The sequence below is a fragment of the Harmonia axyridis genome, chromosome 3 (genome assembly GCF_914767665.1).
Source record: "Harmonia axyridis chromosome 3, icHarAxyr1.1, whole genome shotgun sequence".
Classification (NCBI taxonomy): Eukaryota; Metazoa; Arthropoda; class Insecta; order Coleoptera; family Coccinellidae; genus Harmonia; species Harmonia axyridis.
In genome coordinates this window covers 21,610,671-21,682,759 of record NC_059503.1, presented here as the reverse complement: position 1 = coordinate 21,682,759, position 72,089 = coordinate 21,610,671, and the positions used below count along the sequence as shown (strand labels likewise).

At 35.3% G+C, this 72,089-nt stretch overlaps 2 protein-coding genes across 5 annotated transcripts; both read left to right on the top strand.

Moving 5' to 3' along the window:
- Window positions 1–32,073: 32,073 nt before the first annotated feature.
- Window positions 32,074–45,693, top strand: LOC123676290 (THAP domain-containing protein 3-like). Of its 4 annotated transcripts, none has more exons than XM_045612102.1 (3): window positions 35,009–35,433; window positions 35,522–35,759; window positions 45,194–45,693. In XM_045612102.1, exons 1-3 carry the CDS (start codon window positions 35,366–35,368, stop codon window positions 45,584–45,586), a joined length of 699 nt encoding a protein of 232 aa, XP_045468058.1. In that variant the 5' UTR covers window positions 35,009–35,365; the 3' UTR covers window positions 45,587–45,693. The 4 variants fall into 4 exon arrangements, with proteins under 4 accessions (XP_045468057.1, XP_045468058.1, XP_045468059.1 ...); XM_045612103.1 differs by lacking the exons at window positions 35,009–35,433; window positions 35,522–35,759 and adding exons at window positions 41,192–41,546; window positions 41,608–41,894; XM_045612101.1 differs by lacking the exons at window positions 35,009–35,433; window positions 35,522–35,759 and adding an exon at window positions 32,074–32,519.
- Window positions 45,694–48,714: 3,021 nt separating this feature from the next.
- Window positions 48,715–52,806, top strand: LOC123676427. Its single transcript, XM_045612305.1, has 3 exons — window positions 48,715–48,966; window positions 51,736–52,319; window positions 52,552–52,806. The coding sequence occupies exons 1-3, from the start codon at window positions 48,816–48,818 to the stop codon at window positions 52,615–52,617; spliced, it is 801 nt and encodes a 266-aa protein (XP_045468261.1). The 5' UTR covers window positions 48,715–48,815; the 3' UTR covers window positions 52,618–52,806.
- The last annotated feature ends 19,283 nt before the right edge of the window (window positions 52,807–72,089 follow it).

Genomic DNA, 72,089 nt, shown 5'->3' with positions numbered 1-72,089 from the left:
ATATTCGCGCTATGTGTAATGCAATTGTTCGAGGTGATTTGTTAATTTATGTTTGATATCTAGGTCAATGTCGATCGTAATGAAATAAAAATGGGAACAGCGTCTAATACATAGATATCGATTCGTTTCACTTACGTTTTACTACGAATTCTACGATGAAGATTTGGGATATTAGTTTTTAGGTCATCACATAAAATATGGGTGACTTCGGTTGTTTTCGTGTGTAGGGCGAACGGAGGAAGTTCATAAAATTTTTATAGGGGGAGCAGTTCAATAAACAAAATTAGTGAGGTTAGGCGCGAATTTTGAATAAGAATATAGCCCTGGATCAAAAAATCATGCGAGTTTCCCACAGCATAGGTATTGCGTTGTGAGTGTAGCTACTTTTATTATTTGAACAAAGATGAAAAAAAAATTTCATGTGCTGATTAAATATTGCTTTTTGAAGGGAAAAATACCGTTGAAGCAAAATCTTAGCTTGATGAAGAGTTTCCGGGGTCTGTACCAGGAAAATCAACCATCATGTAAGCTAAGTTTAAACGTGGTATAATGAGCACCGAAGACGGCGAACGCTTTGGGCGTCCACTGCGTTCGCCGTCTGTTTGAAAAAACATAACTTTGGGTCATAGCTTCGTAATTAAAAACCCTTTTGAAAATGCGAGCACACCACTGGATTCTACGTAAAAAAGTGCCTGTATAATGTTTTAATTTCAGAGCTCTATCATCAGTTTTAGCGGAGATATAAATGTTTTTCGATATCGCCATTTTTACAATTTTCGCTTATAACTCGAAAACAAAAGAAGGTGGCCAAAAATGAACTACCCTTGTTAGTTTCTCCGAAAAAGAGATCGAGAAGTAGGTATCAGATTTTGTCTATCTCCTCTGGTTCGAAAGTTGTAGTGCTAAAACATCGAAATTTGCCCACCCTGTACAGATATTTACACATGAGAAAGCTTTGTGCAAAATGGTTGCCCGCGAGCTCACAATCGATCAAAAGCAACAACGTGTTAATGATACTGAGCAATGTTTGAAGCTGTTTAAGTGCAAAAAACCTGAATTTTTGCGTCGATATGTGACAATAGATGAAACATGGCTCCATCATTTCACTCCGGAGTCCAAAAGACAGCCAGCTGTGTGGACTGCACACGATGAACCGAATCCAAAGCGAGTTACAACACACAAAAGTCAGCTGACAAGGTTATGGCATCAGTATTCTGGGATGCGCATGGTCAATCAATCAACAGCGATTATTATATAGCGTTATTGGATCGGTTGAAAGATGAAATAGTTAAAAAACGGCCCCATTTGAAGAAAAAAAGGTGCTGTTTCACCAAGAAAATGCGACGTGTCACTAATCAACGAAAACAATGGCAAAATTGTTCGAATTGCTTCTGCATTCACCGTATTCGCCAGATCTGGCTCCTGTTCTCAGACCTCAAAAGAATGTTCCCTGGAAAGAATTTTAGCGCCAATGAAGAAGTAAACGCCGAGAATGAGGTCTATTTTGAAGCGAGAGACAAATCGTACTACAAAAATGGTATCGAAAAGCTGAAAGATCGCTATAATCCCTTTATCGCCCTCGAAGGCAACTAGGTATGTTGAATAATAAAAACGAAATTTGCCAAAAAAAAATGTGTTTTACTATGGTAGACCTGGGACTTTTCAAATGGCCTGTTATATTTGGCAAAAAATACATAATTTCATTTTTGTTTATTGTTCTCAATTATTAAAGAATCTTTAGAAAAGATGTTTTTTATTCTATGAAACTTGTATGAATCATTCTGATATTATTTAAAAACCTGTTAATAAGGTTCTAGCTCAATTAGATTTGGATTTATTATCTTCTAACGTTACCCTTCAAAATTTGTGCTTATATCAACTTCATTCTAAATATTCCTGTCTTATACGGGTTACGCTCCATGTCATAACCTTGCTGATACAGTTTCGATTCTGAAGAGGTTGAATATTTCTTTCTCATTTCATAATTCTTATTGAAGAATCTCTGGAATTTAGAATTCCAGTAAGAAGGAAATAATTAACCATTGGGTAACATTCTCATTTTTTTTCTAAGTTTCAAGTTTACTCTTGAATCATAAATCCTACAACTTGTTGAAACAGCATGGCCCCTAGGCTGCAGTAATTTTATATGGAGTGCAAATAAGCGTTAGACCGATCGTTACCCGGTTGCCACGATAAATTATCCCTGTCATAATAAAATTAACTTAATATGGATCAACTTTTATAATCAGATAGTTACGATTCATAAAAGTCTCAACTTTATTAACATTCATTCAATGGAGGTGTAACGATGATCTTAATCAATTCCAAAATGCTGATGACTGACCACTCGTCGAGTACTAAATATGCTCTTGGCGTGTTTTATAGTTTTGGGCATGCTTTATACTTTTCGTTCGGGTGATGTAACTTTCCGATTAGGGATCATAAAGATAACATTGACGGTATTGCGCGAACAATACATTTTTTTAGAAATAAATTTGGATTGATAGTGGGTTATGAGATGTGTTCAACAGGTCTAGAGAATGTTACTTGATGTTAGAGAAAACTATTTTTGTGGCATTATTGATATCCGAATAGGGTATTCATTGTCGAATTATGCAAAAATATTCTAGGAAAATTTTATTGCTTGTATGTTAGTCATAAAACATTACTTATGAAATACGTAGATAAGTCAATGGTCAATGGTATAAGTTACGGAAAATTTAGAAGGGATTACCTTAACCTTGGACTCTAAAGTGAATCATATGAAATTTTTCCAGCTAATTTATATTGTTTCCTAGTCTATTGAAGGATCACTTTCAATATGAAAAAAATGTTTGGTCTCCGATTTCAACATTTCTTTCAGGACATTTTGAACAACTTCGGTTTCGTGGCTGTCTGTCGATCTGTGTGTACACAAACCCTTGTAACCGCCTTAACCTCTTCAATTCTCATCCGAATTCAATGGAATTTGGCAGGAGTACCCTGTTTATGCTATAGAGTAGGTCTCATACAAGTTTCAGCTTCTCCCGGTACTTTCAAATATTACTTTCTGCTTTTTCGATTTTGATGATTTAATAAAATTTCAAGGTTTTTTGGGAAGAGATATATGCTGAGCATGCGCAAATGTGAAATCTTTCAAAATTCATATAACGCGTTTGCTCGTTCGAGTTTGATGCAAATTATCTTGTATGTATACATTATGCACTCGTTAATGGGAAATTCCCAGGATTTCAATATTTCGCGTTTTACTAATTCAATTTCAATGAAATTCAGTATGGCTATTTGGGCTTGGACATAGTTAGAATGAAATTTCAGAGCAACAATATATGGTGCGCGTTGAGCATGCGAAAATTAGTACTTTTAGGCAGATAAAAGTTTTACTAAACCGAAAATAACGTACTGTAAAGGGCTGATATTAAAAGCGAATTTTTTTCAGCATTGTCAACAGAGGAAAGGAAACAAGAAGCTACACAATTGGCATGGCATGGCATGGAAGTTTTTCGTTCAAACTACTAATAATTGATTCAAAAATTTAAGAATTGCATACTCTATTTTCTCCATGTCCATAAATATATACAATTTACTTTAGCATCTTTCATTTCCATACATACATTATATTTGAATGAGAAACCTGATACATTGGATACAAACAATTAAGGTTACAGAGGATAATACCTCCTTTCTACAAAAATAATTTTTAACACTGAATCTTTCCACTCAATATATTAAAAAAAAAGAGCTGCAATTCTCTCCATTTTTTCGAAATGAAAAATCCTCATCAAACCAAGTTCATTTTATTCTTAATTAGTTTGCAGTTCGATATGAGATAGGCCCCCTCAGACCCAATATCAGAATTTTATACACTGAGATAGTGTATTATTTCCTGCAGATAATTATTGAATCTTATCCCAAGTTCGACCCTGATTTGGCACCTGAAGTATTGATTATATAAATGAATGTCGGTTTACATAAAGATTTATGAATTTCATCAATGATTTTTAACAATTGTTTCGTCAATGACATCATCGACTTTTTTTTCTCAAATTCACCTAACAAATCATTTTTTTATGCAAATATTTTTGAGCAATATAAATATCAGATGGACAAATTTGGGAATTCGGGATTATACTAATTATCCAGGTACAGGTCAAGAGGTCTATATAAGACAAATGCGAATGTCCGAATAAAAAATTTCTCAAAATGGGTTTATTTAGAAGTTTTTCATAAAATCACAAAAATATTCGGCGAATATGAGTGCAACAAAACTTCGAATAACCGAAACACCAATAGCATTAGCTAGTCGAATACTTACACGATAATAATTATTGAAAAAATAATAATTACCCAAAAAGTTGTTCTTTAATTGGCAAAAATGAGAGATTTCTTGTATAATCTTGAGAAAGTCCCATGAATATTGTCTCTCGAATGCTTTGTTTTCAAGATATAGTGTTTTTGTAGTCCAACTTCTTTTGTGAAGATTATAAGAGTTTATCGAATCTTTATGAATAATTGTCACAGACCGAAAAAAAAAGAATCGAAACTAATAATTATTTCATCGCAGCTTGCTGAGTGGATTTTTATGATAATTCGGATTTTCTTGAGAATTTCGAGAGAATTGTTTGAAGGTTTTTTTCTTGACATCGGTATCTGTCACAAAAAAACCACAGAAGGCCAGAATGTTTATTACTAGATCAAAGTTTTTTCTACAATTATTTTTTGGAATACCAATGATCCACCAAAAAAAGTCCTGCAGGAAAAAACTGACACTATTTAAAAAATATAACACACTGTAGATTTGCAATCGAATATGGCATATCTCGTGATGTGAACACTATTGGAATACTAAATCCAAGTTGAATATCTTGTGAAGTGCGAATACCAAAAAATAAATAAATCAAACTGTAACATCCTGATCTCAAAAACAGAGGGTTTACAGATTGATGTTTTCAAAAAATTTTTTTGTGAAATTATTAGAGGAATTTCTCATTTTCGTTTGTACCCCCAATTCAGGGACACTCTGTATATATAAAGTGAAGTGAAAACGGGCATATGAAGTTTTTGACCTCAAATCAAGATTTGATGAATGTCCTTGAATAGTGACATTCAACTAAAGAACACCCAATATACCACCAATATAATATTCTGATTGATTTTCAAAACTTTAGGATCGACGAATAGAGGTTCTTCCATGTTCTAGGCGACTAAAGAGATCCGAACAAAGAAAATATACAGCCGTTTCTTCACTACTAGCCCACGCTGTACAACAATTACCGAAATGAAATGTGTACCGTAACTCTTACCTAATTTATGATTCACCGTGAATCGATAAAACAATAAGTCTAGAGCCGAAGTACGTTGGGAGTTGCATAATTTCACAAGGAGGTGAGCTCTTCCGCCTTTCGCGATAGATTTTTTCAATTGTCCGAACAAACTGTATTATAATTTCTTTATATTTGTGTCGTTGCACACTAAAGATTTCATTCTCTCCCGTATCCATTACATAAACATTATATACTTTCATTTCAATATGCTGATAATCCACTTGAGTATGGAGCGTCTGATCTCATTTCAAACGAATAGAGAAGAATGATCTGCAAGAGTCGTTGAACAAGCGTCTCGAGGAAATAGATGTGATGGTTTGCAATGCGGAAAAAATGGACTATTTCGTCAGAAAGTTCACGATTATAATGAGATAATACCAGAATTGGTTTTTATAGCGACTGCTTTCTATTGAGAAGGAAATATTCTTGAATATAGTGATAGATAGTGAAAGGGGATCCTAGAATAAACAATTCTTTTCCTTAGCAGAATATGTATTGTTGAAAATTCATCAAGTTTTCAATGGGCAGTAACCACAGACTTTTCACAAGTAGTAACTATTTTCTCTTCTGAATACGTAAACGTTGTTGTCGAAACGTTCGTTAAAGGCTTGTAAAAGTTATGTGAATTTATTATGTGCTTTTCACTACGTCGAACTGAAGGCATTTTCTATTATTTTAGTTAAAATACCAGAGGTTCTTTAAGAATCATTCTCCCATTTATTCAGTATCTCATTTCAATAAATGCATAAAATAGTATATTGTGCAACAAGTGGGGAAAGTCCAACTTTTCTCGCGAGTGTGGAAGTTTGTGGCACGAGCCTGAAAAGCGAGTGCCGCAAACACACGAGCGAGAAAAGGACTTTCTCCACATGTTGCACACTATACTTTTCCTACAACTGCACAAATTTCAATAATTCAAGTAATGGACTTGATTCAAATCAAAATGACCTTCGTTGACAGTATGTGCTAATTTATTGCGTTTCCATAGAAACGACTCAAATACCCAATTTCATTGGTCTACCAAGGAAGGTGTGGGCAAAGTGCCGTGGGGAATAATATTTCCCACAGTATGTGCCATACATAGTTTTGCAATTGAGTAAACTATGCAGAATACGCTACTTTTCATAGCAGTTGTAGAAAAAATAAGTTACATAGTTTCAGGAGAAGAAATCCACAAATTCGTCGAGTTCATCATGTAGGCATTGAACGATTCAAAAGGGGTGACTTTGACCAGCCTGGACATTTATTGTGTTGTGTTGATCATGAAAAGCTCTTGTACAGGAGTATAATGGGCAATGGCATAAGAGGACCAGCGCTTAACCTGTTCTGGTTTACCTACAAGATCGTTACCAAGTTGTAGATCTCGAAAGAAGACGATCAGCAAAAATAAAAACCAATTTAGGCGTTCCTCATGGATCTGTATTGAGACCTATTTTATTTTCAATTAATTTTGCAGGCGTGATGTATAACTTCGTTGGGGATGATCAAATCTTATTTGACGTAGATAAAACATTTTTGAACAAGGCTTCCACTAATATTGTACTCGAAGAGAAATCAGCAGGAACAAGTTATGTAGTTATCACCACGAAACGTCGAAGTACCGATAGTATTTCCTTACTTAAGTTCTAATTCAACCTGGGAACATCAATCACGATAGGATTAGATATAAGAAGACAAATAAAAACACACTTACCGAAAACGAAGCACTGCTAGCATATCATTCTCATTTTCATGGAAGGATGATCTAGAATTCTTTGTGGTGTAGGATCACAAGTCGGCAGCATATTCGTAAACTAAAGCAAAAAATGCTGTTCGATTGATCATATCATAAGTTGTCGTTCACTGATCAGAAAATATAGTCTACTGCTCCATCATGTTACATACTTGAGGGTCTTCTGAAAAACAATGACAAAAAATTCACGACCACTAAACCATAACAAACAGAGCGTTCAAAATGCTCGGGTTCGTGAAAAGAACAATGAAACATTTCAAAAATTTAAATGTTTTGAAAACAGTTTACTGTAACAATGTCAGGAGTGTTCTAGAATATTCCACAATCGTTTGGTCACCGGCTTATGCTGTACACAGACAAAGTATCGAACGTGTTCAAAGAAAATTTTTAAAATGGATAGCCTTCAAATTAGATCTTCCCCTATCAACGGAGAGTTACGAAATTGTCCAAATCGAACTGAACTTAAGAACACTAGAAATGAGGCGAAAAAACTTCGACATAATGTTTGTATACAAAATGCTGAACAATTTTCTCGAAAGTAAATTCCTATTGAATCAAATAGGACTAAACTGTAAGCCAACATCTTTGAGATCCAGAGAAACGTTTCACGTGAGGTTCAACCCAACCAACTACACGATGAATCGATAGAGCACTTCGTTCAGCGAATGGTTGTGACATGGATCTATTCTCTACAACAATTTTTTCACTAAAACGATACTTCGAGTCCCAAGACTTGATCGGTAGATGAAAATTCGAAGCTTGTGAAAAGTCATGTTTATTTTTGATATTATATTTTGAACACTGTTTCTTTTTATTGGTTTTTTTTTATTGGTTTTTTAATATTATGTAAAATGGCTTGTCCGTATAAATAAATAAATAACAAAGATCAAGTATTTGTCATCTCATCCTCTGAAGAAAAACCAGAACATGCTCAAATTCAACGGATTGAAAATGTTACCCGAGCATTTGAAAATACTAACCAATGGGAGCTTAATAATAAGTTGAAAACAAATCCGGTAGAAGGTGTATTCGACTCAGTGGAAGTTCAAGTCAAGTGGTGGTTTTTCAATGTCAAGTCAAGTATTTATTTATTAAGTACTTGAAAAACTACTACTCCACGCCACTTCGAACACAACTTCAGAAAAATATCAAGTATGCTATATTTTAGGAATGGAAATTTTCAGCCCAATCGGAATATGTAGAAATATAGGGGTGAAATTTGAAAAAAAAATTCATAGCGATATCTCATGAAATAACAGTTTGCAGGCAATTGAATTAACGTCATTGAATTCTTCGTAAAAGGTTGATATGAGACGGTTTTATAGAATTGAAAAATTTTTAAGACAAAAGAAAATTTCGGAAATGAACTTTTTTGAGAAACACCCTGTAACAACTCATGTAACGGTGATAGCTATGGAGTAGCAGTTTTCGCAAATGAGTTTCGCATGAAAATTGGCCTTCAGAATCCGGCATCAGTTTCCGTCTATATAGGTAGTATAGAAATAGGTCTTCCCATTCAAAAGTGTCCAATTTGGCCCAGCCTGTACATATTTAATAAAAACCCGTCATTGTTCAGGAATGCACGGATTTCAGGTTTGGCTCCAGAATTCTCCATTAAACGTCAACTACTTCATTGCAATTCCCCGAAATTGCAGGGGGGGAAATATTCGACTTTGGTACCGAAGAAATACCATTAAAATGGTCGAAATTAGTCTGGCCGATCAATCCTGACTAATTGGTTCAACATATTCAATTTTGCGCGAACTCTTGCGGAGAAAGAACGAAGCGATGAGTTGTGCGTTTTGTTTTGCTTGGCCTCTGGCCGGCAAGTCAGCGACCTCTGTGAGAACGCGACTCATACCACGGGGAACAGTCAGATACCTCACGAGAGTTGGACGGCATGCAGCAACGAGCTATTGCATGGATAAAAATTCAACCTTCAGAATGTCACGGTTGCGGTAGACTAATAGATTCAGAGCTGGTGAACGATTTGTTCCAAGTGATTTATATTTAAAAGGATTTTTCATATATTGGGTAAACAAAGGAGCTGGCGTCAGTTTATTACACAGATTGCTATCGATATTTTTGCACGCTTGTTTCAGGGGAACAGCGGACTATCATTCTGTCCAAATGTCTTCAATTTCCAAAATCTTTTCAATGGTTTCGGAGTTTTACACACAGTTGAAAACTAGTGACATGAATATTATCGATAAATTTCTTTAGAATCGTGTAACAAGTAGATTGAAAAAAATTTAATCCCGATATGTCAGACTCCACTCGAGTTTTGTGTTTACAGGGTGATCCAAATAAACTTAACTCCTCGTTTTTCTGACTTTGAAATAAAAATGAGGAAAATGGCTCAATTTCTGATTCGAGGGGGAACTTCAACCCCCTAACAGGGGTGAGAACAACCTCTTGATTTTGCATAGGGATGAGGGATGTTGCGATTACTGATTTTGAAGATCGGATTGAGTACTATCCGAGACAATTATATCGAGAATATTATTCGTATCCGACATATTTCAAAGATAGATACTTATACTAACTGACAAACAAACTGAAACACCCAGAAGGAACTGTTTGAATTTGAATTTTTTTTGGTAAAATATAGATAGTATAGCAAGGAGTAAATGATTGAATTTGAAGAAAAAAATTTAGTTCCTTTAAATTTTACAACAAACCAGTTCAGCTATTCGAGGGGTTCCAAAGTCGATGTATAGTGGTTGTTAAAATCCCTAGAGCACGTGTACGCGAAATTTATCGCCAGCTAAATGAATTTGAAAGAGGTCGAATTATTGGTCTACGGGAGGCGGGGTTGTCATTTCGAGAAATGAGAACCATACAAACATAATTCCAAAAACTTTTATGAGATGTTGTCAAGCGTGGTTTGATTTGCGACAACTTGATCTTTGACTGATTAGTGGTTAGGAGAATAAGGCCATCCTGTAACTGTCCGAATGGTTTACCGCCGGAGCAGCATTATCGACCCCATCGTGTGTTACTTCTGACGGTTGAGCATCGCCGGCAACGATAACAGTGGTCCAGAGAACACCAAGATTGGAATGTGGAATGGCACCAGGTCGTCTTTTCTGATGAATATTGATTCTCCTTGGGTGCACATGATAGCCGAAGGAGGGTTAGACGACGTCTGGGAGAAAGACGTGAACCTCAGTTTGATGTACAGCGTCATGTACACTGGACAGTAGGCGTTATGGTATGCGCTATTGCACATGCAAGTAGGTCTCTATTCTTCTTCTGAGACTTTATTCGAGGTAACATGACAGTGCTGCGTCACCTTCAAGAAACAGTCGAGCCATATGTTCTCCCTTACCTCAACCGGCTCGAGAATCCAATATTTCAGCAAGATAATGGCGGCTCTGAGTCATGAAATATAGGTAGCTTGGGGGAAGACGTGCTAGGGAGTGTATAGATAATCGCAATGGACAAACAAATTATTAACAAATTCATTAAAAAAATTGTAAACCCTTCGTTTTTTTCTCCAAATTTCAATCATTTACTCCTTGCTATAATATCTATTTTCTACGAAAAAAAAAAAATTAATTTAAACAGCTTCTTTTTGGTGTTGCAGTTTATTTATCAGTTAGTACCTATATTTTCGGAAAGAGCAGATATCTTGATTACAGGATAAAGCGATGTGTTCGCGCAAAGAACCCTCAATAATGAGAAGGGACAATGCTTTTGATTTTTTCAAAATTCTGTTTTCAAATAATAATACTTAAATAAGTATCTTGCCTTTTCAGTTCAATGAATGACACATCGCTTTGACGTGTATTAGTTATATTGGTAAACTTTATAGATATTCATAGAAACATACTTAAACCAGATGTCAAGTTGACATCTAACACATGGTTTGTTTTAACATCACATGAAGTAAGCACGTTGTCTAGAAACCTTGTAACCTCAGAAGAATATCGTATTTACTTAACTGAATGAGCGTGCAAAGCATCTGATCTGGGGTTAGTGGTCGCCTAAAATTTTCAAACCATAGATTTACATATGACAAAAGGCTAGAAATTAATAAAATTATTGAAGAACGCTTCAATATAAGGACTGAATTCACCAACATCATGTTTCTGCCTAGAGTAGTGAATTTTTCCATATCTCGTTCAGAATGATTTTATCCTTTATGCTTCATTTCATTGATGCCGCGCCTCTATACTCCGAGCATAGAGCGAGAGGCGGGAAGATGACCGCGATACGTGCCCATTAAAGGTGTTAAAACGCTGTGCTTCTGTTTTCCACTCCTTTGATGGTGATTAAACATGAAAACTATTAATTTCCTCACGCGTGTTGAAAGAAGACAATGAAAATCTTTCTCATCAAATAAAAATCATGAAAATAAGAATTTGAATTATGTGCTTGATGTTTCTAAAATTGGTAAACTTGGTAATTATAAGCGATATTCTTCATTTTGATATCTTGTTGAAACATCATAATTTTGATTTTCGGTAATATATCGTTTCTCATTCAAACATCCCGCTCTATTGCTCTATTCGAATTCGATTTTTTTTTCTTTATCCAAGTATTCAATTCAAGCCAACATCAATAGAGAACAACGAAATTATACAAGTATTTGGTGCTTTTCTGCACTCCATAAAATATTTCATGTCATATGGAATTTCCTCTGCAAATGGGCGTGGCACACTTCTTCCTCATCCTTCGCTCTTGAAATAAACCATTAGTTATTAAATGAGTTATTTTCGTACTTGTAACACTGTTATCTGCCGAAAATTTCTGATTTACGCATAAGCAACGAACACCATGTATTAAAAAGATCTGAAATTTCTATAGAGTCATTTATGTCCCAACTCGAATACCGTACCAAATTTATCGTATCGGACTAGTGAAAACGAAAGTAAAAAAGAAGAATTTTCTATGGAAATAATCATCACTCATACTGAAATAACCTACCATTAATATTATTGGAGGCATTACTTGACCAAGTCTCGTGTCAAACGCAACAATAATTGGTAGGATCATTGCAGAGACGCAACAAACCATTTTCAAACGCTTGAAAGTCATGGAAATGATTCAGAAACAAAGAAATTGGGTGCCGTTCGAGTTGAAGCCGAGACATGTTGAACGGCGTTTGCTTGCTTGTTAACAGCTACTTACAAGGCAAAGACGCAAAAGATTTCTGCATCGCATTGCGACTGGAGACGAAAAATAGCTCAATTACGATAATCCGAAGCGCATAAAATCATAGGGATATGCCGGCCATGCTTCCACGTCGACGGCCAAAACGAATATTCACGGTTCCGAAGGTCATGCTCAGTGTTTGGTGGAACCAGCTCGGCATAGTGTATTATGAGTGATTAAAACCGACTGAAACAATCACAGCCAACGTTATCGAACTCAATTAATGCGTTTGAGCCGAGCATTGAAAGACAAACGGCCGCAATATAACGGGAGACATGTTGCGAAAGTAGTTAAAACATACTTGGAAACGTTGAATTGGGAAGTCATAACCCATCCGACGTATTCTCCAGGAGGTGCTTCCTCGGACTATCACTTGTTTCGATCAATGACACACGGCCAGGCTAACCAGCACTTCCGGTCTTATGAAGGAGTAAAAAATTGAATCGATTCGTGGATAACTTCAAAATATGACCAGTTTTTTCAACGAGGGATTCGTACGCTGCCCGAAAGATGGGAGAAAGTAACCAGCGGTGGACACCCTTTATTTCTAATGGTTTTCGATAACCCTGTAGTGTCCTTTTAAATAGTTCTAACCCTGTATATTAGTGTTTAGTTCATTTATTCATGAATAGAAATAATTTTGTAGATTGGTCAAATACGAGAAAAATCAAACATATGCCGCAATAAAATTTTTCAACCAACTACCAGATAATATAAAAAATCATCATTATTAGTTCAAGAATTATGTTAGAATTATAATCATTAACATGGAAACTTACTCCATTGATGAATACATCAATATAATCTTCAAAGAAGTGAGGATTTAACAATTCTGTTCGTTGACACTATTCCATCTAATGTACTGTATTGTATATAATGTATTATATTGAGTATTCTTCAGGAATCAAGATCATTATTATTATCATAAAAGACAGTCAGAAACAGCCATTTTCGAGACCGCTGAAAACTGAATTCCACAACATCCAGAATACGTTCTACGAGATCTCTGGTTGCCGCAAGCTGGGCAATTTTCAGATGGCACCAGTTTCAGAAAACGATCGACTGCGAGCATGCAGCTCTTTCAGGCGGTGGGACAAGGAAGTAAGAACAAAAGCAGATACGAACTCCGCAAAGCTTAGCACACCGATCGAATACAAGAGTGAGAAAAGAATGGGAGAATGTTCCGCTGGATATTCAGTTGACAGGACTGGATTAGATAATTACTTTCGGCGTAGATTTTCGATCTTGGTTGGCAGGTAATAGAACAATTTTATTTCTCAGGGAAGAAGGGTTTCCAAACATTTGATTGAATCTGTGGGAAAGAAGGTATATCGTGCCATCTGTTTAATTGGCTTGACAAAGGCAGAAGAACATTTCCCTTACTTATAAAGAAGTGATTGTTAAAAACCGCTCCTGAAAAATCAGCCCTCCAGAGTATACACTTCATTTTCGACTGTGTAATTTGTGATACATCATCAGTATACAATATATTTGAAATAGATTAAATTCTTATTGATCGATTTGTGTTTCAAAACGAATATACCACTACATATTACTTATAATAAATTTCATCTAAATCGAACACGAAATATTGAGGTCTTAGGAATATCACGTTGGCGAATGTGCAATAAGCACTATATATCCGGATATATTGAAATTTAAGTCAGCACGGGAGGCTCTACCCGCTGCTCAACCCAAAAAGTAAACTTTCTTAAGAAAACAAGACCAAGATTATGAATACAGTGCTATTACCAAGCATTACGTATGCAGGAGTAACCTGATATAATAATAAAGATAATGAAAAAGTATCCAGTAGAAAATTGGAGAAATTATAGTAGAGGCGTTCCAGACCTTATATACAAAAAAAAGACCATTGTACAATCGATCAAAAAGCTTACAATACACAAAATATATTCAAATTCTTTGTATCGCCTCCAAGATCTCTTTACAAGATAGTACCGTGAAGATAGTATACTCATACCAGCAAATAATTCAATACATTTTGTGAACGCATTTTTTGTTTCTATAAACTTTCATTGTTTTAAAGAATATTATTCAAACACAAGACTAAAACAATGATATTCACAAGCAGATGTAGCTGTGTAAATCATTCCAATGCTTGTTGTTATATTTTGAAGCGAATTTATTTGGAAGGAAACAGAATAGTTATTTATAATACAAGTGTAGAAGGCATTGATATTCTTCCACGAGTTCAAAATTCAAAAACGAGCCACGAAGTGGCGAGTTTTGGAATGAACGAGTGGTAGAATGAGCCTTCTGTACGAGTATTATACATTATTTTCTCTAATTCATTGCATTTTCATTGAAATTAATGAAATATTTCCATAAATATAATTTAGTGATTATTGCATTGAAAAATGTTGGTTGGCAGAACTGATTTCTTCAAGGCAATTTGATGAATTGACAGATGAAGCCGTAGCGGAAAGTTCGGAGTGCCAACATAGAATAATAAAATATAACCATGAAAACTGTGCGTTTCTGATTTATTCTCGCACGATTTTGTTCTACAAGATGTGGAAGAATTAACGGAATAACCACAGAATTAGAGAAAAACTATTTCTGACTCTGTTGCCTACTTTGGCATATATTTGGGAGATCAGGATAAGCCTTGGGCTCCATATTTAGAGAGACTTAGCAGTCTTCTTGAACTCCTGGAAGATGATACCGAAACATCTGTCTACTGTCTGCTGTGATCCAGATTGAAAGAAAAGGACCTTGTCATTTCATCATCGAAGAAGTTTCTCCTGCATTTTATCGCTGAGAAAATAACCTGTATGTGGAGGTAATATGTAATACCCTTAACAAAAATAGGTTTGATGGAATAACATCCAGAAATAGACGCTTTTTATTGACAGTTCAAAACGTAGTTTAAAATGCGTCCTTCATAACGGTGAAAAATATGGTTTAATTACTATTGGTTATTCTACCATCATAAAGAAGGAATAAGAAATGATTGTACTAGTTTTGAAAAAATCAAATTCATACGAAGAACATCAATGTAAGATTTGAAAATGCTTCCTTCTTGGATGCATAAATTGGCCTTCAAGAGATGTCATGATTCAAAGAAAACAAAACATAATCAGAGAAGTTTTGGTTACGAGAGAAAAATATTACATCAGCCTTTGCATATTAAATTGGGGCCTTATAAAGCAGTTTTGTGAGAAAATCGAGATGAAATTGATTTGGGTAATTTCAGGTGAATTTTCTGGGATAAGCCCAGAAAAACTAAAAACTGGTATATTTAATAGTGCTCATCATATGAGGCAACTTGTTAAAGATCTACTTTTCACCACATCAATTATTCTAGTTCTTGGTGTTAATTTGTTCAAAACTTGTCCGATATTAGTGAAATAAAGGGTGATAGATTCCCTAAAGGCAAAAAAGCTGAATAATATCGATATCAACATGATAGGTATCCACATGATGGCTGAATAGTGATGAAGCCTACAACGAAACTACCCTACTAAAAACTCCATGCTAGAAGGTCATATAAAGGAAAAATTTCAAGTGAGAAATGACTAATGTATTTGAATGCTATAATAGTTATTTATAATACAAGTGCAGAAGGCATTGATATTCTTCCACGAGTTCAAAATTCAAAAACGAGCCACGAAGTGGCGAGTTTTGGAATGAACGAGTGGTAGAATGAGCCTACTGTACGAGTATTATACATTATTTTCTCTAATTCATTGCATTTTCATTGAAATTAATGAAATATTTCCATGAATATAATTTAGTGATTTTTGCATTGAAAAATGTTGGTTGGCAGAACTAATTTCTTTAAGGCAATTTGATGAATTGACAGATAAAGCCGTAGCGGAAAGTTCGGAGTGCCAACATAGAATAATAAAATATAACCATGAAAACTGTGCGTTTCTGATATATTCTCGCACGATTTTGTTCTACAAGATGTGGAAGAATGAACGGAATAACCACAGAATTAGAGAAAAGATATTTAAATCTATGTGTCTCAAATTCTTGTGTTCTGTTTTGAACTGACAACAACAATACAGTTAAAACGTTATAAGTATAAAAAAAATTCTAAACATACACCTGATGGACAAAATCTGAGGGCTATTTCAGATTATGCACTCAAAAATTAATCGAGAACAGTTTAAAATCGCGGCCACCGAAATATCAGTTGGCTTATGTAATAGAAGAAAAGCAAGACAACTTAACACTCTAGAATTCCTCACCCTATTCATCACCTCATCATTCACAAGAACATCCCTAATTAGTACGCAAGATGACATTAACAGACAAGAATAACATATAGGTTTCTGCTCAAAGTTACACAAATAGAAATTTATAAACAGTAACTTAGGGGTGTCTCGTCCACGCAGACTCATTCTAAAACGATCACTTCCGTTTCCGCAATCCGCAACGCCATTAAATAACCTCTGGTTTACGGTGCGTAACTTGATTGAGCCATAGGCAAGAGTGCGAGCAGCCTCTTCGGGTGGTGGTACGATGCTTATCTCTACCCTAAGTCATTCGCTATTCATTTTTATCACCAAGCGGCACAATAAGTTGGATGAAGCTATGGTGCTATGCGAGTAGATCGGAAATAATAACCCTGTGAAGTTTATGTATAAATTAATTGCTGAATTCATAAAAGGGGAAGTGTAGCCGATTCTCTGATATTGGGGCGCTTGGAAAATAAGTATTCGTCGTTTAGTTGGTTGCTTAATGTTTTTTTCGGGGCAACCTATCAAATATTTGGTTGTTTAGATTTCAAGTCAGTCGAAAGAATAGATCTAGAGAGTTGTAATACATTGATTTTAATTTCTGAATGTGTCGGTTTAAATTGACAATGTGCCAAATACCTTCAGCGGTTCGAATTCATAGCCATCTGAAATGTTGTTTTCTCAATAACTCCTAATAACATACAAATGAGATCGAATTTGGTCTTAGTACCTACTTTGTTGGTAATATATTGACACAAAGGCTCATGCAAGTAAATACCAATTGCTTTATTTGATAGTGATCGTAAATTGGGTTTCATTAATTTTTGTATCTTAGTTTTTTTTTGATATCCTGCATGAATTTTTTTGTTTATGAACAATCTGTTAACACGAATTCATTTTTAGCAGTTTTATTGTGTTATGTCACATCAATGAAAAAATGATGAAATGAGTAGGAACTTTGCAAAAAACACTTTATTATTATTAACTTATTGAAAAAACTAACCGAAAATATCAACATTTGAAATAGAAACATAAATTAAATCGCTATATAAATAAAAAATAATAAAAAAATAGAGTTTCTTTATATTGAGAAACCTCCAGGCTTTGTTTGATTTCATAATTTTCCATCCAGGATCTATGACACATGAGGTTTCTTATAACGGGTGTTTTTTTTTCGAGGTATATAACTTTAAGTTGGCATTACTGTTCAAGATGGCGACCGATTTAACAGCTGTCGAGTGATTTATTCTCAGTTTGGTTTGGCAATTCATCATGAATAGACTCACGCCTGAATAACGCTTGTAAACAGTGCAATTTTATTTCGAAAATAATGGATCTGTGCGGAATACGTATCGCGCACTACGTCCATTATATTTTGTTTAGCGATGAAGCGCACTTCTGGTTGAATGGCTACGTCAACAAACAAAATTTTTTCATTCCTGAATTGAACAACCATGATGTCCAGGAGCTGTGGTTCCAACAAGACGGCGTAACATATCACACAGCTTGTGCCACAATCGATTGATTGAAAGACACGTTTGGTGACCACCTAATTTCACGTACTGGACCTGTGAATTGGCCTCCAAGATCTTGTGATTTGTGGGGCTATGTAAAGTCATTGGTCTATGCGGATAAGCCACAAACCCTTGACCATTTGGAAGACAACATTCGCCGTGTTATTGCCGATATACGTCCACAAATGTTGGAGAAAGTCATCGAAAATTGGACGTTCAGATCGGACTACATCCGAGCCAGCCGTGGCGGTGATATGCCAGAGATCATATTTAAAATTTAATGCCACAAGATTATCTTGCGGATGAATGAAATTCATGTCAATCGAATAATCCATCGTTGTTTTATTGCAATTTAAAGTTTTATAGCTCTAAAAAAACACCCTTCAAATGGAAAATATAATGAGTCCACGTACGGATCCCTGAGGTACTCCCAGGGTAATTTTCCTTCCAGATCTTTTTTCATCAAGGTACGATTTGGCAAAACAATCATGAGAGTAAGATCTCAGCAGATTCAGGGATGTTCCACGAATCAATCAAGGAGACTCTGTGTATAACTCATTGGATATTATCAGTCAATTAACAACTTCGGTGCAACCCAATGAAAACCTCAGTAACCGCGAAATTATCGCCTTCCAGTTCAAGAATCCGCCCGCATAGACATTTAATTGTCTGAATTAAACATGATCTTAACAAAAGCGCATCGCCTCCCAAGTTCCAGCAGCAGCGTCTTGATTGATTCAATCCACTACGATCAGCCCGATCCCCTTTTCCCATCAGAACAACAGACGAACAGACAGAAAAGACAAAACCGAACCGTTGAACAGTTGAAATCGACCCCGCCGCCTGCGCCTGCGACCGCATTCCAACCAGTGTTGCCAGCAACAAACAGTTTACGCATTCATTTAACAAAAGCAATCAGATCTCCTCCGCCTTCACTCGGCAGTCGGCGATCTCGGAAGAGAGCCAGTTTTGGTTAAACGCCGATGGATTCTATCGGCGGCGTCCGAAACGATGTATTAAGCTCAACACTTTGTTGACCGTTTCCGGAGTTCTTTTACCTCCGTACGGTATGGAGGTATTGATCACGAGATAATCCCAAGCTAATCTTTCAATTCGCGTCTGTATTTCTGAATGGAGTCCGGATTGATTGTCCAATGTGTGGCCGAATCCGGTTACATCAGCCAAATTGATCGAAGATATTTGTTGGCGTTACAAGAAATAGTTTCAATTTCGGCATGGTTTATTATTTTTATACCATTGGAATTTTACTGAAACTCTCAGTTTTGGAATGTATAAAATAAAAAATTCCTGAAACACAAAATTCAAGAAATTAGCTATGCTGGGACAAACTTTAATGCTTTCTTCACCGAAATGACTTTTTTTCATCATTTCGTCACGTTGTCTGTAATTTTCGAATTTGAGACAGAAGTGGTCGCGATGAAGTTCGTCTCACAGAAGACGAATCTCTGGTCAAATTCGATTCTGTTTGGTCCCGAACACGACGATAACATATAGTGGAAAAACTTGAAATATTCAGAGTAGATCAGGTTTCAATCAAGTTGGATTTCCCGATAATTTCCAAACTACAGAGTCCATAAATTTAATTATCTATCATGAATTTTCAAGAAGAAGTATCTTTTGTTTCTCAATTTGTCTGTATGTTGCTGTATGTTATTTGTAATATATTAAAATCAAAATTTCTATTTGCTAATAGTTTGTTGAAGAAAATATTATATATGGTTACTGTAACCTTAGACTGTTATTTAGATTATTACATACTATTAACTCGCTTTCAACGATAGAATTAACCCTCTCAAAGCTCTGATGGAAGGTTCGCTTTCCCAAGAACAATGAGACCCCTGCAGACATAATAGTCTAAATAAAGGTCTGAATGAATACTAGAAATTACAATGTCAATGGCTATGATGGTACTTTGGCGAGTCTTTTTCGAGCCAAGTTACGAGGTGCGCTCTCTCCCTGGGGTTTGGAGTTTTGTTTCGAGATCGCCGATGGACTCATCAGTTAGGATATCCAGTGATCTCTATCCAAGATACATCCTCTCACACCATCGTGGAGAAGCGACTCTGTTGCAACGCGATGACTCCCTATAAATACGCCGGGGCCATATTATGTGTGGCGGGAAAACGCATAACGCCATCTGTGAGCAGATAGTCACTACAGTATTTGCTTCCTCGTCTTTCTCTTTTAGAATATCATCCCTCCACACTATTATCTCTCTCGAAATTATAATTGACGCATGCGCAATATCTAACATCTCTCATAAAACGTATCCCATATCATTGGACTAGTAAGTTTACTAGTATTAATTTTCCGACTATTTATTGATGTGAATGTGCCATCAAATTTTTTCTTGATTCAATTGTAGAAAATTATGGAAATCATACTTCTGTTGACTGAATGTTTTAATCAATATACTAACTAGACGACCTTATTCTACACCTAAATTCCAAACGCCCAGGCTAGCTAATTCGGTTTTTGATATTCACTTCCGGTATTTTGTTTCATTATCCCAGAACTGCGGAAGTGGCACTTCTGCAAAATGGAAGGATCGATTGTTCATTAATCCAGAAAGCTAATACTATTAGTTATCGATAATATTCGAGTCGGTTGGAAATACTGGCCAATCTTGAACTAGCCTATATACACTCTATAGCTGATGAGATCTTATTATCGCACATGGACTCAGAAAAGGTTACAGTGTTGAATTTTGTGAAGTGAATGAATTAGTTTCACAAATATAAAAGTTTTTCGATATTACCGGAATATATAGAAAAATAATGCTATACAAATTGAGAGATTTTTGATCGCTTTTCCACCGAATAGTGCGCTCTATCATTTCTTCTCAATACATATCTGTATTTATCGAATTTTGAGCCCGGAATGATTCAAATATAATACTCTGAATTTTTACTGAAATTAATAAAAATTCCAATAAATAATTCGTTTGTGATTTTTTCATTGAAAAAAGGCAGTACAAATTTATTTATTATAATTTGAAATTTGAAGTAATCATTTATTGATGAGTCATTTTAGAATTGGAATTTTATTCCAAGACAAAAATAAACCAAATATATCATACAGATATATTATTGTAGAGGAATGGACACAAAGTTGTCAATTTTTTGATCTTTTCTGTAACACAAATTTGACAGATAATCGTTAAATCCATGGCAGTAATGTTCCGAGTACCAACAAACATATAATAATAAAAACATAACCATAAAACCTGTACAATTCTGCGATATTCTCGTAAGATTTTGTTCTACAAGATGTGGCAGAATGAATGTATCAGCCACAAAATTAGAAAAAAATATATTCTAGCTACTCCATCAAGTATAGTTTCGTCCCATTTCTCCGCCTTGCCGTAACGATTTTCCTACAATTTTAAGAATCAGTTGAGGAGAACGAGTCAGTCGAACAAGGAAAAACTTTTCAATTTCTCTAGGAAGTCCGTGTTGCAGATTGCGGAAAGACACCAAGGTATTCGTTTGATGCGCCAGGAACAGCCAAGTTTGTCAAGTGAGGGCGATATCTAGTCGGTGGGAGCGAGACAGCGCGGCTTCAATGTTAAACCGCGTATTCTGATAAGGCCAAGTTAATGTTTCAACAACTTCGCTCCTTTTGAAATTACTCTATCGAAACTGATTACTGTTTATACACCTAGAGAATGAACCAACCGGTTTCGTTCCACCGTTGTTGTACTGTTCTCGTCACATACAGCCGATTCGTTGCGATAGCTGGAACAATTATCCTTGATTTCTTCTATAACACTCATGAATTATTATTTCAATATTTGCTCTTGGAATTTAGCCGGCTTTCGTGTTCACCACAGAATTTGTCCTTCTGTACGAATTAGGTACGTCCAACCTACTATGAAATTCCTTAGATGGGTTTTAGGGTATTTTTTATGTAAACGAAATGGAACCAACGCAAGACATGAACGTAATACTTAAAGTTTGTTCCTCTAATGAGTTTGCTAGATAGTAGTATGTAAAGGGTTATTCTCTTCTCTTGGTAACCCAAATTTCTTGAAAACTGCCGAATATTTTTTTAATCTGTAAACGGTGTTTTGTAGGTCAATGTTGACCTCAGATATAGGCTTGAAGTCTCATAAAAAAAAACCTCATGTGTCGCGGCGCAGTCAAAATTTTTTCCCAGGAACATACATTTCTCATAATGCCGTTCGAAAGATTATTTCTTTTTAATTTTTTTCCGAATACAATTTTTTTCAATTTCATACCGTTAAGGATCTGCAGGGTTTCTCTGTTAATTCTATTCCATTTATTTTCTCTGTATCGTGACTGCTTGATTTGAAGATACAAATTTTGTTTCTTAAAATCAAGGAGATTTTATAACAAATTATTTTTCGATTATGATATTGAATGGATTCATTTTTTTATTGCAAATTTTTTTATTGGCATTTATATATATTATTTATCGATTACAATAATAGGGAGATAGTTCGTTAAAAACCTTCCTTGATTGTAAAAACCAAAATTAAAAGCCTCCAATTTGCAGACAATTGTTTTTGACTGCAAGCCTTGATATTATTTTCATATATTAACACACAGACGTTAAAACCATTATTTTGAAAAAATTAAAATTTGAAAAAAAATTTAATCATCTATTAATGGCATGATGAAAAAGTATATTCTTGGGAAAAAAGTTTGACTGCGCCGCCCGACTCGTATATTTTTTTCGCCGACTTTTTTGCCCATCCCAAGTCAGCTTTGTCTCGTTCAAAGTTCAGACTTTCGCAGATTTAAAAAATAATTAACCATATTGGAAAATACAAATAATTGTTGGGAATGACATGTGGTCACTTTTTTTGCGGTTCTCGACGGATTAAAAATTAAGAATCATTTTGCAAATGATAATATAATATCATATAATAATCATAGAACATTTATTCACCATTTGAATTTGAAATACACAATAGATAAACGACAAACAAATAAGTTAACTGAGAAAGTGATGTTACCCTTGACACGCGCGGAGGAAATAGAATCTGTGGGCTGAATTTGCAAATAAAAACAACATGCATATCGAGCGGCAAATGAGAAAATTCTAGAGAGCATGTATTCCTTATGTTTTATGTATTTATCTTACTATTGGCAGAAAATGGTATCACTAAATAAAATTGACAGTAGGTTTTACACATTCGTGATATGCCAAAAACAAGGGAAATTGGATATGAAAGGCAAAAAATTTATATTCAGTTCTATATTGATGACTAAGGATAAATGAACAAAATAACAAAAGCGAACATCACAAAAATTCAATGAAAGAAATGGCTTCTGAAATCAAAGATCCTCAAGAGATCAGTCACCCGCTAGAATCTGAACCTTCGATAAAGGCTGATTTATCACATCTGAGTCACTCAAGTCTTCAAGACTTTATTTTTCCGAGTAATAGAAAAATAAAACATTGAAAATGATGTCTCTAGTATCATCATAATACAACACGATATTTATTTCATAAATTTAAGTTGGAGGTATTAGGAACCAAATCGAATACAAATTTGATGTATTGAAATAGGTACATCCAAAAACTTAAACTGCAATGATTTGAAACTGAAACTACTCATATCACTTCAATAATTAGTCAGCTACATTCACATTCACATATATCGAAAAATTTCGAAACCATTATTCTTCATAACTCAGAAATCGTTATCACCACAAATTCTCATTGGATACCTTGGCTTATTTCCTTCTTCCTCTCTTGTCTAACAAAGTTACAATCTTGATGTTGTTTTAAATCTAGCTGGCTCGGTGCAATAGGCCTTGTTCAGCTCCATATTAGAAGACTACAAAAAGGAGAACACAATGGTTCTTCAGAATGAATGGGTCTTGTTATTTCACTGTTTATCGTTCCCATAGTTGACGGACATGGTTAGGTTCATTTTAGTTCTTCGGTAGCTGAGAATCCACTTATGATTAATCAGAAGCAGTGTTATGTATGTGTGTTATATGAGAGAATAAATTGAGTCTGCAAGGTCACGGTTTCAACATTTTTTGATCATGTAGGTACTTGGGTCACGTTCTATAAACTCTAACAACAAAGTAACAGAACTGAACTCATAATGGGTTTTCAAATATATATAATATATTCTACTGATTTTTTAAACAGGTCGGGAAAGGAAAAGTACAGCATGCATTTTCAACTAGTCACATTCAAGTATTCACTCCTCCCTTCTTATACAGTAGTCAGAATTCCATTGTTTCATTAGACATCCATATGAAGCAGCAAATGAAAAAAAAATCAAGAGAGCCTGTAATGAAAATTTCAACTTTCTCGGCCTAGCTGATACGCAGAGGAGAATTATTGATCTCAATTAGGGATTCATCAAGCCAAGTAGCTTGACATTTCAACCAACTACTTGACTTGAAAATCAAGCTCGTCAAAAACTACATACTTTAGCTTGACTTAACTTGATTTTAGATATTTATTGATTGACTTGATATCAAGCTACTTGATATTACTTGAGCTTGAAATGCACGCGTTGCACGGCATGTATTTCTGCAATCTCGTGCGCTCTTAGATTAAATAAGGGGATTCCTTGAGCACCGAGAGACTGAAGCATTTGCCAGTATGACTTTATTAGTAGTTTTCTCACATTTCTATGAAATCTATTGGTAGATTTTGGTAGTTTCAGAAATATCTTTCCAAACTTGACCAAAATGGCGAAGGATTTTCTATCAAAGCCAGCATAATGATCTAATAAAATAACATAATGATCTGTTAAGAAAATTGAATAGGATGATCTTTGCCTTCAGAGTGGTACACAAATATATAAATGAAAATGTAAAAAAAAATTCATATTATGCTAACTATGAATCTTTATTAAGATATGGTATAATATTTTGGGGTGTGAGTACATCTGTACAATCAGTATTTATAAGTCAGAAAAGAATACTTAGAATATTTTTGGATATGGGGTACCGGGATTCCTGCAGGGGCAAGTTCAGGTCATTGGGGTTACTAACAGTTTATGGTCTATATCTGCATGAGTGCCTTCTCTACCTACACAAAAACAAAGTAGAATTTCTTAGAAATAACACTAATTTCCCATACAATACGAGAACGGCCAATAAAAATTGTCCACAGCATAAGTTATCTCTAACAGAAAAAAATCCATCCTATATGTGCATTAAAATCTTCAACAGTCTGCCAAATGATCTTAAAATAATAGAAAATTACAGACTTTTCAAATCAAAAACCTAGACATTTTTAATAGATCTTGAACCGTATAATTTAGGGGATTATTTCATGTAGTTGTAAATTACTTAATGACACTGTTTCATTTCATGTTTTTCCTAGAGTGAAATTTAATTTGAAATAAAGAATATATCTATCTAGCTATCTATCTATCTATCTATCTTCAGCTCCTGTTGAGAGACAAGCTCTTACAGTTACAAAAACCTGCAATAGGTTAGGCGACAAATCTATTAGATGCCTCATGTGTCTTATGCCTGCCACTCACGAGGCGTTTTCTCGAGGATCTGGAAGCCAGGCACCCAAGAGATTCCAGTCGGGCAGTCAAGTTCATTCTCTGATTTACAGTAGTGTGGCCGTGTCCCGAGCTGGCCGACTGTAAAATGATCCGAACGCACGACCATGGATGCCTCGTGAGTGGTCGCCTTTAGACCCTGGGTGGAAAATTATGAAATCAAACAAAGCCTAGAGGTTTTTCAAAACTCAAACTTCATTTTTTCATTAGTTTTCATTTTGTTATGATTTTTAGTGATTCAATTTAGGTTTCTATTTCAAAAAAAGTTATATTTTCGGTTCTTTTTTAGAATAAGTTTAATAAATGAAAATGTTTTTCGCAAGGTTCCTTTTCATTTGATAATTTTTTATTAATTTGATACTACACGATAAATCTGTTAAATGATTCAAGTACTTGATGAATAAATACTTGACTTGACTTGAGATTGATAAACTACTACTTGATTTGAGCTTAGCTTGAAAACCAAGCCAAGCCTTGAATTCCTAATCTCAATATTTGGTGTTCTACTAGTCCAATTTTGATGAAATTTGGTATAGGTTGGTAGTTGAAACATTTAGGTTCCTAAAAATCTCTAAGCCGTGCGCTGCGCATGCGTAAATAACAACAACTCCTCAATAGCGATTCAACTTAACAAAACCGAATATAACATACTGTGGAGAACTAAGTTCTCAGGAACAAAATACGTGAAAGCAGAGTATCTCATTTATTGGCAGGGTTTTTTCTCGATTCATTGGCGGGACATCTTATATAAATTTTTATGTCTATAAAACGGACAAATGCAAATCATGTCATGTTTGCTAAACTTCGAGTGCAATGCATCGTTACCATTAGAATTGACACTGTTTACGGATGCTACCGTCCAAGATATTCTTGTAGCGTTCAACGTCAGGAAGCGTTCGCCAATTCCTTCCTCTGTATCGTAATTGCCGACCAGAATAATTTCAACGCTGTTCTCGGACATTATGAATTCCATCATGACGATATCAATAAACGGTAGACGCTGCGTGAGTTATCCGAGCCCGTTTAGGTCAATCCACACATCTCGAGTTCACTCCTCTGACAGTTAACGGACACTCAGCTATACTAAGCTCACGAAATCTTCTCTATCTCCATGAGAAATCAGTATTTGCGTTCGCTCTTCATAACAATATTTCGTTTATGGTCATTTTTCCGGATGCTTTCCTTCCATCGTGTTATAATTATGCTAGACTACCATGTTATTCGATGACTGTATGTTTAACAACTGGATGAATTATGTAATTCGCTACTGATAAGATGCTGGAACCTGTCGAACGCCCAAAACGAGATGTCACTCCGTTGAATAAATCACTACTTGATATATTGTTTGTTCGAGTGGTTTCTTCACTATTTAGTTTACGTTTTTTCATGTACCAATAAAAAATAAAAATAATTGGAAAAATAATAATATGCCATGGAACGTATGTATTTCATAAAATGTTTAATTATTATTATTTCGTTTTTTAGGTGAAATATTCAATTTATAGTCTTTTTCGCATTCCACCAAAAATCTTCTTTTTAGTGGTATTACGGTCCTTAGGATGCGAAATTATTTTCTTTAGAACTCGAGGTATCATTACTGACTGAAAGTAACTAAAGGAATAGATTTGATCGCAAAATATTCTTCTTCGGTTTTTTCAACATGTGCTATAGAATTTTGCCAAACGTGATCGTCTAATCATTAAAAACTTCTCTCATTTTCTCGATGACTGTAAAATCCTTAATCGGTGTTTGAATTTTCTTTATCGGCTGTCAATAACTCAATAACAAACCAGTTCTATCGATGAGATGTGGAAGATTTGCCCAACTCCCACCTATAAAACGATCAAATTGACACGCGGAAGCACGTGTGCTATTTCGAGCAATGAAAGTGATCAAATCGATACATTTACTATTTCGATAGACAATCAACTAGCATACTGGTATTTATTCAAAAAAACTGACTCGATAAATTTAGATTTTTTCTAATTTTCATATTTTGTCTCTTCCTGCATACCTGTAGCAAAGAGTAATTGAAAAGTCCCCGGTCTGATGCACAGATGGCGATGCAAGTATTAAATCTATATGATTTTTATTAGTACCAACGTTCAAACGATACGTGTCAAAATTTGACAGCAATCCGATCATTAGTTTGTGAGATATTGCGTTGTGAGTGTAGCTTATTTTGTTATTTCAAGAAAAAAGAAAAAAAAATTGTGTGCTGATGAAATATTGCTTTTTGAAGGTAAAAAATAAAGCACCAGAAAAATCAACCATCATTGATTGGTATGCTAAGTGTAAGCGCGGTGAAATGATCGCCGAAGATGGCGAACGCAGTGAACGCCCAAAAGAGGCTGTCACCGACGAAAAAAATCAAAAAGTTCAAAATAATTTTGAATGAACGTAAGGTGAATTTGATCGAGATAGCAGACATTGTGAAGATATCATCTGAACGTGTACTTTATATCATTCACGAATATTTTTACATGAGAAAGCTATGTGCAAAATATGTGCTGCTCGAGCTCACAATCGATCAAAAGCAACAACTTGTTAATGATTCTGAGAAGTGTTTGAAGCTGTTTGAGTGCAATAAACCTGAATTTTTGCGTCGATATGTGACAATGGATGAAACATGTCTCCATCATTTGACTTCGGAGTCCAATCAACAGTAAGCTGAGTGGCCTGCACACGATGAACCGAATCCAAAGCGAGGAAATACACAACAGTCAGCTAGCAAGGTTATGGCATCAGTATTCTGGGATGCGCAAGATATAACATTCATTGATTAACTCCAAAAGGGCCAGACCATCAATAGCGATTATTAAATAGCGTTATCGGATCGTTTAAAGGATGAAATCGTTAAAAAACGACCCCATTTGAAGAAAAAAAGTTGGTGTTTCATCAAGACAATGCGCCGTGTCACAAATCAATGAAAACAATGGCAAAATTGCATGAATTGGGCTTCGAATTGCTTCTGCATCCACCGTATTCACCTGATTTGGCCCCCAGCGATTTTTTCCTGTTCTCAGACCTCAAAAGAATACTCGCTGGAAAGAAATTTAGCGCCAATGAAGCAGTAATCGGCGAAACTGAGGCCTATTTCGAAACGTAAGAAAAATTGTACTACAAAAATGGTATCGAAAAGTTGGAAGATCGCTATAATCGCTGTATCGCCCTCGAAGGCAACTATATTGAATAATAAAAACGAATTTTGCCAAAAAAATGTGTTTTACTATGGTAGACCAGGGTCTTTTCAATTGGCCTGTTAAAACATCCAAAATCGCGGTGGCATTGCCCATGTGGTTGTCGCCGCTCTCGGCCTGTGCGACGTCGCACCGAGTGCGGCCGATCTTTTTTTTCAGTCGGTCGTTTGGCGGCCGGCATATCGAGACTGATGGCTGATTATAGGCTACCACACATCACCTGCTTCGGACCGCATATTTACATTGATGCTCCTCATCGGGGCTGATTCGTACGGTCCTTTTACTCCTTTTTGATTCCTTTTGTGCATAATGTCCTCGGACGCCGTCTGAAATGACCGCTGCTGCAGTTCAGGTTTTCTTATATCGTCTGAAATGATTTCTTTTCTCGGTATTCCGAACCATCATCGAAAACAATCCCAATCCAGGTCGAAATTAAACAACTCTCGACGGGTTTATAGTGGGCTGGTCTATATCAAATGACGAATTTTATGGTGGAAGAAAAAATTTAGATCTCGTAAAATTGGGACTGAAACGTAAAACAGAAGGAAGAAATTATGGAAATTTCGAGCTTTTGTGCCCTTGTTCGAATTTCATGTGATTCTTTCACGAAATTTTGAGTGTAGATTGAGTCAGTTTTCTGAACAAAAGTGTTTTATGAAGCGCCAAGACAACATGTACAGGTTGGGCAAATTTCGATGTTTCAGCACTACACTCTTTAATCCAGAGGAGATTGGCAAAAACTGATACCCCATTCCCGCTTTTTCTCTGAGAAACTAACAAGGGTAGTACTCATTTTAAGCTATCTATTCTTGTTTCCGAATAATAAGCAACAATTGGAAAAATGGCGATATTAAAAAAAATTATATCTCTGATAATACTGGTGATAGAGGTCTGAAATTAAAACATTATACAGGCACTTTTTTACATGGCATGCTCGTCTTTTTAGAAGGCTTTTCAATTATGGAACTATGACCCAAAGTTATATTTTCTTGAAATGGAAACACTAGATTTTTTGTACTATTTTTTGAGAGCTAAATTTCTACTGATTTCAAAAATATACAACATTGAAAATAATGAATAAATGAAATTTGTCGTTTTCGAATTGAATCGATGCTTTCATTGGAATTCACAATTTCTCTTATACCAATGCCTCAACTTCTTGTCATGGATTTAATTCCTCAAGCAACTTTCATCTTTTCTCTTCGACCTTCCCTTCAAATAATCAAAAATTGGGAAGAAATGAGTAGGAGATTCCGTGGCTAGTTGTCACAATTTTCATTTCAATTACTTTAATTCTGAAAAGTTAATGTATTATATACTTGTATTAGCTTCAAAAGCTCAACTTAGTGCTTTACACTAATATCAATTGTAAAGTCAGCTTTTATGAATTAGTGTAATAACTCAAATCAAACCTGGGTATAATGAATTGAAGAAAGAAGTCAATGTTCAAAGTGGTGTAGTAGATATTGAAGAGGGGGAATCAACCATACTTGATTCAGTGTCACCGCACAATTGCGAGATACAATAACAGTTGAAATATTAAATAAAAATATATTCTTAAATACTTATAGAATGAATCCGAAGTGATTCAACTTACCTTGATTTCTAGTAATTTTTCTTTCAAATTTTTGAGTGATTCATTGAAGTTATTTCACTCTTCCTTCAGTTTCATTTTTTTGGCAGTAATTTGCGTTTTTTCTTCATATTGACATGAATTCTTTTGATGACTTCTGTCGTTCTGATCTGCTCTGTATAGAGTTTCTATTTTTAATTAGGTAGTTGGGGCTAGTTGTATTAGGCTTAGTTTATAAGGTTGAACGATCGGCTTGAAGACAAGGAAGTAGGAGTAGTCTTTACTCCACAGTTTGTCAACAAGGTTGAAGGATAGGTTCGAAGAAATTATTTGTGTGTGACAAACTGAACAACCAGGCTCAGAAGTTCAAGGGGTAATCTTCATTCTACAGTTTGTGCACAAGGTTAAAAATTATACTTGAAGAAACTGATGAAATGGGGCAGAAAGTGACTGTGGTTTGGGGTGCAGTAGTTGAAATTCCAAAGTTTCTGGTGGTTTTTGCCAGTCCCAAGGTCACCTTGCGTTCTGAGATATGAGATTTTTGAGGACGCAAGGGTTGGAATGCAAACCTAACATTGGTCCTCCGAGTCGGATGGAAAGACCACCAACATCATTTATCTGTGGTACTATTTTCATTAACACATGATTCGCATCTAAGTCACAACCCTTGTGTCCTCAAAAATCCATTATCTTAAAACGCAAGATAACGTTGATACGCAAGCTCAGGTTTCATAATATTATCACCCATACAAAAAAAGCAGAATCCCCAAAAAAAATTGAATTTCGTTCTCACGGTTTGATATTTTCATTGGTGAGGGTATTTTCAAAATCACCTCGTTCAAAGAACAGCTGTTCATTATACCACCATCTGGAATTCTTCAATGCCCATCAATGTGAGCAGCGTCTACTACTGCCAAAAATATAGTACTAAAGTGTGATTATAATTATATAAACTTCAGTTCCACTCTTGAGGGAACATTGAATCATAATATGTTTTCCGTATATTGCCCTAATGGCAGGACTGTTTCATGAAATCATTTTCTTCTTTCATTCATTCTTCAGGGGTGGTTGGGGTCTGAAAAATACAAAGTTTTATTCTTATCCTCAGGACAATAGAAATCACGAGATCGCAAAAAAAATATAAATGATAAAGAATGCTAAAGAACAACCAAAGACAAAAATCAAACCTGATTTAAATTTGGAAATGTTAAAAGAGGTTTTCGATATACTCAAGTGTGCTACTCAAAAGCCAACCCCACTCGAAACTATGTTTTTGTTTTCAGTCAAAAAACACAAATTTATGAGAACTGAATGAAGAAGATGCACTCTTTTATGAGGTAAACTGTGATTTTTATATCATTACAAAGCTTTTTTATTATGAGTATATTTTGAGGATTTATTGTCCTGAAGAATTTTGATAATCCCTCAAAATTTGAACTTGTTAGAGAAGACTTCGATTGAAAACCAAGCATTCTAAAAACACACTACAATATTGAAATTGAAATATTGAATGTTCCCATACTAGAATACATTACAATGGGATGGAAATTTAGGATTTATCAAAATACTTGATTCCGCTTCGTACTAGACTGATTTTTTTTTAAACACATCCCGTCATACTGAATTCTGAAGAGAATTATAACCTTCGATCAAATAAATGAAAAGTTAATAGGCTCAGTTTCGATGGAAACATCGACTTTCAAAAACTTGAATATGCACCCCTATATTCGCTTCCGACATGAAGTACCTCAGTCTATGGCCACCTTTACCTCAACTCGGTCACGCGCTGTTTAATTCCTCGGAACTAGCCTGCTTGACGAACAAGCAGTTGAAAACGATCGTCAGTAGCGTGCTAGTTGGCTAGAATTGCAGATACGCCGTATGACGTAGAAGAAGCTGAATATAATGAGCTCGCTAAAGAAACAAAAATGGAACAACAAACAAATAATCACGTTTCTAAAAATATTCGAATCTTACGAATTACTATGGAACATGCGACATGAAGATTACACTAAGAAGAAAAATAGGATAGATTGTTTCAACAAGCTATTGAAAGATTTGATTAGCATTGGTCTGTTGGACGAAACAGCGGATATAAAGTTCCTTAGAACTAAAATTAAGTGCCTGAAGGATGCTTTTCGACAGGAACTCACCAAGATAGCAGCTAGTAAAAAGGTCAAACCGGACAATAAAGAGGTATATAAACCTAAATTGGCTTGGTTCGAACATGCTCGATTCTGGATGGATTTTATGGGTTCAAGGACATTTTTTTCTATGGTGAGTGGATTTTTACTATTTCGAACGAAACTTTCAGATAGAATAGACTTATGAATTTCAAAAATAAAATTGAGAACGACTAGTACATTTGCATGGAATACTTCGGAAGAGATCATTGTGAAGGTTTGAGGTTTAAGTTGTGAAAAAAAAAATCTCGCGTTCTGCTTTTCCGGTTTGACTCGAAAAACGGATGTGACGAGCGGACACAACAGTTGTAGAATTTTCGCTGAACCAATATGATCAGCGAGCGCATGCCCAACATGTTTAGTGAGCGGACGCCATGTTTCTGAGAAACTTTGAATTACGTTCACTAAGCACAACACGTTGTGAAAACTGTGAAAGCAGAAGTTTTGGAGCTTAGGTATTTTCTAACCGTTCAGAAAACCTCTCTCAGATCACTTCAGGATCTGTGAGCACCCAGGGATCAGATTTGCAGCAGCAGCACCTCTTTCCGCTGAATTCCGCCATTGGGCCACACACGTTGGAAGAGTATTACTCAATGTTTCGAAATATCTATTCGCTTCAATATTTCATCATTAACAAAATAAACTAGAATTTTGAAAAATATACAGTACCCAACAGAAAAACAGTTCAGAGTTCAGACGAATATAGTGTTTAACGTTTTTCGTTGCAATAGCGCGAGCGCAACACGTTTCACGCTGATCAAATAATGCGCCAACCAATAAACCTTCTAAAGAGACAGTGAGTTGTGCGCAGCGTAAAAGGTTGGATGCGCTCTCAAAGTGGTCTCAAAATGCCAAAAATGAGCTCGATTCAGTAGAGAGGAAGATGAGAAGTTGATCTATTTAGTTAGTAATCATACTTTGCTGTATGACTTTAGATACCCGCAGTTCTAAAATCTGACCCAAAGAGAAATGTTCTGGAAGGAAGGCGGAATAATTTTGAATAGAACAGGTAAAAACTTGTCCTAATCCTGAAATCAATCAATGTCTATTGCTGTTTGATATCGGAAGTGATAAAATTTGATTGAAATATAATATATTTCATTGAATATCTGATAATTCGGGGTCTCTTTGAATTATTGTAACATCGTAGGTAGTAAGCGTTTGACATGTTCTTTACCGCTTTCTTCTGATACTGTTAACTATTCAATTATTATCGAACTGTATATTGAGAATGTTTCAAAGGCGCCGCGATGTAACAATTAATTATAAACAAGGGAGTAGATCTTTTTTTTCTTGGGAAGGGGGGCGTAGTCGAAAACATTTTTTTTTTAGGACAACGTTTACTCATATCTGTAATGCGATAAAAAAATATTGTCACGAAGTTCGAACTAAATTACTCGAAATAATTTTTTTATTACCAATTCGTTTGTTCTTACCTTATTTTGGATGTTCCTAAATTAGAGTTACGGAGGAAAATGAGAGATTCCTTGGATAATTTAAAGATTAAAAAGTCCAAGAATATGAGCCCGTAAATGCTTTGTTTTCGAGATACAGGGTGTTTCTATTGTGTCGTACTTCTTAGTGATCTTTATATCAGTTCATCAAATCTTTATTAATCTGCGCTACAGAGTACCGAAACTTATAATATAATTAATCAATTCATTGCAGCTTACTAGTTGGATTTTTATGATGATTTGGATTTTCCTGAGAATTATTAGAGAGCTGTCTGAAATTTATTTCTCGAAATCGATAGCAGATACGATGAAACTATAACAAACCAAAAAGTGTAGTACTAGTCCAGAGTTTTTTTTTTACATTTTTCTAAACTGCCAGCGGTTCACCACAAAATAGTTCTGAAGGAAAGAATCAGGCACTCTTCCAAAAAAAAATATCACCTTGTGGATTTGCATTCCAAATTAGCATATTACATGATGGAATCTTCAAATTGGAATATGTATGGCCAATTCAAATCAATAATCTGGTGAAGGGAAGGTTCTATGAGAAAAAAAACCTAAACTTTAACATCGGTATCTCAAAAACAAAGTGTTATATGTTATAGGACTATTTTTCTTGAAATGATCCGAAAAATTTGTCATTTTCATTTGTACCTCCATTGAGGGACACCGTGTAGATATAGTCAATTCAAAACTAATGTCTTCACAAATAAATTGTAACTGAATGAATAACAGTAAATGGTACAAAACATCCCTGACAATTTCTTTATACCAATTACACGGTTCAGGTTTTTGATAACTAGGTACAGTAATGAAATTTTGTGAATGCAAAAATCAGAGATGGCGAATAAGAGGCCGACAAAGCGGATAGTTGAGAGAAAATAATAAACCTCGGACTAAAACGAGCTCGTATTGCAATAAAAGTACTCATCACTTGAAAGCGATAATAAACTCATAAACCGTAAAAGGGTCCGATTTTTTACTGCCCTGTGGATTTCAAAGAGAAGTAAAATAATTATTGGTTCGTTTTTCGTTTATGCGAGAATTCCCAAATTGATGTTTTTGAAATCTTGGGGGGGGTGGTGGTAATTACCCCTTTTACCCCCCCATCTCTACGCCCTTGATTGTAAACATGAATAGAACGTAGAGAGTGCGCGCGAGAGATAAAAAGAGAGAAGTCGACGTAACAGTCATACGCATCCACTGCCTGGAACGGACGTAGTCGTTCTTTGTTAGCTTCAACTTTGCCCTTGGCGACCGAAACCAAAATCGGCATTCGGCTTCTTAACGGTAACCTCTCCTTGTCAAACTCATAGAAATGTGGTATGCTTATTCGCCTAGACGTACGAGGTAATTGAATACAGGTTGTTTCTAGTGAAGATAAACGTTAATTTATCCAATAGTTGCGTTCTATTTGTTGTGTCTTGTTCAAAAAGTACAGAATTTTGTTGGTGCAATTTGTGATCGGCATTAAAATTTAGAAACAATGGTTTACTCTTGTGTAGCGATTGGATGTAAGAACGAACAAGATTATCGACGACTATCTTTTCATGGGTGAGTGGATAATTTTGGATTTGGCTATAAACATATTAAATAATTGTCAAGAATTTTGATATATTGAGAGTGAATTTATTCGTTATAGTTTTCCATTCAAACGACCACATATCTTCAAGTTATGGATAGAAGCAGTTGGCAGGGGTAACTGGACACCAACAAAATATAGCAAACTTTGTAGTGAGCATTTTCTTCCAACTGATTATATAGATAATTCTGGAGGTAGATCTAGAACATTGGAACCTGATGCTGTGCCATCTATATTTCCATACCACAAGCAAGTTTTGCCAGAAATTGTTGATCCTCCAATGAAAAAAAGAAAAGTGGTAAGTACCTACCTTGAATAAGAGAAAATAGTATGTTGTACAACAAGTGGAGAAAGTTCAACTTTTCTCAAGAATGTGGAAGTTTGTATAAGTATTATTAGGAGTGCAAGATTGCTTTCGTCATTTGCAATAGATGGCTGTAGCGGTAAGTGATAGTCGAAACAAAAAGATCGTAGATGTCATACAATAAGCTTAGGTATTTGAAAATTTAACGCCATCGAAATATTAGTCGATTTGTGTCCACATCATAAAGTAATTCTCGTTTAAACATGTCAGCTTTCGAGCCAAATCCTCGACTTTTGCAGGAGGTTTTAAAATCTGCCGCTGAGGCTCATCGAAGGCTCTCAAATACCTATGGTGAGGCCACTATTAAACAAATAACGTGCCGAGAACGGCCATTTTGACGTCGAAGATCACCATGGCGGTGGAAGAGAGAAAATTTTATGATATACAGAATTGGAGGCGATACTTGACCAACACTCGTTTCAATCGCAACAAAAATTGGCAGGATCATTGGGATTGACGCAACAAGCCATTGCCAAACGCCTGAAAGTCATGGGAATGATTCAGAAACAAGGGAATTGAGTGCCGTACGAGTTGAAGCTGAGATATGTTGAACGGCTTTTGTTAGCTTGTAAACATCTGCTTGCATGGCAAAGACAGAAGGAATTTCTGCATCGCATTGTGACTGGGTTCATTACGATAATCCCAAGCGCAGAAAATCATGAGGATATCCCGACCATGTTTCCACGTCAACGGCCAAAAGGAATATTCACGGTTCCAAGGTCATGCTCATTATTTGGTGGGATCAGCTCGCTGTAGTGTAATATGAGTTGTTAAAACCGACTGAAACAGTAGCAGGCGATCGTTACTTAATGCGTTTGAGCCAAGCATTCAAAGACAAGCAGCCGCACTACAACGAGGGATTTTACAGCATGACAATGCTCGACCTCACGTTGCGAAAGTGTTCAAGACATACTTGGAAACGTTGAAATAGGAAGTCATACCCCACCCGCCGTATTCTCCAGACGTCGCTGACTCGGACAATCACTAATTTCGATCAATGGCACACGGCCTGGCTGACCAGCAGTTCCGGTCTTATGAAGAAGTAAAAAATTGATCAATTCTTGAATCGCTTGAAAAGATGACCAGTTTTTTCAACACTGATTCGTACGCTGCCTGAAAGATAGGACAAAGTAGTGGCCAGCGATAGACAATACTTTGAATCATAAATGTATAACTAGTTTTTCACAATACAGCCTTGAATTTCGAAAACAAAACGGCGGAAGCGAATTTGTATGCCTATGAATTATTTTCATCTTTAATTTCATTACGCGCGATCTAACAACGTGGTACCGTAGAAAACCTTTCTTTTTTTTGAGAAAATAATAAATTATCGAGAGAGTTAAAAATGAAACTTTTATGAAAGGAAATCCCCACTAACCATGTGTCACTAACCAATCACAGGATATGTAAGCGCTCAGGGATCAGGTTTGCAACTGCTCTTTCCGCTGAACTCAGCCATTGGGCAACACACATGGGCAGAGTATTTTTCAATGTTTCCAAATATCTATTTTTAAAATTGTTTGTCATTGACAAGAAGAAGCATTTCTAGATGAACTAGTATATCGAAAAATATACAGTACCCAACAAAAAAATAGTTCAGAGTTCAGCCGAATATAGTGTTTAACGTTTTCCGTTGCAAAAGAGCGAGCGCAACACGTTTCACGCTGATCAAATAACGCGCCAACTGATCGACCTTCGAAAGAGACAGTGAGTTGTGCGCTGCGTAAAAGGCTGGACGTGCTCTCAGAGTGGACTCAAAATGTCTAAAAGAGCTCGATTCAGTAGAGAGGAAGATGAGAAGTTTATTGATTTAGTCAGTAATCATACTTTACTGTATGACTTTAGAGAGCCGCAGTTCTAAAATGTGACCCAAAGAGAAATGTTCTGGAAGGAAGCTGGAAAAGTTATGAATGGAACAGGTAAAAACTTGTCCTAACCTGAATATAGAATCATTACAAATCTTCTGCTTTTAATATCGGAAGGAAAAAAAAAAGATTCGAAATATGGAAGGTACCGGGTGTTTTTTTTCGAGGTATATAACTTTAAGTTGGCATTACTGTTCAAGATGGAGACCGATTTAACAGCTGTCAAGTGATTTATTTTCAGTTTGGTTTGGCAATTCATCATGAATAAACTCACGTCTGAACAATGCTTGCAAATAGTGCAATTTTGAATTTGATTTCGAAAATAATGGTTCTGTGCGGAATACGTATCGCGCACTACATCCATTAGCGATGAAGCGCACTTCTGGTTGAATGGCGACGTCAACAAACAAAACTGCCGCATTTGGAGTGAAGCTAATCCTCAAGTGTATGTCGAAACACCGTTACATCCAGAAAAACTGACTGCTTGGTGCGCTTTATGGGCTGGTGGAATCATTGGTCCGTACTTCTACAAAAACGATAATGGCCAGAACGTTACAGTCAATGAGCCATGAATACTAACTTTTTCATTCCTGAATTGAACAACCATGATGTCCAGGAGCTGTGGTTCCAACAAGACGGCCCAAAATGTCACACAGCTCGTGCCACAATCGATTTATTGAAAGTCACGTTTGGTGACCGCCTAATTTCAGTTTTTGGACCTGTGAATTGGCCTCCAAGATCTTTTGATTTAACACCGCTAGACTACTTTCTGTGGGGCTATGTAAAGTCATTGGTCTATGCGGATAAGCCACAAACCCTTGACCATTGGGAAGACAACATTCGCCGTGTTATTGCCGATATACGGCCACAAATGTTGGAAAAAGTCATCGAAAATTGGACGTCCAGATTGGACTACATCCGAGCCAGCCGTGGCGGTCATATGCCAGAAATCATATTTAAAATGTAATGCCACAAGATTATCTTGCAGATAAATAAAATTTATGTCAATCGAATAATGTTTTATTGCAATTTAAAGTTCTATAGCTCTAAAAAAACACCCTTTATAATATAATATATATTGATCGATAATCTAATGTCTTCAAAAATTATTGCAACATCGTAGTAAACGTTTGATATGTTCTCAACCGTTTTCTACAAATACTGGCAACTATTCTATAGGACAAAATTTCGGAAATTATAATGATAAATCGAGTATTATCAATTATGACTCAAATTGTCCAACTTTATTTTGACAAAACTGGGATAACTGTATATCAAAAATGTTTCAAAGATTATATTATTTATAAAGACCCTGTATATAAATAGAGCTCGTAGAGAGCGCGCGAGAGAGATAAAAAGAGAGAGAGGAATCGACGTAACAATCGTACGCATCCACTACATGAAACGGACCTTGCCGTTCTTTGTTATCTTAAACTGTGCCCAGGGGTGGCCAAAACGAAAATCAGCATTCAGCTCGTTAACGGTAACCTCTCCTTGTCGCACTCACAGCAATGTGGTATACTTATCTGCATAGACGTACTATGTTAGTGAAAACAGATTGTCTCCAGTGAAGATAAACATAAATTTATCCAATAATTGCGTTTCATTTGTTGTGTGGTTTAAAAAGTAGAGAATTTTGTTGGTGAAATTTGAGATCAGCATTGAAATTTAGAAACAATGGTTTATCGTTGTGTAGCGATTGGGTGCAAGAACGAACAAGATCATCGACGATTATCTTTTCATGGGTGAGTTGATAATTACATTCGAATATAAAAAATGAATAATATCATGAAGAACATTGATAGATTGCGAGTAAATTTATTTGTTATAGTTTTCCATTCAAACGACCAGAGATCTTCAAGTTATGGATAGAAGCAGTTCGCAGAGAGAACTGGACACCAACCGAGACACCAACTGAATTAAGCAAACTTTGTAGTGAGCATTTTTTTCCAACTAATTATACAGGGTGAGTCTTTGACTTGTACATATATTTCAACCGAAGATTCTTGCGGTCAAAAGAAATACTTTTTTCCTTTATATTTTTTTCTAATTCGACCCCCCCCGTTACAAAGATACAGGCTGTTGAAAATCGATAAAAAATTGTGATTTTCGGCTATATCTCGTAAATGGTTCTATCGAAGGAAATGATTTTTGGAATATAGCTTTTCTTTGATGTGATACATCTTCCCTAGCCAACTTAGTTTGAAAATGAAGTTATTTGAATAAGCTCACCTCAACTCCTCGATTTGATTACAAATTACTGAGCTTTGGCACAGCTCTGATAATAAGAAGATACTTCATTAAAATCAACATTCAACTATTTTGAAAAGTCCAAATCACTCATAAATTCCATGTTTGAAAAAGTTTTCACAAAATAGTCCCATTATAATGACAACAATCAATATTCCACTAAAGACAGCTGCTACAATACTGTATTCTTCTTCAGGTCATTCAAATTCACATCGAAACATACCACTAGGTACATACTAGACAAGTTTTCATGTGATTGAGATTGAATACTTTTATTCCTTTATACATCCTACAGTGCCACAATTGTTTTTATGTGAAAAGAAATTAGTTGAGTTGAAATAAACAAGATATTCAATTGTGGATATTTATATTGAATACTTCTCATTTATTTTCAATGGCAAAATCAAGATGAATCAAGTAGTAGAGTTGGCTATAATGTAGGTACATATTATAGAACAAATTTGATCACAAGAGGAATCTAACATTTTCCATTTATAACAGAGCCATAACAATTCATTTCCATACTGATGGCTTCAAAAATATTGATGCAGACCAATATTTTTATGAGATAGTTTGAACAAATCGAATGCTTCATTTCATAAAGGAATTGCTTTCTATCAGAATGCACAGTGATATTATTTTGATTTATATTATCCACACAATTATTTTGGAAATTCTTTTTAAATTCCTTGAAAATATGCATGTAACTTCAATATTCAGTTGGGTTTCTTCAAATCTTCGATGATTTTCATTTCATGCTAACATAATATCAAATATCATTTAACAATAACAGTGTAAACTGTAAATGAATATTTTAGGTTAGAACATAGATTATGCGAACTGCTGTGTTTAAATTTGCAACACTCAAAATTTGAAGTTCAAACTCAAAACCACAGATTACTAGTCTGTGTTAGAACTTTCACAGATGAATATTATTTATTTGAGAATGTAAGATTAAATGGCAATTCTTGTACGAAATGAAATAAACAAAACATCGATATATTATAATGAATGAAATAGAAAATTAAGAGAAAAATATTTAATCCTTATCGTCAATGAAATTGGGATAACTCATTTATTGTATTATAAATACTACTTTGTTCAACAAATGGAATGTTAAAAATGAGTTTATGATGGTTTTTCTAATTTAGTAGCTTATTTCCAAGGTTCAAATCTTATACTTGCAAAAACTTCAGTGTTCCGGTTTCCAGGGGTGAATTAGCTCATTATGAAAATTTAAAATGGCTATATTTTTTTAACCGGGCCGAATCGGAAAAATGGTAAATGAAAAAAGCGTTTTTTTGACCTCAAGAATCTTCGGTTAAAATATATGTACAAGTCAAAGACTCACCCTGTATAGATAATTCTGGAGGTAGATCTATAACATTAAAACTTGATGCTGTTCCTTCTGTATTTTCATACCCCAAGCAAGTACAGGGTGACCACGGGAAGTATTTACATTTTTGAGGCGACTTTACTCGGCCTTGGCAAATTAGGGGGGGTTGGGCGGGCGGTCATTCACCTCCTTAGCAGTGGCCATTTAGGTATTCCAGTCGCAATGGAGCCGTGGACAGTTCAACATCGCGAGTTTACGTACGATTCTTATGTAAGAAACAATGATTCAGTGGTAGCGGCTCAGCGTGATTTTCGCATTCATTTTAACGTAGGACGGCATGGAGCTGTACCTACCCGACCAACGATTATGAAATGGGTTACAAGTTTTCGGACCACAGGCAACATTATGGCGAAAAAACCACCAGGCGCTACACGAACAGTGAGGACTCCGGAGAACATTGAAAGAGTGAGAACAGCAATGATCACGAGTCCTGGTCGTTCAGCTCGACGGCACGCACCTTCATTAAACATGGGACGTGAGTCGGTCCGAAAAATTTTGAAACTAGACCTCAAGAAATTACCAGAAATTGTTGAACCTTCCATGAAAAAAATAAAACTGGTAAGTAACTAGGTACCTAGAATAAGTGAAAAATATATTTGGATCTATTTTTGAAGAAAATTGAAATTTAATCAATTAGTTCAACTTCAATTTAGATTTATAGAGCTATAATAAAAAATAAATGACAAAACTTGGTTTATTTAGCAATTGTTGAATTTCAGCTATGTAAAATGTATGGTAATATACAAATAAAAATTATATACATTTCATTCTTATTTATTTACGAGCTTTTTCTATGGACGAGTGTGATATCATTCCAAAATGAATGAGACATAATAAAATTGGCAAGGAGGGTTTAGGGTCTCGTTTAAATTCGTTCCAAATCGGCCAATTGGTTTCGTTCGAAAATACCCCCATTAAAAATTTCACTTTTCCAATTTTACAATATTATCAAAACCTCATATGATATCGAAATGAATTTTGATATCTAGGTAAAGAATAACGCCTCCTGATTTCAGGTTATTCTTTTTGATAACTTCCCTGAGATCAATTGAAATATGGCCCGAATATTTTGTTGTTTGCCTAAAAAAATCTCTCAAGATGAATTACTAAAAAAAAATTAATGTTTATTCTAATTAAGCATACGCCAACTTTCCATCAGAAGAGATGAAAAAAGATGGATATCCGTTAGCGACACAGGTTGCCTAAGGAACCTTTTTGCGAAATATGTTTACATGCGTTTTAAACGAATATCCCGTATTTCTTTCGTGTTTCAACTTTGTTTGACATAGTTGGACACATAAAATTCTGGATATAATTCATAATATAAACATCAATTCGATTGTTCGTCAGTTTCTGGCGAAGATGCCGAATTGTGCAGTTTTTGGTTGCAGTAACCATAACAAAATGAATAACGGAGGTTTAAATAATGACAGATTCTTTTTAATTTTAGCCAGTAAATGAAGCAAGCACTTTGACGAATGTTATTTTCTCATTCTCCTACAGCAATATTGAGAAATATACACTGCAATGCTGTTCCAACATTGTTACTTCCAAGAGAGTCTTCATTACCCAAGGAGGAAAGATCTGAGAGTCAGGAAGGAGTTTGAACATTTAAAGTTCTGGAAGATATATTTGTAATCAGTGGATCTAGTATGGATCATGATTTATCAAGGACTACTAATGTGGAGATTGATTAGCCAACTCAATATTTCATTGACTTTTCTGAGACTTATTAAAATCAATCCCTAAGCATTTTTCGCTTTTCAGGAATGAGTTGAATGATTTACATGGAAAACTAGCAGAAGAAAACATAATGATTATAATTAACTCTAGAGATTGAATAACCCAAAATATCTGAAGAAAAACATCCCCTGTTAAAAAATCAAAACAAAAAAATTTTATTTTATTAAAATCAGTTTGAATCATTATATTGAGTAAAACCTTTTACGACTGGTCTGCAAATCAAGCGTATAATCAATCCTATGAAAATATACTCCACTTGGTCCGAGGATGATATTATCTCAGCCATTTCACTTAGTAGTGTGAGTCCCAAAGCATAATAATGGATGTCCTTCAGCAGAGTTGAGAAGGCGGCCTTCAAGTCTCAAACCAGGAATAATATTGTTAGTCTCAACACAGAAATTAGATGTTATGATGTTGATGAAGAAAATACTTCTACTCTGAGATTAAATAACGATGATGTGTTCTATGTTTTGAAGAAATATATGTATCAAACAAGTTGTGTTTTGTGATGAATTAGTGTAGTTGGCTCATAAAGTTGAATTGGAGTTCAATAATTTCCTGACAAAAAAGTTTTTTTGCTTATATTTAATAATGTTGTTGACTGTTGAACCTCCACATGTTGATGGTAAAATATTTCATCCTAGCCAGTTATGATTTAACAGTACCTATACATTACCTATAAATTTAAATTATATTACATATGTATAATAAAAATCAAATTATCAAAATATTCGATTATGCCAACATTTCTTGAGTATTTAAGAAAGAAAAAAACTCATGAAAATAACACTTTCTTTGAGAGAACTTCTCATTTGAACTCCATTTCCCCCTATTTAAAATGTAACTCACTCCTTTCGTACACTGAGAAGTTGATAAAAGCCTTCAACTGTTACAGGGTCGAATGGAAAAGTATGCGGGATCATTACAAGAAAGATAAGACAAGTTTAAGAAACATATGTTAAAAAGAAGAGAGCTTCTTACTGGGAACGTTTAGGCTTTTTAGTTTCATTAGAACATGAAAAAGATACTCTGTCTGAAACTATCAGCGAAGACATCGAATGGGTAGAGTGACAATGCTGATTTTGAGGCTGATGAAAGCGCTCTGAGATCTAACAATGCTTCATTTGAAATCTTAATGTCTGGAGTAAATAGTACAATTGGGGAATACTTAGGTCAAAGGAACAATTACCGAAAATGCACCATAGGACTTTATTTGACGGAAACACATGTGAATGAAATTGATATGTATTTCAAAACATTGGCAACTACTGTGAAGAAATTTCGACCAGATCTAGCAATAAGGACAAAGGCCAAAATGTTTAAAATAATAACGGAAATGGAGTACTCAACCAACAAAAACCATCATCAAGAGAACATCATGATAGCAAGAACAAATTATAATCAACAAAATTATATATGAAAATAAAGGTTGTTATTCGTTAGTTTCATTTTTCCGTAGTGTTTTACTTCACACTATTAATTTTTTTTTTTGGATGCGCCTTTACGTGCTATTGTGACTCAGCGTCAATAGTTTTTTATAACTTCCTTAGTGGACTCTGTCTTTAGGAGTAGGTTTTTCAGTTTATTTCCGTTCAACATTCTGTTAACGAATATTTTGGGTCTAATTCTATTCACTGCCATACAATCTGAGATGTACAAAATTATCTCGCATATGCTTGTGCTATATGTATTTCTGTTTTTGAATTTATTTGTCACTCGTTTTTCTGTTTATTATATGTATATCTTTTTGAATTATTTTACGTCTCAGCCTTAACTCATTGTCGTCAGATATGCCGATTGTGTGCATACGTGCTTTCGGCCTGCAATAATATTATAATTTCAGCAAATGCCAACATTTTCGCTCAATCCTAGAATTAGGTTTTTAATGTTTACTTTTGTCAGACCTTTAAGAAGGAATTCTGTCCGTAACTCGAAGATTTAATGCATTTTTTGAAAATATTAGATTCCTGGTTCAAATGAGGTGAAGATACAGGTAGAAACAACTGTTCGATATTTCGTCTCAGTCAAATTTATTGTGTTGATACGTATTGAAATTTATATTTTGTTTCAAAATGAGAAGTGGAATTTTCTCTAATTCTTTAATTTTGTTCCAGTCCTCTGTTGATGTTGAATCACCACCACCAGAAGTAAAAATCGAAATGGACGAAAACATGCCAGGACCTTCAGATGAGTCATACACGGATACATTTGAATCTATAGTCAAAACTGAACCTGGCTTGCAAGAAGTCAAACCCCAGCCTGATATAACTGCTAGTTACAACACAAAAAGTGATGAAGTTGAGGATGCTGAAGATGCTTGCGGTTACTTCGGTAAATACGTGGCTGCTGAACTTCGTTCCCTCCCCTTAAAACAAAGAACTCTAATTAAACAAGAAATACAAAATTGCATCACGCATGCAGTAGTTGGACATATCTCAAATTTGGGAGATTCAGAATCGATGAAAGAAGAAAATGGTTCATTATCAGCAAGTTCATCGAATTCCTAAGCTTTTTGTTATATCCATAATACTGAAGAGTTAACTGATGTATATTTTTTGTACTCATAATGCTTTTAGCTTCTAAAATTGTTTGGTAAATAAATAAGTTTTTCTAACTTCTCTTTTCGATTATTTCATTTTCACGTGGAACCAAGAAGTATTTTATGCAATTCATAAATTCAGGTGCGAATTAAGCAGTAGTTATTTGGTGAAGACTGAGGTCACCAAATTAACGTTTTTTAATGAATCACAGTCTAATTGTAGGACATATTATTGAGTAAACGTACCTATCTAAAATAATGAGATGGATGATGAATATCTACAGAGTGACCACTTTTTTTAATGGGATTGTATTGGTACTTAAAAACCATAAGAGTTAGAAGGTCGGTCAAATGGAGAAAAAGTTGCATGCATAGAAGCATTGTCAAGCAGTACAAACAAATCGAGATTATCAGAGTCGGTTATATAAGAAAAGTAAATTTTGTCATTTTGATTTTTCTGTTTTCCCACTTTATTTCAAATATTATCAAAAAACGTTACAGGAATTTTTTATTCGACAGTATATTATCCTCAATTTGACGTAATCATATTTCGTATCCAATGTTTCGTACACTCTGGGCCACCCTCAACCTCATTTTTTTCGATACGGACCTGCATATTTTATGACACTTTTCGAAATAACTTTTAGCGCTGAATTCAACGATATATCATACCATGTAATCCAAAATTGATTTTCAGGTGATTTTGACTGTTATCCAAATTTACTGGTGTGTATGTAAGAAAAAACAAGTCTATCAACGATATCAATGTTCTGAACCAAATTCAATTGTATCCAGAAAAAAATCGAGAACTGTGGCCAGTGAATGAAATTTATCAAAAACTACTGTTAATAAAATAGTCAAGAGACGTAGGTAGGATAAAGGATGGAACCAAATTCATAACTGCGTTATTGAATGTTTTTCATTGATCGGACAGGTCAACATCATTCTCGACAAGAGAAAACAATATTTTGATTATTGGCTTCATCTTTAGTTTTAGTTTAATGCCCAGTTGCGCCGTTAATCTGAATGTTTTTAAAAAATTTTTAAAGTTTCTGGTTCCTTTTGCACCGACTTTCAAACACCGTTTTATACAGCATAAAAAAAATTTAATCGTTTACCTTTCCGGTTAATTTTATAAACAGGGATCTGCGCAACACAAAACTCATTTATAGATATTGACTCGTATTTATCTATGATTATAGACATAAAAGAAGAAGCAAAATTGAAATATGACTGATTGCAATATGGATTCAGATAATCAATTATCATTTTGATGATGACCTAGACATTATTGAATTGATCGATTTCCACGAAAAGTGTACGAAAGGAAACATCGACCACTACTCTTTCTTTATTTCTGCTACTATTTTGATCAAGTTCCAGTTTAAGGAGGTACTCTCATTTTATATTCCATCAATTTATAGACAATATTGAATGGAAAGAATTCACTTCTAATTTAAATATTATAAATAATGTATATTTCTTCAAATATTTTAGAAACACTTTTTATTTATAATTACGCACAGGTAAATATTTCGTGAAATAAATACCTCTGTAATTTTTTTATGTTTATGGTAAGTAAACATTATAGGTATTATATTATTATATTATATCAATTTATAGAATTTTTCTTCGTTCTTCAACGTCATAAAATTTACGATGAAACATTTATCAGGTGTGTGAATAAGTCTTTCCCGTTTTTTGTAAGAGATGGCGCCACCAATACTGTGCGAGTATTTAATGGTTACATATGTCATAATCAAAGCTTATTCATCTGTCAACAATTCCACACCAACACATTAGTTGAAATTTTTTCGCATCATAAATTTTTGAAATCGTGAAAATGTCGAAATTTGAGCCGAGTCGACGTCATTTGCGGAAAGTTTCACTTTATTGGTTCAATTTGAAGAAATCTGCTGCCGAGGCGCATCGGTTGCTTCAGGAAGCTTATGGAGAAGGTTGTGTCGATGATTCAAGTGTTCGCGGATGGTTTCGACGTTTCAAAAGTGGCGATTTCGACGTGGGAGACAAGGAGCGTTCCGGGCGGCCGCAAATCTTTGAAGATCAAGAATTGGCGACTTTGCTTGATGAAGATTCGTGTCAAACGCAAGAAGAACTTGCTGAAGCATTGGGAGTTGACCGAACAACCATTTCCAAGCGTTTGAAAGCCATGGGAATGATCCAAAAGCAAGGAAATTGGGTGCCGTACGAACTGAAGCTGAGAGACGTCGAACGGCGTTTTTTCACTTGCGAACAGCTGCTTCAGCGACATAAAAGAAAGGGTTTTCTGCATCGTATCGTGACTGGCGATGAAAATTGGATCCGTTACGATAATCACAAGCGAAGAAAATCATGGGGACTACCCGGCCATGCATCATCATCGACGGCCAAGCCAAATATTCATGGCGCCAAGCTCATGCTCTGTATATGGTGGGACCAGCTAGGTGTGGTTTACTATGAGCTTCTGAAACCGAATGAAAGGATCACAGGCGAGGTCTTTCGACGACAATTAATGCGTTTGAGCCGCGCACTGCGAGAAAAACGGCCACAATACTCCGACAGGCACGACAAAGTTATTTTGCAACATGACAATGCTCGCCCACATGTTGCACAGCCGGTGAAAACATACTTAGAAACGCTCAAATGGGAAGTCCTACCCCACCCGCCGTATAGTCCAGACATTGCTCCGTCTGATTACCATCTCTTCAGATCGATGACGCATGGCCTGGCTGACCAGCACTTCCATTCCTACGAGGAAGCCAAAAAATGGGTGGACTGGATAGAGGCCAAACCGGTCGAATTTTTTCGCAACGGGATTCGTATGTTGCCAGAAAGATGGGGAAAAGTTGTAGCTAGCGATGGCCAATACTTTCAATAATTCATTTGTAACCATTTTTCCACAATAAAGGCTCAAAATTTGAAAAAAAACGGGAAAGACTTATTCACACAACTTATAAGTTTGAATGAACCTTATCCTACAAACCTTCCTGAAATTAATTTTGAAAACTAAACGTTAATCATTCATGAAGAATGTTAGATGGTTCGAATTGCGACTGCGTTGTTCAGGCCAAAGGCACTGACGATCAACTGACTAGCGACTAGTTCACAGTTGATTGCCATACGCTCGACCAACCCGTTGGAATCGTTCCCGGTTTGAATCTCTATTTCGTTCTATCTCAGTCTGTTTACGTTCAATCATGGCGGACTGCGATCAAGTTATATTCACTAATTTGGTCAAATCTATTGAGCAATATCCGTGCTTATACAACTTTAATTTGCCAGAATATTCAAACAAAGTAGCTGTGGAGACGGCATGGAAAATTGTAGCTAAAGAAACTGGAATGAGTGGTGAGTTTATTGCAAAATTAATCTGTATTGCCCACAGAGGAAAGAAAAGATAAAGGTGCCCTTAGAAGTAAAAAGCGTTGTATTGTAATCAATTGCAACAGTATGATGATAAAATGAGATAGGACAACAACAAACCTGCAAAATTGACAACTAGAGGGGCGGTAAACATTTCAGTGGCGTAGTCAATGGTTCTCTTACTGCCTCTTATTAAGTTTTCGGTGCTGAAATGTTTGGAACAAACATATGCATATTTCGGCAAATTGTTCATTTGCAATATTAATACGTGTCACCATATTTTGCTAAATTCTCTATTTGAAGGAAACCTACAAATGTTAGAATTGAATTGAGTTTTCGATATCTCACAAATACTACGCCATAGACGAGATATATTCTACGCCTATGGACTCAAAACGTGAACTTACCTATGATAGGTTAGGTTTTCATTTCCGATGTTTTACACACTATACATGTTTTTCGAGTATTTACCATGATTAAAATTAACAATATGTAACTTAAAATTCACAAACTTGTATGAAATAACGCCGATTACAAACGTGAAAATAAAATGAACAGTTAACCCTTAACGCACCTCTAGTTGACACGTGCAATAACAACAACAGAACTGTGTTGCCAAATCCTCAGAATATTCGCAAAACATATATGCCACAGAACGGAGAAAAGATTACTTCTTCCTCAGAATGGCAACGCAGTACATTATAAGTGTTTGTAAACAAAAATGTTATTGCGATGTCAACAAATGCTATAAGGCACCTCTGTCTTTTCTTTCCTCTGTGGTATTGCCCAGTAAGAAGACGTTGGAATTTTTTTAACATTCTTGGCAGAATTATTTAACTAGTTAAGGATCGAAATTTTATGTAAAATAATCTAGTAGCCATGGAAAATTTGACGTTTTACTTGTTAAAACTGATATTATCTGGTACATTGTTTGAAAGATTAAGGTCGATTTCAGTTTTTGGTAGTAATTTTTTTGTGATTTTCTTTGCGTTTTGAAGCTGTGATTATGGCAAGAATACGACAACATGAAAATTATCGACAACAGCGTTAATTCGACACAGGTTTCATTATTGGATTACGTGAAGGTGGTTTTCATTCAGAGAAAATGTCGAGCATGGTCTAGAGAAGGTCAACAATATCGTAGTCGAGGAAGTAGACGGCCAAGACAAATAAAATAGGTCCATGATCGCTCAGATTCCAGGATTCCAGGATCTTCGATTTAATAATAATAATAATAATAATAATCCCTTTATTTCTTAAAGCAAATTTACAATTGTGCGGTAAGAGTGACGTCATAAATTTAATTCACATAATAAAATTACAATGAAACATACTTCTAAAGACGAAAATAAACCTCAAATTTCTCAATTATTTGTGTAGTCTGCACACTTCATAAAACTCTTGAATGTTATATGGTTCGCAGATTATCAGGAAATCAGCTAGCTCTTTTTTCAACTCCAGTCCATTAAGGGATGTTGATAACGATTGAATATTTAGATGTGTCAATGTTAAGTTTTGTTTCTTTTCAATTTTTGTATCTTTAGTCTTTGTATTTTTGGTTGAGGTGTGGAGTTCAGACAGTTGTGTTTCTTTTCTTATAAAAACCCTTACCTTGCTGTGTAAGTTCTTTGTGTTTGGAAAAACTAAATCTTTTTATACCAACCCCTGAGGGCCAAAATTCTGGTTTGTACATCTCATCTTTTTTAGCTATTGGAGCTGTTAACACAAATCTCTTCAGGCTGTTCTCTTCAGATGGAATTTCTTTTACCATAATTGTTTGTTTATCAAACCCTTCCTTCGTTAATATATAATCTTCGATCATATTGTTAGTTGTATTTCTGTTTACTCTGTTTATGTATAGCCAAACTTTCCTTTCTTGTCCAGAAAATCCTTTACTTTGTTGTCCAGTTCCAATATTCTTTTCAGGGTTTTTGAATCGTCTTTTCTTTCCACGATTTACTTCCTTGAAATCCTCTTCTTGTTTTCGTCCTGTATTAGGGTGTTTTGTTATTTCAGCGATGTTTTCCTTTTGATAACCCATTGTTGTTGTTTGTTTATCTTCCAAGGATGACATATCATCAGAATTCTGTGGTCTGGGCGATTTAAGGTTAGCTGGTGCTGCCATCTTCTGAACAGTAGCAGAAGTAACTAATGGAACGTATTATATGTTTCGTGAGATCGAAATCGTAATGCGAAATATTAAAAAATATCGAATTTGATACTCTGAAGTCTATATAAATATATCGATAATATCGGTTGAAAATATCGGCGATCGATAGTATCTAAATTGGAAATATCGGCGATATTTAACGAAAATTTCCTGGGAAATATCGATATTTCGATATATCGATATTTATTGTCCATCCCTAGCATGTGCACTTCTTGGAGTTGTTCTCAGATTATAGTCTTAGTTTTGTTTACCGTCATGAAGCAAATGTAGCTTGTTTTGCAACACATTAGTAATTTGTTCTGGAAACTTAACATTTCAGTTGTTTTTTTTTGATTTCCGACACAGAAATGTGAGTTCCGAAAATCAACAAAATATGTTATATCAATTAGTATACCGTAGTTTTTTGTTAGTCCTACAATATTTCGAGAAAATTTGTGAGCATTGAATCAGAGAATCCAAACATTCCAAGAAAAATTAGTGGAATACATGATATACCTGCTACTCCTTAAATTCAATTAATTATAGCAAGATATGAATGGAAGAAAAGCATTGAGTACCTACTAACAATTTTCTTTATGTTGCAGTTGTGATTTGCAAAGATAAGTGGCGAAACATAAGAACAGTGTTTTCAAGGGATGTGAAGCGACGTCGTTTTGGTAAGGTTAAAAAGAAACCATATTATTTGCAAGAATCACTAGAATATTTAGTTCCTTTCGTGAAGGCATCACACACCACTGCTAAAGGCAGTCAGTTCCAAGAAGAAAAGAAAGCTTTAACCGAAATGAACATAATAAAAGATTCGGAAGCAAGCAATGATGAGAGCATTCCTGTTCTTCCTACTTCTTCAGAGACAAGATCCAATCAGCTTCGAGTTTCAACATCTTCATCACTTTCAACATCATCCGCACTACCGTCTCAGTCAGATTCACTATTTGGGAAACGAAATATGAACTCTGAAAATTATAAATCAAATTCATCGAAAAATGAATCCTATATGGATTTTGATTACAATCTAAACGGGCTGGTACCTACCGAAAATTCAAGGAAAATGTTTTTGCTGAGTTTACTGTACGATGTGGAAGGCATGACCGACCTTCAATATCGGAAGTTCAGAGTAGAAGTCTTATCTCTGGTGGATAATATTTTAATAAATAGTTCTCAGTCACAAGTAAGTAAGATGTATTTCTTTGAAATTGGTTTCAAAACTGTTTTAATCAATATTTAGGACATCTTGGATTCCATACATACATATGTACTCGAATAAGACTCCAAAGTTAGGTTGACTAAATGATTTATTTTGTTTTGTGTATGTTGTTGTTTAGTCCTTTTGTACACTTCGGTATAATTTTGTTCTTTAGGTACTCAGTAACGAAATTGTTGTTCATTTCGATGTGTTTTAGGAAATAATGAGTGAGGCGCACATCAAAATAGAAATCGATGAGAGGAATAAAATTATGGAAGAATAATTTTCAAACTAAGACTTGTTGCAACAAATTTTCCAGTCAGAAATCCTCCACATTATGAGGCCTTAAGTGTCACCACAAGAAAGTATTACTCTGAGAATTAAAAAATGGTTCGAATGCAGATACTGGGAAGTTTTAGTTTCATTGTTATTTTATGTTATGTTGTTAATCAATAAAGTTGTACATTCATTAGTTTCTGGTGATTTCTTTCCTTCAAAGAGAAATGGTTACTGCTGTAAAGATGACGCCTCTCACTTATTCAGCAGTCCTAGCACAAACTACTATCGACACTTGAAAGAGATATAATTCAGATCTTGAATATTTTTCACTCTGGTGCTTTACCCTTGTCTAAAGAGTACTTCCATAAAATAACCTCCAGTTCAAAATAGAACAAAGTCTCGCAATCCTGAATTACTACAGTTTATTCAAATTTTTCATCTTCTAAAGGATTGATCATAGGATCTCGAACACAGACAACATATTATCAATGCGGTTTTAACTAACCAGTTTTAAATATTTCATGCCTATTATAGTCCGTACCTTGTCCTCTATAATGAAATATAATGATATTCTTCATCATTTTTCTGAAAAGCATTTTATTAATAGCTGAGAATAATGAACAGTATTTTCAGTAGCTTATGAAATCAAAGTAAACTACTCACCATGACAAAATATTACAGGAATCTACATAGGCGTACAACTTTGCTTGCGCAATTTTTTTCCCAAATTCCAGGCTTTATTGTAAAAAACTGGTTATACATTTATGATTCAAAGTATTTTCCATCTCTGGCCACTACTTTCTCCCATCTTTCGGGCAGCGTACGAATCCTGCATTGAAAAAACTGTGGTAGGACTATTTCAACTTTTCCAAGTATGTCTTGACCACTGTCGCAAGCATTGTCGAGCATTGTCATAATCTAAAATCATTTCATCGTGTCTCTCGTTGTATTGAGGCCATTTGTCTTTCAATGCACGGCTCAAACGTATTGGTTGCGTTCAGCGGACACAACAGTTGTTAAACAGTTGGAAGAATTTTCGCTGAACGAATCTGATCAGTGAGCGAATGCTCAACATGTTTATTGAGCGGACGCCATTTTTCTGAGCGACTTTGAATTACGCTCACTAAGCTCAACACGTTGTGAGAATTGTCAAAACGGAGGTTTTAGAGGTTAGATATTTTCTAACCGTTCAGAAAACCGCTCTCTGCTCACTTTAGGATCTGTGAGCACTCAGTAATCAGATTTATAACTGCTCTTTCCGCTGAATGCAGCCATTGATTGCGTTCGATAACGATTGCCTGTGATTGTTTCAGTCAGTTTTAACAACTCATAATGAAACACGAAATCGTGATAATTTCAAAATACCATATCACAGAGTGAAAGCTGCTCAAGTGAACGTAAATCACTTAGCTATTAAATTATATAATAAGCTACCTTCCAACCTAAAAACGCTTGAGAGGGGACATATGAGGAGAAGACTCAGAGGGATGTTGATGGAGAAAGCCTATTATAGTGCCAAAGAATTCCTCGATGATGACCTAGTCTGAATTCCGTTTGATGTATAGATGTTTTTCAACGTGTGTTTGTAAACAATGTAACAATTTGTTTTATACATATTTTTGTATAATTCTAGTGACTCCCCATGTGAGTTTGATGGGTCAGAAAAAACTTATTTACCACAGTTTTTATCACCATGCGATGCAGAATACCTTTCCGTCTTTTCCTTGCAAGTAGATGTTTATAGAAGCAAACAAACACCGTGCAACATCTTTCGGCTTCAACTCGTACGGCACCCAATTTCCTTGTTTCTGAATAGTTTTGAATAATTCCTATGACTTTCAGGCGTTTTGAAATGGCTTGTTGCGTCTCTTTCAATGATCCTGCCGATTCTTGTTGCATTTGACACGAGTCTTGATCAAGTAATGCCTCCAATTCTGCAATTCGAAAACCTTCTCTCTTCCACCGCCATACTGGTCTTTGACATCAAAATCACTGTTGAATCCACTCTGGTCACGTTCTTTCACTAATAGCGGCCCCACCATAGGTATTTGAGAGCATTCGATGAGCCTCAGCCGCAGATTTCTTCATATTAAAGCAGAAAATCAAAATCTCCCGCAAATGACGATAATTTGGCTTGTATGTTGACATGTTTAATCGAGAATAACTTTATGATGCAGACACTAATCGAATAATATTTGGATGTCGTAATGTTAACAAATAACTATCTATTTATTTGGATTTACCGCTGCAGCTATATATTGCAAAACAGCGGAAGCAAAGTTGTACACCTAATAGTTATATAGCACATTAAAATATAATTTCAAAAAGTTTTAGTCCATTTTTGGATCTGAGAATAGACATATTCCTCCACAAGGAGTTTATTTTAGAAAATTTCATCAGATTCGTTTTCAATTATATCTCTGAATTTTGAATTGACTTGAATTAAAAATATTAAAAAATTCAGAGTGATAGAAAATCAATATAAATTTGACAAAATTCGTCCCGAACATGATTTTATCGAGAAATCACTGGTACAAGTGTTAAATTGTATTGTCTTTTTCAATTACATACAAAGTCAATCCTAGATTATTATCATATCCACTGTGTATATGTATATGACGCAAATTGTATTGTTGATGACTGATGAATTCCCAGAAATCCGGTAAAGTTGATACAACCCGAGCTACAAACAAACTCGCAACACGGGCCATGGAAGAGACAAACAAGCAGAACTGAAAAAAAGACTCATTCCAAAATCCCATCACGCTTTAAATGATCGTTTCACTTTCATAAGTGGAGACACACATATGGTCATCTTTAGGAGTCGAAGATCACATAAAAAGTGATTTGCGACGACCGTACAAGGTTTGACATCTCGGTTGATGCACGTGAGTACATTCAAGGCCAGTTTAAGATAGGAAGAGTGGGTGAGGAGTCGGGCTGGTCATTTTATACCTACAGAAATAGCTTGGATTACAGCAAATATGTGGATTACGTTCAGGTAGATAATGACGGAATTGTTGATGGATATCGTGGAAAGGCAAGGGCAAGAAGTGAAGATTTTCCCAGCCATATTCCTCCTAGCTAGAGCTTGTTTATTCTTGCACTTTGAATTTGGAAGCAAAGCCTGAAGATCTTTTAGATATCTGGATCAATTAGGGATTCACGGCTTGGCTTGATTTTTCAGATTTTTGGCTTGAGCTAAACTTGAAATCAAGTCAAGCTCAAGTCAAGTAGTAGTTTTTCAATTTCAAGTTAAGTATTTATTTATCATGTACTTGAATCATATCAAGCTGCTTGATTTTCAGCAGTTTTATTGTCTAATGTCACATCATTAAGAAAAATGATTAAATGAGAAGGAACCTTGCAAAAAACACTTTTATTTATTAAACTCATTGTATAAAAGAACCGAACATATCAACATTTTTGATATAGAAACAAAAAATTAAATCAATATAAATCATAACAAAATAAAAAATAATACAAAAATTAAGTTTCTTAATATTGAAAAACCTCCAGGCTTTGCTTGATTTCATAATTTTCCATCCAGGATCTAAAACACATGAGGCATCTTATAGATTTGTCGCCTAAACTATTGCGGTTTTTTGTAACTGTAAGAGCAGCTCTGGTAAATAGTCTTTCAACAGGAGCTGAAGATGCTGACGTTGATAAAAAAACTTTGCCATTTTGGCCAAATTTGGAAAGATATTTCTGCAACTACCAAAAGCTACCAATAGATTCATAGAAATGTGAGAAAACTAGTCTCTCAGTCTCTCGTCGCTCGAGTAATCCCCTTATTTAGTCTAAGCGCGAACGAGATTGCAGTAATATATACCGTGCGATGCGTGCATATCAAGTCGAGCAATAAATATCTAAAATCAAGTCAAGTCAAGCTCAAGTATGTACTTTTTCACGAGCTTGATTTTAAAGTCAAGTAGTTGGTTAAAATGTCAAGCTACTTGGCTTGATGAATCCCTAGGATCAGTTGATCAAAGCTAGGGATTCATCAAACCACTCTCGTTTATACTATAGTCGAAAATAATTAAGTATTTGAACAAAATACATACGGAAGATAGGTACAGAGGTGAAGAATAAAAACTCAAAATAATATAGAAAGTTTGACATCGATCTCTTTAGTTCTTTCGAGAAATCTGCTAAAAATCAAGTAGCTTGATAGAATTAAGTACTTGATAAATAAATACTTGTCTTGAATTCGGACATATAACCCCATGATGTTTTTTTTGTTGAAATTACACCACCTTTTATATATTATGGCTGAGTTTGTCGATAAGCTAATATCAACCCTGTTTTTGGCCTCCAAGGGTGCAATATGCGCCTAAATTACGAACACTTAAAAACTAATGACCTCTAGTCAATGCTTACTCAATTTTTTATTATTCACCATTAGAGTTGAGCATACCAGCTCAACTCTATATCAATAAAAACAACTTTATCGCCCAACTACTGTATTATTTTTTCCTTATACCAAATACTTTCCTTAAATGGAATATATGAAAAAGTACCCTCACATCAGAATTTGTAGCCGTATCACCCCAAGTCATAGAATAACATACAATCCCAACCTCGATGAAATGATTTCCTCTTCCCATTTACTTTTATTTCACTTTTTCGGAAACTATATGGGCAATTCAGGGTGCGGTATTTTACCCCTAAGTTCGACCCCATTCGCTGGCCGCAGCCCATTTCATGCGATGTGCGATATTCGTTTTCAGTTTGCGTGAGGAGAAATAGCAAGGTAGGTGTAAACAAAAAGGACGAACTCGAAAAACCTACTGAGTGATGTTGGGATCAATACAGTGGAAAGCAGAAGAGGCAAAGGCGAGCTGATCATCGCACGACATAACTTAACTCTTTTTTTCCAGCTGTCATTGAATATATCTGGAAAAACTTTGAGTATTCTGTAAGAGTCGATCATGTGAATCCCCTGAATTCCTGAGAAGTCTCACTGTGGTGACTACATATTATTGCTCAAGCTGTATTTCCTTCGATTCAATTCTGAGAATATTTGTCTAGTGGAAAAACCTAGAACGTCCATTAGATCTTAGAAAAAGCTATGACGCAGCGAATAGGATCGAACCATCGCTGAAGATAAAGGATCAGTGTCTCACTCACTGACCTCACCAACTCAAAAGTTATGTATTCATTCCATAAACTTGCATTTTAGGAACTCGTAGGCTAACTGCAAAACTGTTCATCTGAAACGGATTAGCAGAAATTTCAACAGGTAACTTACTCTCTTACTCTTTTGTGAAATAAGTATCCATACAAATTAACATTAACAAATGAAATTATAATTCCATAGACTTTCATTTTATCTTTTAGTTGATGTTGACTCTAATCAATAAATTATTACTTTGAATTATAAAGGTTAAACAAACATACCTAGTTTTCTCATCGTAAACTAGATCAATATATGTTTATAGTTTTATAATATTGGTCTTCAAATCGCTTAGTATTTAATTTCATGACCTAAATAACATTTGGTGGTGAAAAGGTTGCTACAAATGTTATTGCTTTTATGATTCAGGTATCTGGTGTTCTCTACCTCTGCTTTCAACGCCAATTTAATCTTTAGGTATTAATATTTTCTGCTTTCATTTCTACTTGATGAAATATCTTCTCCGATACTCCATTACTCTTGGAAGCAACGCAGACTAAAAGTAATTTTCCAATTTCATTTGAATTGTTTACAACAAAGTGTGTAGAAAAATAATTGTTGAAACTGACTCTTCTACACTCTATATAATTTCTGCTAAGACTATCTCCCTATAGAAAATACCATAATAGTTAGAGAGATTATTCTTTCTGGAAAAGGTGTTGGTTGACTGACAAAAAAAGGGAAATGACATGAGATAACCGAGGCATTTTCGATTTTTTTCAAAAGCTCTTTCGTGTTTTAAACAAAAATTCTCCCAAAAATTCATGATTTTGTGTTGAACGTATATGTATATCTACACTGGATAGATCTTTACGAGATAGTGTTTTTCTCTAGAAGTGACTTGCCCCTCACATCTACACTACTCTCGAGCTGATAAGATATTAACAAAATTTGATGGTTCACGCCTTGCACTTGGTGTTCCTAGCATGTCTGTGAAGCTAGTAGAGAATGTGAAGTTAGTAAAGTATTCAGTTTAATTCCCGTTATATGCTTCACACCTCTTCTATGGGATCTGAATCTAGGGTTCAGGATCGATGGCTACGGCAAAATATCAAAAGCTGATTCTTCAACTAGCAAGTACTAATCAAGTTCGTGTTATAATAATAATCTAAAGTTTCAAATCAATCCATAAAGTGTAGCAAGTACCTATCAAGGTCGTATTATGATAATAATCTAAAGTTTCAAATTAGTCGATAAAGTGTACGCGTAGTACTTATTACTGTTGATTGGTTACCTAACACTGCAACCTTAAAGTTTATTGTGCCATCCCATAGAGCTATTCTTAGTTCATAAATACAATGTAGTTATAGGATTTCTTTTCAAAACTATTGACCAGTAATTTGACACATAAATCTAAAACGAAAGACCAAAAAAAAAATTATACGATTGAAGTTCCTTACATGATAATAACGATTGATGATGACGATTAAAACGAAATTTTAAAAAATTACTGTTGCAATGGCAGGGTGAATAAGTTTGCATATGTATATCTTTTTTTTTCCTGATGTTTTTCAACAGAATATAATTTCATGTTCAGTTTATCGTATTATTCCACCGTATTATTTCCAAGTGTCCAACCACTCGCAAATTAAGACAGACTTACAAAATCCCACAGAGAATAAAATGTCCAACTTGAATGTGCTCTAAAATTTTGGAATTTTCAAATCAAATATGAGTTATTATTTATGCTAGGCTTTTTTTTCAGCTTCGGTATGAAAAAACAACCGCTTTTCAAGGTTGAAGTTAGTAGTGATTCCGGCATTCTTAAATGTATAAAAAATTCCTTGAGTGCATCATCAATGATAGAAACAGCAACAGTATTTTTGTATTTCCAATGAAATAATGGTAATTATTTTTGCTAAGCCTTTTTTCAGCTCCGGTATGAAAGTATCGACCGTTTTCAAGTGCTGAAGTAAATACTGAGTTTGACATTCTTCGATGTATCAAGAAAGTACATAATTCATGGTATGAACTGCAACAGAGTTTTTCGTTAAGAACCAGAGATATTTCTTTTATGCTAGGACTTGTTTTCGGCTCTGGCATCGAAAACTAACCTCTTGCTAGTATTCAACTAATTCTTCAATGTATCAATAAACCATTGTCCATGATGGAAAGGACAACATATCATTTCCATTTTCTATCAAATAGAAATTACTATTTTTGATAGTCGTTTTTATCTTCAGCCCTGGAATGAAAAAAAAAATTGTTCATGTTTTGCTCAATTTCGCTTGTTTTTTTTTCCTTCCATATTATGGGTCTTTTTGCATAATTTTTTATTTTTTGGATGTATCGATTTATCAAGTTATTAAATCAGGGTTTGAGTGGCAGAACAGAGGCATATTCGAATGCCATCTGAACTTCGCACTGGGATTGTTTTGCTTTTCTGTTCATTTGTAACGAATTTGAATCAATAAAGTCCTATTATTATTATTATTAAAAGACGACCCCTTTCCATTGTTGAAAAAAGTAGTGGATCCGTCATTCTCGAGCTCATTCTTCAATGTTATCCAGAAATTCTTGATGGAAACTGCAACCGATAATTTTCATTTCGAATCAAATAGGAGTTAGTTTTCATGATTATCCCTTTTTTCAGCTCCAGTATGAAAAGACAACCGCTTTCCATTGTTGAAATAACTAGTGCTTCCTGCATTCTTCAATGTATAGAAAAATCCTTTAGAGCATCATCCATCATGGAAACAGCAACATACTTTTTTCGTTTTAAATCGAATAACATTTATAAGGAAAATAATATCACGGCAATACAATTTTTCAATTCAGGAAAAGGACCTCCTCGAATGGGATTCGAACCCGCAACCTCCAGTGTTCCACCAACTGATATAATTTTCCTTATATCAATTCACAGACGCTGAATCCATTACTTAGTAATTACTTATGCTAGGCTTCGTTTTCAGCTCCGGTATGGTAGGATCAACCGCTTTCCAGTGCTGAAATAAATTTTGATTTCGGCATTCTTTAACTTATCAAAACAGGGCACCACGCAAGATGGAAACAGCGACAGATTTTCAAATCAACTATAAGTTATTTGCTAGCCTTTTTTTCTGGTCCGGTATAAAAGGATCTACCGCTTCCTAGGGTTCAAATGTATACCTAAGGATTTTTGCATATTTCAATGTACTAAAAAAGTACATCATCCATGATGGAAACAGCAATATATTCGTTTCAAATTGAATTGAAGAGTTAATATTTATGTTGTTGAGCCTTTTTTGTTTTCAGCTGCACGTTGAAAATACCTTCATTTTGAATCAAATTGGAACTACTTTTTATGCAATCCTCCTTTTTCAGCTCCGGTATGAAGGGACAATCGCTATCATTTGTTGAAGTTAGTATTGATTTCGGCATTCTTCAATGTAATCCTTGAGTGATCATTCATGTTAGAAACAAGACAACCATTCCGCTTTCCATTGTTGAAGTTACTAGTGATGCAGGGATTCTTCAATGTATATAGAAAAGTCCTTGAGTGCATCATCCATGTTAGAATCAGCAACAGACTCTTATCTTTTAAAATCAAATAACAGTAATTATTTATAAGGAAAAAAATATCATGGCATGCACACAATTTTTCAAGTCAGAAAAAAGTACCTCCTCGATTGGGACTCGAACCCACAACCTCCAAATCAGTAGCTCAGTGCTCCACCAAATGATATTATTTAATTCACGCTAACGCTTTAGCGTCTGTGGTTTTAACCATAATATAGTAATTATTTATGCTAGGCCTTTTTTTAGCTCTTGATGGAAGAATCAACCGCTTTCCAGTGGTGAAGTAAGTATTTCAGCATTTTTTAAAGTATAGAAAGTCAATCATGCAAGATGTTCAAATCAACTATGAGTTATTTGCTAGTCTTTTTTTCAGGTTCGGTATGAAAGGATCGATCGCTTCCTAGGGTTGAAGTGAGTACTGATTTTAGCATTCTTCAGTGTATCATTCATGATGGAAACAGCAATAGATGTTTTCCTTTTGAATTGCATGAGAGTTATCACTTTGATATCACTGTTAGATCTTTCTTTCCAGTGTTGAGAAATAAATAGTAAGTTCGGCATTCTTCGATATATCAAAGAAACTTCCAGTGCATGAACCATGATAGAAACAGCAGCAACTTCAACGCTTTATGGAAATGATGGATCTGTTGAACACTAATTAAATCCGAGTGCCACCCCTGCGTTTATTCGTATGATCCCTAACCCGTCCCTCCGTGAACTCCAGTTCCTGAAACCGGAACATTATTGTGTAAAACTCTTCAGGCGTGCGCCGTTGCCAGATCACCGGAACGGAGACGAAACGCTGAAGCTCAAGGAGAGTGAGCGAGAGCTTCCATGCGGCGGCTTGTCCCTGGTGACAAATGAAACTCGGGCAAGATGGTAAGTACCCGGACTCGTATAGGAAAGATTATCACGGGTTGCGGAATGCGAACCGATTCTTCTGCGCCCGAGGACTTGCTGCGTGCGATCGTCATTTTCCGAAGTCGCTATTGAATATTCGCACGGGCGCCACTGGAATGGTTTCGGGCGGGAAGGATCCGCAAGCTTTGACGCAATTTCGTCGCTCCTGGATTTTCGAGGGGCCGACTTGATTCGGATGTTGATGATAACTGGAGTGTTCCACAGGAATTGTGGATAGCGCGTTAAGTTGCGTTCGTTATACCGGGAGGCCCACCACAAACGGGAATTTCAATTTAGGAGTTTACCCAATTTTTTAAATCTAGTATTATTACATTCAACACAGGGCTTCACTCAAAAAAAGGTTACAAATAGGTGCAAAGCGAACACTATCCACGAAAATTTACGAAATTATATAGTTTACTACTTTGCTTCCACCGTTTTTTTTCCGAAAATCGAGGCCTTATTGTAAAAAACTGGGATTCAAAACATTGTCCATCGATAGCTATTACTTTCTCCCTTCTTTCGGGTATCGTACGAATCCCGCGTTGAAAAAACTTATGATCTTTTGACGCTATTCACGAATCGATGCAATTTTTTACTTCTTCATACGCCCGGAAGTGCTGGTCAGACAAGCCGTGATCGAAGCAAGTGATCGAAACAAGCGATAGTCCGAGGGAGTAACGTCAGGAGAATACGACGGGTGGAGTAGGACTTCCCATTTCCAAGCATGTTTTGACCACTTTCGCACCATGGAGTCATGCTCTAAAATCACTTTAACATCTCTCTCGTTGTATTGCGGCCTTTTGTTTTTCAATGCTAGGCTTAAACGCATTAATTGCGTTCGATAACGATCACCTGTGATTGTTTCCGTCGGTTTTAACAACTCATGATACACTAATCTGAGCTAGTCTCCCAGAATTCAAATTGAATATTCAAATATGACCGTCGACATGGAAGCATGGCTGAGATTTCCCCATGATTTTCAGGGATTGGGATTATCGAACCCATTTCTCTCATCCAGTCACAATGCGATGCAGAAATCCCTTCGGTCTTTGCCATGAAAGCAGCTGTTCACAAACTCGTACGGCACCCAATTTCCATGTTTCTGAATCATTCCCATAACTTACAAGCGTTTTGACTTGTTGCGTCACTCCCAATGATCCCGCCAATTCTTGTTGTGTTCGACACGAGTCTTGATCAAGTAATGCCTTCAATTCTGTATATTCGAAAACCTTCTCTCATCAACCGCCATGCTGATCTTCGATGTCAAACTCACTGTTCTCGAAGCAATGAAACCACTCTCAGCACGTTCTTTCACTAATAGCGGCCTCACCATAGGTATTTAAGAGAGCATTCGATGAACCTCAGGCGCAGATTTCTTCAAATTAAAGTGGAAAATTACAACCTCCAGCAAATGATAACAATTTGGCTCGTAAGCTATGGCGTTGTGTTATGTACCTAAGTTTATTGTATGACATCTGCGATCTATTTATTTCGACTATCACCTTCTGCCACAGCAATTTAATGCCATTTATTGCAAAACGGAGGAGTCAAAGTTTTACACCTGATACATATATTTTTCAAATTTTCCCATCAGTGATAAATGAAAGTACAAGATTGCCATATTGTATTATAACTCTTTCATATGGCATGCAATTGAACATTCCAATAAGAACAAACATTAAATATGATAATAGATTGAAAATATGCAGTTGCTATTGAACATACGAACGGGCGCCACTGGAATGGTTTCGGGCGGGAAGGATCCGCAGCTTTGGCGCAATTTCTTCGCTCCTGGATTTTCGAGGGGTCGACTTGATTCAGATGTTGATGATAACTTGAGTGTTCCACAGGAATGGGGGATATCGCATTAAGTTGCTTTATACCGGGTGGCCTACCACAGACGCGGATCTCATTTTAAGGATGTAAATGAAGATATTTCGAAAATTTTTTTTGGGATATGTATAGAATAGTCAGAAGTACCATTGAAAATTATTTTCATATATACATGGAGATCATAAACAAAGATACCTATTAGGTAGTTATTTGGTGGTTATTTACGAAATCTGAAATATTTTCATTCTATTCCTTGATATTTAGTCTCCAAAATTCATGCATTGTGATTGTTTGACACTAGTATACGGAAAATTATTGAAATATTACAATCACTACTAAATATTTTCATTTATATTCTACTAATATATACTTCTGAAATGAATGTGAAACCCAGTGGACGAAAATAATGATGAATAACAGCCAGTATTTTATCTTATCTATCCGCCGTGTTTCATAATTCTATACAACAAACACATTATCGGAGAAATGACGCATAAGAATATAATTTTCATTGAAGGTTTCCTATAGTGCAACTTATTCCACATCGATTGCAAGAATTACAGGAAATTCAAATCTAGGCGGGGAAAGATAACGAAATGTTTCAATGTCAAGTGAATATACATCAAGATTATTGGTTTTATACCTAGTTGAAAAATGCACACGAAATAATCGATTTTTTTCATTCTTAGTGATTGCACTAATTTCCCTCTATCTTCGGTATTCAACTAGAATTCATCTCAAATTAGCTTCAACTCCCTGCTTCCATATGTGTATAATGAAAACTGGGATTAATTATCGTCGTGTCCACATAGTCTAGTAGAATTGAAACATAAATTCTTTATTATCATACCTACATCATAATCCTTGTTCTATGAATTAAGCGTGCGAAATTTCTAAATTAAAAAGGATGCTCTCAAAAATTAATCCAACTTCTCATTCCATGATAGAAGCTTTAGCTATCAGTGTCATCATTGATCCACTATCAGACATCACAGGAAAAAATTGCTTTCCCTATTGAATATGTAGATAACTCTGAATTCAATGAATTAACTTTACCAATTTCATCCACCTGATTCTGTTGAAATTTCAGCAGTTCAGCTATTTCAAATTCTTAGAATTTCATTAGCGATATTTTTTGGGGTGGAACAGTGATGACTGACGACTCATGAAATCTGGAGATTTTTTGACTCTCAATTTGATTTAGTTTTTTTGACATTGCCAGGACTTCGAGAAGTATTCCGAATGAAAACGTTCCATGCCGAAACAGCAGAAGACATGTGATTTGACGAGACAACGACCAGAAATAGAAAATACGAATAACACTGAATATTCTTTCAACAAGTAAACAACCGGTAATGCTCAGAAATCCGAAGAGGTTAGAAAAGTTGATATTCAAGATACCATTTTTAATACAACAGAACATTTTGAAAGAAGATACAGTTCGAAATTGTCGAATGCAAGTAATGTATTGCCAATAGAAAAAGGCTAGAAATAGAGTTTAAAGCTGAAAAAAACTAGCAGAAATAAAAAAAAATTCGATAAAGAAAAAACTACAGCTTGATAGAATTAAGATTATGGAAGAAGTTGATTATTCCGAATGTGAGCCTGACAGAACGTTTTCATTTAGGACCACAATGTTGACGTCTGGAACTGGATATCTGAATTTCTTCCAGGAGTCTTTTCAGCTGGTTCAATATTTAAAATGAGAATATTCTAACTATAATGCGTGACGTTTTCGGTCAAATTTTTATTCCAATTCCACTTGAGAAGTCTATGTTCAACATACATGATTAATATAAAAAGTGTTTGATAAAGGAAAAAATGAAGAAACAGTATCAACAATCTAACAATGCCAATGAGAAAACGAAGAACAAAAAATCTATTTTTATTCAGTTGTTCACTGTGACTCATAAAGGCTGTAATAATGATAAATATCTGTCGAACCATCCTTCAATATCGACAGGAAACCTCGAAGTACCACCAGCCATAAAGACGTATTTCCTCGTCGAAGATATGATGAAGAAATCACCGTCTTCCTCCCACTTGGCAAGCAGTAAAGTCTATACGAGATGAAATTCGCAGAGACTGAATATCCCCTTTGTCTCGGTGTTTACTCCTATTTACCGAAAGAATTGTATATAATCATCCGGAGCATTCGGTATTTGAGGCACGTAAATATACGAGTCAACGAGCGCGGCGCTGGAAAAAGATAACGACTTTGAATGTATCTCCTTTCCGCGCCAGACATTTACACCTACGATCGTCTCTTTCCATCAAATATGTCCATGGATGGAAACGAGATGGGAATGCGTGGTAAAGAGCCCCATTCACTAGCGGTGTTGCCAGATGGCCGGTTTTCATCTGGGCAATTCGGATGTTCATTAGCGGAAAAAGGGATCAGATTCCAATGGACCATAACTGAGTAGAATGAATTGGTTGTGATTGTTGTGAAGTGTGTTGTTATAGATATTCCAGATACCAGTTCTTCATGAAGGCCTAATTTAAGCATGTTGAATTGTTTATGAATTGTATTCAATTGCAAGGTGGCGATGCTGACTTCAATTTCAAAATACTAAATGATTTTTCATTTTATTTTTGAACTGCTGCATGCAAAGTCGATGCATATTTCAAAAATACTCATGAAATACCCTTATTTTTTTAATTTTCTTTATTTTATCACTGGTAGTTTTTTCAAGCAAGTCATTTTCTCATCCAGCTACCAATATAAGTCAACAAAGTAGATTCACTTATTGGATTTCAATTGAAATTGTCGCTCTCTCTTTTATGCAGTCTCAGAAATCTTTCAATCCTATCCAGGGCTAGATGGATAGGTATACAGGGTGTTTGATAAACATTTCGAAATAATTTAGGATATTAATTTCTCAGTTATTTGGAGTAGGAGAGGTCTTGAAGGCATTTGTCCGGAAATACTTAATTTCCAAGATACAGAATGTTTTCCAAATATATAACAAATTACTCGATATTTTCTAAACGGATTGAGAAGACTGGACTTTTGTATCCTAGCTGAAGGAGGCTATTTTTAAAAATTCTTGTAATTCTGATAACTTCTTGAAGAATTCGTTGTTCGATTGATCTACTCGATTATTCTTTTGAATATCAAACGGTGTTTGAATTTTTCAATGGAAAATGGTTCTTCCTAGAGAAAATTTTGGGTACCATTTTCGTTATAAAATTCAACAAAAATTGTAGAAATTAATTGAATTCCGGAAAAAGCCACTTTATATAAGTAGGTTCATTTTTACAGTAGGGTGTACTTCTGAAAATTAAAGACTTAATATCATCAATCATCATCCTTCTAATATTGAAAAGATTGCAGACGTTAGCACATACACTATCACTAGTTTGTGAAGGAGCTGAAGCATCAAATCAAATTTTATTCCTCCGGATAAAACAGACAGACATGACAGAACATACACCTACCTATTTCTATTTCACTTAGTTAACTCAATTATACTACGATGGTTCCACAAACTTCTCAGTTCAGCTCAGTAGGTATACCAGAATATGATAAAATCTCTTTATTTCATTCATTATTTCAAGTGTTTTGCATTCTTCTTACTCAACATATGTCCCTGGGGGTATTACGAAAACTATTCTAATACAAAATGGAAATTGGTATTTTGAATTATGCATTTCAAATATTATTATTTTGAAAACACCTCATATCCGACAAAGTATTTCGTTCATACCATCATACTTTAGTAGATTCTCTAAATAGGACACAGTGATAATGATAATAATTGATCATACAGAAAGCCGATGAAAGATGAAAGATATGTTATTCTTTCAGTCAATTCTATTTTGAAAATTTGATGGATACAAATTTGTGAATTTATCATTTTCGAGGTACGTGAAGAAATTCAGATTTGAAATTGACATAACCCTCCAAAATATTGTAATTGAACCCTTCAGGTTTACTGGAAACAAGGATCTTGAGTAATTATGAATTATTCCGTGGAAGATGAAGTAGGAGTGTATTACAAAAAATCGCAAATATCAATGAAATGATACTAAAATGAATTCGCTAGTTAATCTGCATTTGGGAATCTTCAAAGGCAGTACCTACATTATCATCCAGAAAAACGAAATTTTCACCAAAACTTGCTTAAAATTGCATGACTACTCCGTTGAAAATTTCATCAAAATATCTACAAATCGCAAAGATAGCGAAAAGAGAATGAAGGCTCCTAGTAATATTTATTCAATTATTTTTGTGTTTTCTGGGAATTCGATAGGTACATTCTTTACGAAAAGCCCATGATGCTTTTTCGTCGATTTTGTACGCATAGAGTAAACACTTCTGTATTTACTCTTTGTTTTTGGACATTTCAAACTATTTCACAACAGAAATTAAACAATTGTAGCGAACATTGTATGCATTTAATGAAAGAGTTATTCGTAAGAGAGTAAACGACAGTGTGTAAACATGCGTTGTCAATGAATAACTGAAAAAATATGTAGTTATGAAATTCTGTGTACGAAAAACCGCACAAACATGAGTAGTTACCAAATCCACGTTGCCAAGCTTCCTGAACGAACTGCAAATTCATGAATGGACCTCTTTGAACTCGTTCAGTCCACCTTCAACAGTGATTCGATGAAACCGCTCCAGTTGAAATGAGTTAACAACAAAGGCGTAACCTCCGGCACGTTTGTAACGAAATACATAGGCAGTATGCAAAATTCGTTACTTTGGTAGTTATGACTTTTGTGGATTATATCATTCCCATATGATTAAATAATATTTGCATTCATTTTCCTTGGCCAACTTTTTGATGGGGCACCTCGAAATTTCAGCAATTTTTTTTAAACGAATTGTGTTCAGGTTCTGGACCGTTTTATATGAGATGGAAGATTATGATAATTCACTACCGAAATGTTTGCGATTTAGGGAAATCAGTACAAATAATCTGTACAGGGGCGTTTCGAGGTGTGTTGGCTTTAGGCGACAAAGATGCGAGAGCACTTTCGATGTACTATATTTCATATTATTGCATACAACTACGAGTCAAAATGCATATTTTTACTTGTCAATTCAAAACGAGTATCCAATTTCAAAACAATGGTGAAAACTTATCAATCTGACATTCTCTTCCAGCTCTATAATTCTCTAATGTAGATATATTACATTTGGCCAGCATTAATGGATCCTTGTTAAGCCCCCAAAATTTATATATCGGTTACGAAAATCAATGCCTAATAGCAACTGGCTTCGCTACAAAATTTTACGTAATAAGCTGGTCTGTGGACAGGTGAGATTATATGTACGTGGTATTTTAGAAATTCATCCGAAAAATGAATTGCGTATATATAGGAGAAGTTTTTCTCAATTGAATAATTCCATATACCTTTGTTAGAGGGTGTATATGCAGGCAAACTAACAATATCACGTAAAAAATAGCCAAAATTTTATTATTCATGCGGAACAAAAATCAATTAGTAGTACTTGTTATTTAAATGAAGATAACCTCAGATTCTCAAAATAAACAACTATCCAAATACACTTTTTGCATAATTCCATCTACTTCGTTTTCGACTCTTTTTATTTGAAAGGAAAATGATGAACAAACACTCGAAGCTGACTGTAATTTTCAAGCAACTTCGACTAACTAGCCTCAAAGGGGCGCATATCTACATAACCACGGACAGCCAAACCACGCTGAGATCCCTGGAATCGTGCTGTCAGGGGTCTCTGCTGACTTGGGAGTGCCGTAACACCATAAAGCAACTGGCCAGAGGAAATAAGGTGACTCTACTATGGGTACCAGGGCACTGTGGGGTTGAAGGAAATGAGAGAGCGGACGAGCTTGCAAAAAGTGCATCAAGGTTAAGACCTGCTGGACCTGAGCCTTTCTGTGGGATAGGAAAAGACCAATACAAAGCTGCGGTCCAGCTATGGGAGTTGAACAGTAGGACAATCCACTGGACTAACACTCCTAGACTTGCTCAGGCAAAGAAATTCGTGAAGATTTCACCTACTTACACCAGAAAACTCCTGAAGCTGTCACGAGCGGAGCTTCGGGTGATGGTGGGACTGCTGACGGGGCACTGTCGGTACAAACATCATTTGTACTGTATGGGTAAGTCAGCAGACGAGATTTGCAGGCTCTGTGGATCGGAAGTGGAAACGTCTGAACACTTGGTATGCAAGTGTCCAGAGCTGGCTGGCCTAAGAACCATTCACATGGGCAAGCCGGTCCTGGATACCAGAGAGGTAATGGCCAAGGCCTAGGGAGGTTGTCAATTTTATTAACGTCGTTGACGACCTCCCTGGGTTTCTATGAATGAGTAGGGTAGTGAACAAAAGATCTGCATGGTCGCAGTTCCCGGAAGGCTTACCGAAGCAAAACGACCCCAGTTCAAATAATAATAATAATAATAATAATAATAATAACTAGCTTATAACTAACTCTGCACAAATCCTGATTGTGAGAAAACGTTTCAAATTATTTGCAAATTATGGCCATGAAAAAATTGAAAAAAATATCTGCCAATGTTATGGCACCATGATCCCACATCCTTTGCTCCTAAAAAATCAGCCCTCCATAGGAAGTTATTTATCTATTATCTCCAAAGAAATTTCAATTTACGCTTGCGCAATGCACATTTTATAATCGATGCAATTGAAATTTCTATTGAACTATTCAATTCCCAATCTGAATACCCATATCAATTTTGATCGAAATTAGACTAGTTAAAAACGTCATTTACGACTTAATAAACCTAACAAATTCCAACCAGAAAAAAGCATTAGATACTCAATATATGGAGATTTCAGGAATTACATTTGCGCATACTCAATATGTACTCTTCATCAAGGAAAGTTGAAATCTGTTTGGGACCATATAACCCAAACGGGATACAAACATCAAATTCACTAAAAGCAGATGAGAATTGCTGAATTTAGTCTGTTACAACAACGTACGTAAGCACAAACCGATATACCAATAAAGATACATGAAACCTTAGTTGTTCAAAAGCAACCGAAAATTTATAAATTTGGCTTATCTGAAAATATGAATATTGGAAGGAGGTACTTGCAGACAGCCACCGGCTACTAACTAGAATGGATGAAAGAGTTGGAAGGTCGAAGTGAATCCTGTAAAGAGCAAAATAATTGTGTTCAGTAGAAAGTGTACGTTACTAAATGAGTTGAAGAAGAGTCAAGTCTCTTTAAAGACCAGGTCAAATATCTACAAGATATTTGAGTGTAGACTGACGTGGAAGCATAAAATCGACAAATTCAAACGAATGTCACATTAGAATTGATCAAATATTTCCTCTACTGACAAGGAAAACAAGTCAAATGTTAAAAACAAGATGTCGTTACTCGAGCCAGTATTTCTCCACTGATCCATTGTCTAGAGACAAACCGCAAGTTGTCACATGGTCACAATGGAGAAATTACAAAGTGAAGGGATAAAACAAATCAATCACTGGTGCATAATGGTTCAAAACAAATAAGAATATCAGAAAAGACTTGAAGGTAAAGAAGATTGAAGAGCACATTCGGATGAGAAACAGAAGACTTGAAAAGAGACCTAGAATAAAGAAATACAACCTACATATAACATCAATAAAAAGAATAATAAAAATAAGGAAAATAACAAGGTCACTACTATATATCATAAGCTAAGAAGAGATGTAGACACAAAAATAAATAACCAAAATTGAACTAAATCGACTCAACCAAAACAAAGATGTTTGAATTGCATACCAAAAATGTTTTTGGGTCCAAAGCTTCTTCTAGTCTGGGTAGCAAGAGACGAAAAACTGAGTAGAGGAAATAACAATAGAATCGGGTAAATCAGGTTGTAGGAACTCTAGCTCTAGCTCGAGAGATGCCACTGCACGCTGCGCAAATCTCGACAGAACGGTACCACTTGGGACATAAACCCAGACGTTCTACGTCAAAGGCTGCTCTATGAAGGTAAGGATGTATATGATAGGGACCTCTGAGTTTCCATACTGATGATTCCATCAGTGATCCCCAAGTTGAAACATCACAATCTCCTGAGAGAGGAAGCACTATGAAAATTGCT

Bases quoted from the DNA above. Each gene is read 5' to 3' on its own strand.
- LOC123676290 (XM_045612100.1), top strand. From the start codon at position 41,337: ATGCTGTTCCTTCTGTATTTTCATACCCCAAGCAAGTACAGGGTGACC. The intron at 41,895-45,193 runs GTAAGTAACTAG...ATTTTGTTCCAG, and splicing joins CCATGAAAAAAATAAAACTG to TCCTCTGTTGATGTTGAATC.
- LOC123676427 (XM_045612305.1), top strand. From the start codon at position 48,816: ATGGCGGACTGCGATCAAGTTATATTCACTAATTTGGTCAAATCTATT. The intron at 48,967-51,735 runs GTGAGTTTATTG...TTTATGTTGCAG, and splicing joins TAAAGAAACTGGAATGAGTG to TTGTGATTTGCAAAGATAAG. The intron at 52,320-52,551 runs GTAAGTAAGATG...GATGTGTTTTAG, and splicing joins TAAATAGTTCTCAGTCACAA to GAAATAATGAGTGAGGCGCA.